The sequence below is a fragment of the Prosopis cineraria genome, unplaced genomic scaffold, assembly GCF_029017545.1.
Source record: "Prosopis cineraria cultivar Desert tree isolate PC_DT_omini unplaced genomic scaffold, ASM2901754v1 PC6, whole genome shotgun sequence".
NCBI lineage: Eukaryota > Viridiplantae > Streptophyta > Magnoliopsida > Fabales > Fabaceae > Prosopis > Prosopis cineraria.
This window is the reverse complement of record NW_026555337.1, coordinates 33,195,018-33,267,106: the sequence shown is the minus strand read 5'-3', so window position 1 is coordinate 33,267,106 and position 72,089 is coordinate 33,195,018. Positions and strand designations below refer to the sequence as shown.

General features: G+C 29.6%; 5 protein-coding genes and 1 non-coding gene across 8 annotated transcripts; 1 reads left to right on the top strand and 5 right to left on the bottom strand.

Moving 5' to 3' along the window:
* Positions 1 to 11,502: 11,502 nt before the first annotated feature.
* Positions 11,503 to 17,503, bottom strand: LOC129314248 (thioredoxin-like protein CITRX, chloroplastic). The gene is made up of 4 exons (XM_054957622.1): positions 17,194 to 17,503; positions 16,471 to 16,593; positions 13,892 to 13,972; positions 11,503 to 11,811 (listed from the first exon to the last, which is right to left on the bottom strand). The coding sequence occupies exons 1-4, from the start codon at positions 17,449 to 17,451 to the stop codon at positions 11,695 to 11,697; spliced, it is 579 nt and encodes a 192-aa protein (XP_054813597.1). The 5' UTR covers positions 17,452 to 17,503; the 3' UTR covers positions 11,503 to 11,694.
* A 204-nt stretch (positions 17,504 to 17,707) lies between these two features.
* TRNAN-GUU (transfer RNA asparagine (anticodon GUU)) lies at positions 17,708 to 17,781 on the bottom strand. Its single transcript has one exon. It is a non-coding gene; the product is annotated as a tRNA-Asn (tRNA).
* Positions 17,782 to 21,372: 3,591 nt separating this feature from the next.
* On the bottom strand, positions 21,373 to 22,865 carry LOC129313628 (U-box domain-containing protein 4). The gene has a single exon (XM_054956893.1). It carries the CDS (start codon positions 22,584 to 22,586, stop codon positions 21,627 to 21,629), a length of 960 nt encoding a protein of 319 aa, XP_054812868.1. The 5' UTR covers positions 22,587 to 22,865; the 3' UTR covers positions 21,373 to 21,626.
* A 14,485-nt stretch (positions 22,866 to 37,350) lies between these two features.
* On the bottom strand, positions 37,351 to 42,696 carry LOC129312971 (probable serine/threonine-protein kinase PBL21). The gene is made up of 6 exons (XM_054955776.1): positions 42,183 to 42,696; positions 41,845 to 42,101; positions 40,161 to 40,549; positions 38,921 to 39,053; positions 38,733 to 38,822; positions 37,351 to 37,777 (listed from the first exon to the last, which is right to left on the bottom strand). Exons 1-6 carry the CDS (start codon positions 42,484 to 42,486, stop codon positions 37,592 to 37,594), a joined length of 1,359 nt encoding a protein of 452 aa, XP_054811751.1. The 5' UTR covers positions 42,487 to 42,696; the 3' UTR covers positions 37,351 to 37,591.
* Positions 42,697 to 45,492: 2,796 nt separating this feature from the next.
* Positions 45,493 to 52,051, bottom strand: LOC129313272 (uncharacterized). Of its 3 annotated transcripts, none has more exons than XM_054956228.1 (4): positions 51,746 to 52,051; positions 47,776 to 48,480; positions 47,117 to 47,213; positions 45,493 to 46,313 (listed from the first exon to the last, which is right to left on the bottom strand). In XM_054956228.1, exons 2-4 carry the CDS (start codon positions 47,953 to 47,955, stop codon positions 46,057 to 46,059), a joined length of 534 nt encoding a protein of 177 aa, XP_054812203.1. In that variant the 5' UTR covers positions 47,956 to 48,480; positions 51,746 to 52,051; the 3' UTR covers positions 45,493 to 46,056. The 3 variants fall into 3 exon arrangements, with proteins under 3 accessions (XP_054812203.1, XP_054812202.1, XP_054812204.1); XM_054956227.1 differs by having other exon boundaries at positions 51,860 to 52,051; XM_054956229.1 differs by having other exon boundaries at positions 47,776 to 48,399; positions 51,860 to 52,051.
* A 14,470-nt stretch (positions 52,052 to 66,521) lies between these two features.
* On the top strand, positions 66,522 to 68,799 carry LOC129312806 (heavy metal-associated isoprenylated plant protein 32-like). Its single transcript, XM_054955542.1, has 3 exons — positions 66,522 to 67,048; positions 67,158 to 67,233; positions 67,344 to 68,799. Exons 1-3 carry the CDS (start codon positions 67,019 to 67,021, stop codon positions 67,868 to 67,870), a joined length of 633 nt encoding a protein of 210 aa, XP_054811517.1. The 5' UTR covers positions 66,522 to 67,018; the 3' UTR covers positions 67,871 to 68,799.
* The last annotated feature ends 3,290 nt before the right edge of the window (positions 68,800 to 72,089 follow it).

Sequence of the window (72,089 nt, the reverse complement as noted above, 5' to 3'; positions counted from 1 at the left end):
TTAGACTCAATTTACATTTTTATCCTTTTTTAAATTATTTTATTTTCTACATGCTTAAAAAGAAATATAATGATACAACCACCTTCACGTTAGATTTAAGCATTCATAGATTTGATTAAAATTAATTCTCTTATAATATAGTGTCCCTCTCTCTCTCTCTCTCTCTCTCTCTCTCTCTCTCTACAAGGCTCAATCTTCAACTTTTTTCTTTTTGAATTACAAGAGGCAAGCTTAAGCTTAAAAAATAATCAAACTAAAGACATGTCAAGAACATACTGCTCAGCATAGATATTTGAGGCGGATCCATGAAGAACAAAGTTCGTGTTTCTCTAGTGAGCATCCTTGAATCTTCAATTTTTGATGTAGTGGAATTAAGTTACTTCCTTTCGATCCAACAACCATATTGCATTTATTCTCCTTTTTATCAATAATTAGATATTTTTTTATGCTAATGTGATGTATGAAATAAATAATAAATTAAAATTTAATTATCATATTTTTAAAAATATTAAATTAAAATGTCATACAAAGTCTAATAAAAGGTGCAAATAAATATTATGTAGAGCTTGACAGGAATGGTACTGTTATTATTTTTGGGGCAAATAACAATAAAGGACTCTCTAAAAACATTAATCCTAATTAAGAACCATAACATTTTAAAATGCCAGTTAAGGACTAGGGTCATTAATTGGGATAAAAAAAATATAGTTTGTAATGTGGGATTCACTAATCTAACTTAAAAAAATTGTTAACGTATATTGTGGAAACATGAAACCTCACTTAAAAATTGATTCTTTAACAAAAAAACACCACTTAAGAATTCACTAACTAACTTAAAAAAATTTCTAACGTATTCACTTAGGAATCAAATGTTTAATAAAAAGTGTTATTTAAAAATTCACTATTCAAACTTAGAAAAATTTTCAACGAATATTGTGAAAAATGAAACCTCATTTGAAAATCGATTGTTTGACAAAAAAGTGACTTGTCCAAATTATAGTTTTTTGTTAAATGATCAATTTTCAAGTGAAATCTCATATTTTTACCATATACATTAGAAATTTTTTCAAATCATGTTAATGAATTCTCAAAGTATCGCTTTTTGTTAAACAATCAATTTTTAAATGAGGTTTTATATTTTCACAATATATGTTAGTAATTTTTTCAAGTTGAGTTAGTAAATTCCCAAGTGATATTAGTGAATCTCACCTCACAAACTATATTTTTTTATTTCAATTAAGGACCATGGTCCTTAACTGAAATTTTAAAATATTATGATCCTTAATTGAGATTAATATTCTTATAGGATCCTTAATTGTCATTTTTTTTAATTTTTTTTAAAGAATAAAATTTTTATTTTTGATAGGATAATGGATTATTCTGGACTATATCTTATTTTCTCAAGATGAGTGAATGACATTTCTTGGCATGACTTGAAAATGATATCATTAGATTTTCTATACCCAAAATCATCATCCATTTTATGCAAATATGTAATTTTTTATTATAATAATTAATTTTTTCCCAAATTGAAAGTATAAAATATAATATGTCGAAATTTCTATTTAGAGTATCTTCACAAAATTAAATAAAATTATGTGGAATTATTTCATATTTTAATCTATCAAATTTATTTTCATTTAAGTTCTTGCTTTTCTTTCTCCCGCGAACTTTTTTGTTTTTTTGGCCAGACGAAAGATTATATTGCGAAGAGAGAAGCATGAGCACCAACCATGACAATTCATCAGTTTTCGTAGACTTCAACTACCACCACCAATCTCATCCCGCCTTCAATGAAAATATCAAAAAAAAAAAAAAAGACCTAAGAGCTATTTCCTTTATTTAAAAATATAAAATATTTTTAATTAAATTTTTTATCTTAATAAAATGATTGCATACTTTTAAACTAATTTTATATTTTTATATTTATTTTTATTAAACACCCTATAATAAATATAAAATCATCATCGATACAGGCACTTTTGAAAAAGGATAATAATTACACATCAAAAGATTAAAAAGCTTTATTTTTTTAACATTCAACTCTTCAAAAATATTTTATATTTTTAAATGAAAGAAGTATTTGTTTTCTATCTTAAAAATATTTTTTATTTTTAAAAATAAAAAAATTTAAAATTTTGATTGGATAAGTGTTTTTTATTTAGTTATTTTTTAAAACTGTTTTCATTTTTTATTTTTTTTAAAAAATAGAAACAACTTTAAGTTTTTTTCATTTTATTTTTCTTGTTTTTAAAATACACTATATTTGATTATCAAAAATTATAATTATTTTAATTAATTTTTATTATTAATCATCACCATTAATTATCTATAATAATCACTATCAGTCTATTTCTTAATTAACATAACCGAATGAATTTTTATTTTATTTTATTTTAAAAAAAATTTAAAAATTATATTATAAAACGGTTTTTAAAGATAAAAAACAACAAGAGAAATCAAATAAGCTCCTAATTTTCCCAAAAACACCATCCTAGAAGACCTCCCCGCTGCCCTATGCCACAGAAAGAGGTGCGGTAACCACAACACCGGGGCACAAGACACTCAAGGGACAGATGAAAATTCCACGACGAGTGCGATTGACATAAAAATCTCAACTTTAATTAATACTCCATTCAGTCCTTTTTAAGGCCCATTAACTTGATTAAAAAATTTAATTGAAATTGCTTAGTACTTTTAAAATTTTTAATTTAATCTTATTGAAGTTAATCAATTAAAGAAATTTGTTTAATTAATTAGGAGGTTGTTTATTTAATCAGGGAACATTAGAACAAAGGACATTTAAAAATTATTTCAAATAAAATTTCTTATTTTAGGACTATAAAAAATTTAAATAAATTTGATTAGTCTGAATAATCTTGATTTAATATGAATAGTCTGTAATTATAAAAAAAATTTAATAAAACTAATCACTAGTTTGGACAATTTAAATTTAATATGACTCATCCAAATTTATCAAATTTTCTTAGCAAATCTGATCACTAGTCTGAATAAATTAAGTTTAATATGGGTGGTTCAAATTTAATATTAAAAATTTATAAAAATTATAAAAAAAATAATATTAAATTTGCATTGTCTGGAATATATTTAGATAGTTAATTTATAAACATTAAAAATATTTTTAATATTAAAATTGTTTCACTTATATTAAATCTGAACTATAACAATTGAAGATTATATTTATTAAAATTTTTAATAAAATTTTTATTTTCATAAATATGAAAATAAAAATATTAAATCTAACTAATTCAAATAGCCAAAATTTCTCTCCAGTGCAGCAGAGGTGGGGATGTGGAGTAGAGGCAAGCCGAGTCCCTTGTTTTAATGGACGCCAGTGCCTTGCAGGTAATCCTTGTATTGGATGCCTGCTTGTAGTATTTTACATGGAATATTTAAAATTATGGGAAAATGACAGTTATATTTTAAAACATGAATCTAATTAAATAACTGTGAGATCTCAAAAGATTTTGTAAAATATGAGTTGTAAATATAAATTCAAACAATTATAAATATAGGATTTTGAATTGCAAATATTTAAATAATGCTTTGTTGTTGTTTGTTCTTTTCTTATTTTTGGCTTTGTTGTTTATTTTGTTATTTGTAGTTGTGTCTTCAACTAATTAATTGCAGTTGTTGGTAAATTTGAAAATTATGTATCTCATTTGTGTAAAGGATTTGTCATTTGACACCTTATACTAATAATTGTGGGCCCATGCATAATGACAACAAAGGCAGCTTGACTCATTTTGCCACTAAAATCAAGCCTGATTTTTACTTCCTCACACTTCTAGTCCTTTTAAACTATGTTAAATGGTCAAAATAGCTCAAAATGCTTTGTTGTCATTGCATGAACCCCTCAACTATTTCACATTAGCAAATAATGGAGAAGATGATGAGTGTATAATGAGAGGATGATTTTGCTTTTGAAAAAATTATTTAGGAAGGATATTGCTGCACGTTTTAAAACATGATCTCCAACACTCTTAAAAAAAGTTTAGGAAGAAAATGATGGTCAATCCTTAATAATATTAAATTATTAATCATATGAACCCATTTGAGTCATTTCAACTCCAATTTATTGGAAAGTAATTACTAGTTCATAACATTTTGAACTAGAATTATTATTTGGTAGAATGATATAAAAGTTTTAAAAGGATCAATTAATTTATTTTAGATCCCAAGTGTTATAAACTCCAAAAATTTGTATCCTTGATTCTCAATTTTATAATTTCACTATGATAAATTTACAACTTATATTTTAAATTTTAATAGAGGAAAAATTATTTATTTTTCAGTCATGGTAAAAATTTAAAACAAGTTGCAAATTTACTATAATAAAATTATAAAATTAAAAGTTAAACTTATAAATTTATGAAGTTCAATATTTGAGATGTTAGTTAAATTAATTGGCCTTTTTAAACCTCTCTATCATTCTCTCTTATTATTTTAATTGACACCTGTAAAAAATAAAAAATTATATTTAAGGGTATTTGTTGTTTGTACCTGAACTTTTATGGTTTCAAATTGAAATTCTGTTATCTGCAAATTAAATGCAATTGTTTTCAAGACCTTAGACTGATCTTATTCTATGGCACGATCTCCAAATGTCATTTTTCCTGTTATTTATTTTAGTGTCAGCATAAATAGAAATTTCTTCTTTCTTTGAATGCTTTTTTTAATTTTGCATTTTCTCCCCTTGCTGCGCAGACGATGACTAAGAATTTTTTGCTGGTCAAAAAAAGCCTAAACAATTTGAAATTTCGGTTTTCAGTACTTTTAGTTCATCACTTATGCTGTCATCAGTAAATTTCAATAATTTTTAATTTAAAAATACTTAATTTTATATTATTTTTTGCTCCACCACTACCAAGAGATTGAAGGAATCTTATCTCATCTTCCCAAATCCACCCAATCTTGATTCTGGATTGATCTTCATCGTTTTGCGTTTCATTTGTTTAGAACGCTGTCATAAATCTTTCAGTACCCATCTCGTATTACTCAAAATCTATTTCTAAATTATTTTATAAAAAAATCAATAATTACATCAATTTAATTTAAATATTATATATGTAACAAACATATTTAAAAGAGTCGAAATGTATTTTTGTCAGTTACTAATTTGTATATCGTAATTAAAAAAATACTCAGCTAAAAGATTATCAATTCTTGACTGTTTTTGAAAATAAATATATAAATAAAAGATTTTCTTATTAATTAAAAATTAAAATTAGTACATGATGTGGCAGATACAAGATACTGTATCCGCGGTTTGTGATTCGGCTGATCCGGATCAGTTCACTGTAACTGATTTTCCGACCAAATTATTTTTTATTTTAAAAAATAATTCAGTGGGTCCCACAAAGACTGGGGCCCGCGGCCAGTCTGACTTATAAATAAACTCATCCTCGCTCTGCAACCTTCATCTTTCCTTGTTAGACCAGCACGCTGGGGTTGATCGTTTAATCGTTTCGCTTCCTTGGTTTCTTTTCATAGTTTTCTTCTTCTCATTCGTGCTTACGTCATCGCTATAGCCTGATTCGCAACGACCACCTTCTTCGGCGGCGAAGTAGAGAAACAGTGTCCTAAAGGAGAGCTGAAGAGATATTGATGCGCATGAGATCAAAGAAAATACATCAGAAGAAGATATACAAAGATTAACACAGTTTAAAGTTTCGGTGAATCCTGTGAGTAAGATCATGGAAAGGTGTTACGGTTTAGGGTCTATTGTGGTTCTGGTGGTTCTAGCGGCGTTGATGGTGGTGCTTCCGTTGATGTTACCGCCGTTGCCACCGCCGCCTCTGGTGCTTTTTTCTTCCCGGTGGGAATATTGGCGGCGCTCATGTTATTGGCATTTTCTCCGGTGGAAGCGGCTAGAAACGTCGTCGTTTAGATTGCGGGTGTAGAATAGGGTATTCTTTGTGCGGTGTACGTGATGGCCGCCACGTTTTCCCTTTTGGCAAGGCTGGCCTCTGCGATTATCCGCGTGAAAAGTGTGGACCATTTTCGTCTTTACATGAAAAATGTAAAATCACTCATTATATTTTAGTGAATGTGGGGATGTATAGAGGAGTTTTTTTTAAAAAAATATAATTTTAAATTTTTATATTTTACTTAAATTTTGTTATAAAATTTATATTTTTTATATTTTAAGTTTTATATTTTTTTATGTTTTAAATCTTTTTATTTTGCATTATAGTATCCACAAAAATAAAAATTTAAAAATTTAAAATATAAAAGAAATATAAGATTTTATATCAAAGTTAGAGTAAAGTATAAGTTAGAGTAAAGTATAAAAATTTAAAGTTATAATTTATTTTTTTTAAAATTTTTTTATCTATTTCTTTCATCTTAAATTATAAAATAATTTTAAAAAAATTTTTATTTTAAAATATAAGATAAATTGAGTTGATTAATATTTTATTAAATGTATAAGTTTTAATATTATTATTATTTTTTTATAATTAATTTATATCTTATTTATTTTTAATATTATAATGATGAATATTTTTAAAAGTTTATATTTTTATTTTAAAAAAATAAAATTATTAATTATATTTAATGAGGTTTATTTGTATATAAAATTTTGTCTAAAAATATTTTATAATTTATGACGGAAGGAGTGTATTATTTTTTTGGCGAGACTCTTTTTCCATGGCATTGAAAATTTCAGAATAAACAGAAATAAACTTTTATCAGCTTAATTTTATTTGATAAAAATAATTTAATTTTAGTCAACTTAAATTTTAATATGATCTATTTATTTTAGAGTTTTTATTTTTCTCATTTAGCTTATTTTTATTACTTAATTAAGTGGGCTCATGCTTGATTCAGAGTTGGATGATACTTAAATTTTTATTTTTTAAAAAACTTTATTTTAATCCTTTAGTTTATATTTTTTAGAAACTACTTATTATTAAGTATTTAAAAGTTAAGCCATCAAAATTATATTTTCGTTATTATAATAAGAAAAAATAAAATATACAATTACTGAAACAATGTGCCAAGTACGTACCAATATACTTTGAGAAAATTTAGATGCAAATTAATGGATAAATGTATTATATCTTACTAAAAAAGAAAGAAAGGAAAAGAAAACAAGTAAAGTGTGCCAAACATGCATGTTCACATGAAACCACATGATTAGTTAAGTTTGTTCTCTCACCTTACTTTGGATTGCAAGAAGAGAGAAATTATACGCAACCTTTTTTGTTTAACCAAATAATTATTTTAGAATTATTCAATTTTGTAAACTTATTTTTAAGGAAAAATGACAATAAAATTCTTTCAAAATATATAAATGACACTTTAATCACTCAAAATGTTATAATCCTATTGAAATTTTTAAAAATTTTTCTATCATTAATGAATTTATATAAATGATCAAATTATTCTTGTTGAAAATAAAACGATTAGTAAATTTTATTTAAATAATCACAAGTTTTTTTCTCATATTCGCAACAATACAATAGTAAATTATAACTTCGTTGTTAAATTCTTGATTTGTTGTCATATTATTGCGAATATGAAAAGAAAAATTGTGATTATTTAAATAAAACTTATTAATCATTTTATTTTCAATAAGATCAATTTGATCATTTATATAAATTCATTAATAACAAAAAAATTTTCAAAAATTTCAGTAAAATTATGATATTTTGAGAGAAAAGATTGTTATTTATATATTTCAGAGAAATTTTATTATTATTTTCTCTATTTTTAATGTCCTAAAGTAAATTATATTACAAATTTTAATATTTAATAACAAACACTTGTTTCAATTGATACATTGTATGTGACGATGTAAAAAAGGCATAGACTTGGATGTCATCTTGCACACGCAAGCGAGATCGTGATGAAAGCTTGTTAAGTAAGTATTAATCGGTTTTTAATTAATTACATGTTAATTAGCTCTATAATACTCCGGATTTCGGCCCTATGTATAAGTCACGTACATTGATTTTTTTTAGTTTTATTGTTTCATGATTTTCTACTAGTAAAGAAAAATGTTATTCTCTCCATTCAAAAATATAAGGCATTTTTAACCGAATTTTACCTCTAATAAAATAATTATCTACTTTCTAACTAACTTTATCTTTTTATATTTATCCCTATTAAACACTCTACAATAAATATAAAGTTATTATCAATAGGGGTACTTTTGAAAAAAAGACAATGATTACACCTTGAAAAACTAAAAATGTCTTATATTTTTAAACATCCAACTCTTCAAAAAATGTCTTATATTTTTAAATAGAGGGAGTGTATATATAAATATATATGAAAGATAAAATATTTTAAGAACTCAATCATTTGGGCTTTGTTTGTATATAAAATAAAAATAAAATTTTAAGAAATTGTATAAAAAATGGAACTCATGTCTTCAAATTGAACAAAATAAAATAAATAATAAAAATAGTAGCATCATAATAAATTAATAATAACAATTACATACTCCCTCCGTTCAAAAATATAAAGCATTTTTTGAGGAGTTGGATGTTAAAAAATATAAAGTATTTTTAGTCATTCAAGGTGTAATCATTATCTTTTTTTCAAAAGTGTTTCTATTAACGGTGACTTTATATTTATTATACGGTAATTAATAAGAATAAATATAAAAAATAAAGTTAATTTAAAAATAAATAAAAATTTTATTAAAAGGTGAAATTTAATTAAAAATATTTTATATTTTTAAATGAAGAGAGTAATATTTTTATCAAGTGGGAATATTATCAAGTGGGCGTTCCAACTTGTCGTTCCACTTTGTCAACTCCCTAAACAAAAAAATCAGGAGATGCAACGTATCAATATTATGTCATAAAATTATGTATTCAAATTTTATGAATAGAAAAAAATTTTAATGAAAGAATTACTTTCAATTAGATATGATAATATTCATATTTAAATCAGCCAAAAGTAACAATTAGATATAACTAGGACTGAGAAAATAAGCTAACCCAAATTATAGGTAGGTTGAATTCAGTCCATTTTTATATAAGTAAAAAAAATCTCAATCCAACTCTCGTTGGTGAGCTAAATGAGTCAACAAGCCAATTTATTTAATTTTTTTATCAACATTTTTTGAAAAATTCACATAAATAATAAGTTTTAATATGGTATTCCATACAAATAAAAACAATTCACACCATAAACTTATAAAATTGATTTATTACATCATGATTCATTCCAATCTTCTAGATTTGTTTGTTTCGTGAGGTTGCAGTGCTAAAATGAACTGCATGTTTTTATAAGAGTTTTGTATTTGAAAAAATAGAAATTTTTAATGAAATTAGGCTTTGCAACCCAGGCCATTTTTGTTTTACCCCTAAAAAAATATTTTTATTTTTAAATTAAATTTAAACTTTAAAATATATGTTTATATTTAGAATTAGAATTTCTATTATTTATTTTAAATTTTTAACAATATAATTTATATTTAAAAATATAAAATATTATAATTAAAAATTTTAATTTTTAAAAATTCAAAAAAAATAAAAAAAGAATTTACGAGCACAATCTTAAATCCTTTGAATAAGAATAAAGCTTAAAAAAAATACTAATTTTAAGATAACCAAGCTTATGAACTTGAATCCATGTGGGTTAGACTTACCCATTTTTTACCTCTAATCTCTAGCTAAAACACCATCTATTTTTAATTCTTTAATTTTTTAAAAAAATAATATAAATTAAATAAGATAACCTTAACCCATTAAAATTAACCTATCTGGTCATCAAATATTTAATTTGAGCCAAAAAAAAAATGTTTTTACTTGAGTTAAATTTATTTCCAACTCAATCTAACTCTTATGATATATTTGTGTCAATCTATATAACTCGACACGTATTCCCAATTTGAGATGTAACAACCAGGGCCGAGCCTGAGAACTTTCAGCATCAAGAAAACTTTGCATGCCACCTTGCCACAAAGGACACGGACCGATGTTGTCAACTTGAAGCATCATTGCAGTGAGCCTCCCAAGTTGAACGATGGAAGATGCCTTCTAAATTGTCTTTCTCTTCTGATGCAACATTGAATACAGCTTTACTTGGCCTCCTTTGAATAATAATATTATGTTCCCTCTTCTTTTTCCTTTGACTTGTTTCCTAATGATGTTCTTTAACCGCACGTTTTTCACATTTTTTAGGCACATCAAAAACTAAGATTATGTACTTCAAGGTGAAAGTGAAGGTGGGGAATAAAAGAAGAAAGGAATAAAATCTGATCTTCACTTTTTATTACCAAGAAAATGTGCTTCGGGATTTTTTTTTATTTTGACATTTAAATTCCATCCTTATTTTAAAAATCAAATAATTCTTATTTTATTAATGTGTTAATTTTTTTTAGCTTTACGGATGCAAAAGATAATATAAATATAATTTTATAATACTATTTTTTATGTAAAAAATAAAAGAAAAAAATTTAAATATTAATTGTCTAAATTAAATTTAGATATTCTACGTTTTATTTTAAAAATGAGCATATGATGCTCGTCCTCCACTCAACCAGTGAAATCAGATATTTGCCTCTTTGAATGTACCCTCTTTTGTACCAAAATCCAATCGTCAGAAAAATATTTTTTACTGTACAAAAACAAGTATGTAATATTTATTATATTTCTATTATCATTATTCAATAATAATAATAATAATTTTCTATCATAATTTTCCCATTCATACCTACAATATCATTAAACAATAAGATCATTTTTTAGTCGAAATCATTTTTATTCTATTGTCCTTTTTCATCTGGAAACCAGATTACCTCTTGAAAATATGGGGGGGAGGGAACAAAATTGCATCTTTGACTTCTTTTATCTAAAGAAATTGAAGTGAATTAAGTTTTGAAAGCTCATTAGGGTCCGGATATATTTTTAGATTTAAAAATATTTACAGAAACACTTATAAATTATTTACAAAAGAGAATCTCACATCAATAAGATTTTAATATTTACAAATAGCTTATCAACAAAATTATCACATCAACAAAATTTGAATTAATGACTTTACAAGTCATAGGCGAAATTCTTATTAATTGACCAACATTTATTAGTTACATGTATAATCATTTAAATTCACATAATTTCATGTTAGTTCTTTAATTTGACATAGTATGATTTTAGTTCTCCAACCATACCAACGTTAGTTTTATAACCAAAAAAAAAATGTTGACATTAAACTTTTAAATATAAATAAAACATTCTTAAATATTAACCTATGAAATTTTTTAAAAAATAACAATAATTGGCAACCAAAATAATTGTTGACCAAACAGAAGCTTCACTAAAGTTTGGGAATTAAATTTGCCCCTTTGGATTGCTAAAAAAAATGTAATCCTTCGGAAAATTTAAAAAAAAAAATATTAAACCATAGAAGCTCAACTCCCCACCCATCCCATGACAATGTAAAGACAACAACCACAACCATGTTCGATGAATCAAATGTAAATTCAAGGTTGACTAATCACTAAATTGAAGAGGAAAAAAAAAAATCAAACTAATTCGGCGGATTAAATATATTTCTTTTACAAAAGAAGAAAAACCATGATGGCTTCCAAGCGTCCACATGCAATTCAGGACAGAAAAAAAGGGTTTGATTCAATTCATTCATACATTCAAATATGTCCTAAAGAAGCTAACAATATTACAACAGAATTCACATGACATTGAAAATCTTGTTTCACATCTCCTTGTCAATGATATCTCGCATCATCTGTATTGGGATCAGTCCTTCGGTTCGAATCGCTTCTTTATTTGGATCAGGACTTATGAAGAACAGTGTAGGCAATCCTCGAACCTGAAACATAATCATCAATCCCACTGTTATTTCAGCTGAACCTTTCTTTTTCAAGAGTTTAGTAGATGTGATAGAAAGTATAAAATGAAAGTGAAAATCAATCATTTAATTCTTATAATTTTCATCTAGCCATAATTTAATTACTAAACTTTAACTCAATACAACTCAACTGTAATGGTTTTAGCTAGTTTAACATTTGTTCTTGAGCTTAAAAAACTTTAGGTAAAGTACACATCTAATCTTTTAACTTTACACAGTATTTCATTTTGATCTCTTAATTTTATAAAATATCTTTTCAATCATTTTACATCTAACATGATTAGTTTCATCAAGAAGAAATTCCTTCATTAAATTTTTAAATATTAAAAAAATTTTCAAATGTTGACATATTAAATTTAATTTTTCAAACAAGACAATGATTAGTACAAAAATATAATCATAAGAGTGTCTTTTTAATATTTCATTTTGATCTCTTAATTTTATAAAATATGTTTTCAATCATTTACCTCCAACACTTAAGTTTTATCAAGAAGAAATTCCTGCATCAGACTTTCAGATAAAAAACATATTCTCAAATGTTAATCTATTAAGTTTAATTTTTTAAAAATAATAATAATTGGTACAAAAAATAATCATTTGAAGCTAACAGTGTTAGGGTTAGAGGACTTAAAATATACTTTATAAATATAAAGAACCAAATTGAATTCTTATATAAAATTAAAGGACCAAATTTACACTTTAACCAATAACTTTAATCCTTATAATTTTATTTCCTAAAATATAAGGAGTAACATTTTAAATGGTTAAAATTATAAGAATTGAGCTGCAGAGGGTCAAGGTTGATGGATTGGATTTCAACCAACACAAAACTATTGTGATTGGGTTGTATTGATTCAATAATCGAGTAACTAATTCAAAACTATAAGACCAAATGATTAATTTTTTCCAAATAAAAATATAGAGATGACAAATGCATGCAACCCCATTGTGGGGATATTATCTTAAAGGAGTAATTAACAACGGCATTAGACATTTTTAAGTTTGTGACAAAATTGTTTACAGCAATGTCATGGAATTGTTTACTTTATTATTTAGTGAGATTGGTCAAAAAGATTTCTCTCCTCTTAATTTGATCCTTCAAAAGTAAGAATTCTCAATTTAGCTTCTTTAAGCATTTCCCTTAATCAAAATAGCTCACAAAGTTGAGACCACTTAACAAACTTGTTAGTATGGTAGAAACAAAAACAACCAATGAAAGTTGATCTGGTTAATAAAACTACAATTAAACCCTACCAAGGATGTAGTGTTTCAAATCTCACAATCAATGTGAGAACCTGGTTAGTAAATAATCCATAAATCTATAAATGCTTCTATAAATATTCTGAGTTATGGTTTATCCTAATCTTGATGAGCCCCTACAAATGACTTTTATTTATTAAACGAAGAGAGAGAGAGAGCCATTTTTGACCCGAATTAGAGTAAATGTCAATTTTCCCATGAAATCGAAACTTCTTGAAAAAATTACAACCAAATGAGCCAGCACAAAGTGATGTCTCATTTAAGATCAATTTTTTTCCTTCTAAAATAATAAACATGTTTGCCATCAATTGTGTCTAAATAATGCCATTATTCCTATGAAGCTAGCCAAGGGTGCGGTAGGGTATGAGTAAAGATCTAGAAAACCTTCCGACTGTAACCAAAAAATAAAATAAAATAAAATAAAAAAGATGACATCTAAAGGAGGGAAATGACACTTGGGCGAGCCCAAATCATAATAAATTCACGCGATGTGAGCTCCTGTCTATGCCACATCAGCAAATCTATCAAGTGACCGTCACTATGCCTAACAGCAGGACCATTTTGATTGAGAAAAAGAAATATTTTAGGGTGTTTAAATCAAGAAGTTTTATCCGAATTAGAAGAAAAGTGATCTTTATTAAGTAATTAATTTAATCTTAGCTATTTTGGATAATCAGCCAGGTTAATGAGTCATTTCAAAAAGTTATACAGCCAGGTTAGTGATCTTTACCAACTGCATATACATGTAACAATTGACGTTACACATAAATTGGCATATTACCTGCATGTCACGTGCAAATTCATACTCATCATCTGTATCAACCTTAACAATTATTGCATTGTTCTCATATTCAACCGCAAGCTGCAGAAAATGAAATCCAATTAAGATTTATTTCTCAGCTCCCAAATTGATCACCAATGGCAAACATGGGAAGATACTGTAGAAACAGGAACCACACAGGTGACTGAAATAATGGTTTTCTATTATATTCAGACGAAAGTATGTAATGCTTGTCATTCCATAAAGTCAATAAACTTGAAAAAAAATATATGGCAGTTATCTATAAAAATGTAAACCAAAAAATTGTAGAACTGATTCATTGCTCTGGATCATGACTAGTTCAATGATTGCAATATCAGAATTCAGAAGATTGGTTAGTGCGGTCATGGCTATTAGAGGAACAATAAAACTGCACCAACATGATTTTACAATAAGCTCATTTCTTCACCTCAATGATGAAGAAACAAAATAGTAATTTTTTCTTTTGGCTAATACCCTTTTATTTTTTTTGGTATAAGAAAGTTTAAGTGAGTTGGATCCCAACCTTCCAAAAGCTCACTACGACCAGAGCATGCCCTAAACCCACGACCTTGTGAATTATGGGCCAAATCTTTACTAATTGGACCAACCTTTGATGGCTCTTGTGGCTAATATTTATTCATAGATATAGTTAACACTCATAATGATTTTGCTAGTACAGTAGCCTGCAAAGTTGTACCCACTGCCTTCTAGTATTTTTTTTAATACATTAAAAATATTTTCACTATCTTGATTTTCCCTTCCTAAATCAAAATTCACTGGAGCTCCTCTTATTGTTTAATTATCTTTTGGATGCGTGATCAGATCCTCTAAAACTACTCTAGTTGTCGTGTCTACTTGGAATTCAAAATATTTTGCAAGAATTCATAATCCTATAAAACTACTCTACTTGAATTCATAATCCTCTAAAGCTGAAGTTAAGGGGTCAGCTGGGTATCAAATACAAAAACAATAGGATACTAGATATTTATGGTTCATAATGCATTGAACAAAGAATTACCATTTTGGGAATCAAAATTTCAAAGATTTTATACAGAATTATGATGGTACAAATCACATTTATCAATCAGGCCACCAAAAAAAAAACCCAGGTTTAGAATTACAGCTCTAAGGTGTTACACACAGTAGTTGGAAGTTAGAACTAAATTAACTATGGGCTCATGACCTAATGGGAGAGGAAGCATATCCCCCAACAAGAGAATTAACTTGTTATTATCGCCTTCAGAAAATCATAGAACTTCTTCCAATATATCTCAACATATTGAATGATTCATCACCTAATGCATGTGTATTAGAATCAGGCTATGCTGGTTGAGTTTTCAAGATCACTCTCAACATCAATAAAACCAGAACAGGAAAGAAGCTCTGCATAAGAGTTAAGTTTGGGTTTCAGAAAAGACACAGCATAGGCGCAATTTAAGTTTTGAGTTGATTATCATGTGCTCACTGTTACATGTCAAATGGTCCTTGCCACATTGCTCTAGTTATTTCTCTTAAGGGTTAGATTAATATCATCTTATAAATCATCCCTAAGGATCTTAACCTCTAGTTATTTCTCTTAAGGGTTAGATTAATATCATCTTATAAATCATCCCTAAGGATCTTAACCAAACACGTTATCCACCAAATGGTAGCACGAACATTAGGGATAAAGATTATGCATGAAAATTCTAACCCAATTCCAATCTCATGTGTGACGGGCCATATTGGGTGTGGTGGAGAACTTAATTTCCAAGTTTATAACTGTTTTCTTTGATAAATCAACAGTCCAATGTCTTTAGTCTGCACAAGGAAATGGACCTTCCTCAAACTTTTCTTGTCATTGGAAATCCTTCAACCTTCTAATTGACATGGACGGAGAAAAATCTGTTCTGTTCATCCTACCTCATGTCAGATTAAAGAGTTTAGTCTTTGACTCTCTGGATCCTTAAGGCGTCTATCCATGCAAGTCTTATTTCACATTCCTCAACACTTCATTTTAAGCCTAATTGGAAATCAACAACTCCTTTATAGGAAAGTCATTTGTGTCAATCAACAGAATTAATACTCCTGGCATCTGTAGATACGCAGGCCGAAGACAGTTCTTTCCCTCAGCAAATATTTCATTTGCAGGAATAATTCTGAAACAGTGGCCACTTGTTTCAACATCTTTTCAGCATTTCTTTATGAATTGGGTTTCTGGTATCCTTTTGATTCGAACAATCAGGCTCCTCATGGCCTCTGTCCAACCTTTTTCCAATCTTTCTCCATACATTTTATTGGGTTTTGGATAGTTTTGTTTTCATGTCTTCAATATCTCTCCACGTTTCAATAAGGGTCAAATGTTAGAAAGATGAGTGCAATCTTCAAGAAACTTTTCTCATGTATCACATAGGAACAGGATATCTACTTCAATAAAAACATGGATAAAACTGTATTTTGTCAGTTTGCTCAATTAAATCCACGTCAGAATGGAAACTCATGGTTCAGAGCAATGCAAACACATTCTCAAAGTCATGTTAGTGAAACTTAAGCACCAATAGAATCAGTCAAGCACATACCATTTCGAGTTCTTGAGCCATTAAGATACAAGGTCCACACCATGTTGCATAGAAATCAATAATAAGAGGCACATTTCTTTCTCCCCTCACCAACTCTTGAATTTCCTCAGCTGACAACTTTTTCTGCACAGCCAAATTGATAACTAATAGCATCACCACGACACCAAACTTCAATGTCTTTCGCAAATAATAATATAATGAAGGAAAAACCCAGCAAAGCCCAATTTTTATTTTTAAAAAAGCCTTAGAAAAAGACACTTTCTCATTTATCCCTTTTCTGACTTCCTTCATAAGATTGTAAAGGGGAAAAACTCAGCCCATTATAGCCGGAAAACAAGAGAAATGGACATTTACTCCTTAGCCTTCTGATTCTCTACATCTAAAATGACAGTCATTCTTAACAAATTTTAATTGTACACCCTAATCTATTAAGAATAATTACTTATATTTAGATAGAGCATTCATATTAACTTGTTTAAAATGGCTCCCCCTCCCCCCCAAAAGAAAAAATAATAATAATTAACAGAATTCGAACTTTAATCTTTAAACAGAACCAAAAGAAATTCATTTCTTTCCCGAAATTCTTATCAGGAACCAACCACTAATGCCCCGGAAAAACACAAAATCCAGGAAAAGAAATTCAGGTTATAAAACCTAGAAAACAGCAAAATTGAAAGCCTAGCCTTGTTTGCCATGACAAAAAGAAGTGAGAGTAAAGCATACCACAAGATAGTCCTCTCTGACAAATTTTCCTTGAGGTGGTTTACAGAGCAACTTTCTGGGGATTGTGGTGGAGAGAGAAAGAAGCCTATCTCTATCGTCGGAGGTGAAGAGTGGATAACGTTGATGGGTTATGGAGGAAGAACAAGGATTAGCGAAGGAAATGCAAAAGGGTTTCGATTTGAAAGTGAAAGTAGTGAAGGGTGAGAGTGTGGCTAAGCTCCGATGACTGTGAGGTATATAGGAATGAAGAAGAGCCATTGGAGTGAAGCTGGAGAGAAGAGGCCCGGCAACTCTTCTGCAAGTGTTGAGTCGTTCCGGTAACTAGAAGAGACTATCTCTCATACGAACATTTTTTTTTTTTTGGTTTCTTTAAAAAAAGAAAGGCCAGATTTTTTAAATTATATCTTTATCACTTTGGGCCTAAAAAGCCCATGCTTTAATTGGATTCCATACCAATAATTAGCAGGAAGACCCATGCTGCATTAAAAACATTGAAATAGAATAAAACATGAAACGCTAGAAGGAGGGCTCGAACCTCCGACCTTGTGGTTAACAGCCACACGCTCTAACCAACTGAGCTATTCCAGCTTGTTTGGTTCGTTGTTTAACAAGACGTTATTATTATACCTTAAATTTTGTTATATTTTTATACAAAATTTTATTTATTTTTTTTTGTTATATTTCTATACACCCCATCAATCATTAGTCACCAATGTAAGCATGTAGTTAATATGTGATAGAAAGCTCAATCATTTGCAAAAATATACTTACTAGGTCCAATTTTAAATAAAAGGCTTATTTAAAACTTTTGATTCGGTATTAAATATAAGGTCTTATTTTGTTTCGCTTCGTTTATTAGTTTTTTTTCTTGTTTATAATATCTTTATTTATTGAAGCATTTTTATACACATTAAAATTTAATTTTTAAATGGTAGGGGTATTTAAAAAAATTAAAGTGTTACAAATTCTCTATATATTAATCATAAATAATCAACTTACATACTTTTCTATGACAATGGAGGACACTCAGATTAGATTTTCTTATGTTAAAACAAGTATATATTAATCACGAGGGACTTGTTGGGTAATTAATTTTCTTTTTGTGACCTATTATATGTTATTCTTTCTATTATTTATTATTAAAAAAATTGAACAATTTAATTTTATATTTATATATAATATTTAAATTTGATTTAGTTCAATACCATCTTTTTACCCTTCACAATTCAGTCAAACAGAAAGACACAAATATACTTCTATACTAAATACAAGTAAATCACAATTTTTCCCTATAAAACATGGCAGATGATGACGTTTTCTAAATATAAACACGTTTTATTTCTTTCTTTTCTTAGATGAAAAGCATGTTTTAAAATTTTATAAATATTAGAAAATATAATTAATTATTTAATAAGATGGATGATTCGAATCTTATAAATAGAAAAAAAAAATAAGAGCCATGTTTAGTCTAATTTTTTTTTGCCAACCATATTTAGTCTTTTTCGTTAAACAGAAATAATCGAAGATAGCTTTGACATCCCAGCCTGTTCCATACATGCTTTAGCAAACAACATAAAATCATTAGCAAAAAATAAATGAAAAATTATTGTACCTTTGATTTTTTTTTTTTTAAAATATGAAGGGATGCTAATCTCTTTGCTGTGCTTCGTGATGCGTCAGATGACCCCCTTTATCCATAGCAACCCAACACGGCAAGGCGGTTAGTCTGGGCGTACTTGAGTCTGGATTGTTCAAATTTTGAAATTTTATTTTTGTTTTTTGTTATTATAAAAAATATAAATTTTTAATAAATCTATCTTATCATTAATATGAACAATACAGATTTAATATGAATAATTTAATTTAATATTAATTTTTTTATAACTTTTATAAATTAATTATCTTGACATATTCCGGATCATCTGAATTTAATAATATTTTTATAAATTTTTATTTTAGTAAACATAAAATTAAAAATAAAGATAATTTTCAAACCGACACTTAAAAAAATTAAGAAAATGTTATAACTTGAAAATTTTAAATTTAGATTGTCTAAAATACATCTGAATAATCAATTTATAAACTAATAAAAAAATTTAATATTAGATTCAATCATTCAGATTAAATATGTATTATTCATATTGATGATAAGATAGAATTGTTAAAATTTTATAATTTTTTATAATAAATATAAAATATAAAATATAAAAATAAAGTCTTAAAATTTGGATTGCTGAAATTGAAAATTTAAATGGTCCAGATTACTTATCATGATGCCGAAGCTGGACTCAGACAAAAAGATAAAGGGAAGACAGATCTCCATGGTGGATCGGAACTCTTTGACTCTTTTCGTTCACCAATCCAAATCAATTGCATTTCTGGGAAGTCACACAGGCCTAATAACTCCACGAGCATTGATATAAAGAAAAAAAACTCCAATAATATTTGGGGGCAAATTCAACTCCTTTAAACAATTAGAAAGAAACTTCTAGTTAAGTCAATTATGAGGTTTTTTTTTTTTTCAAAGTCAATCTTAATGGCTATAAATCATTTCCTCCCTTGTTGGTTTCATATTATTTTCATAGTATTAAAATAACGTTATCAACACTTTGTGTGCATGTCTGCCTTAAATAAAGCCACAATGGTTCGAAATCACCACCAATAGCATAATTTGTTTGAGTATGTTCATGATCTTCTTTGTCACAATCATATAAATGACATTACATAGACTAACAGATCTAAACTCTATTATGGTCTCCATTCAATCTACATCTGGAATCTAAACAACTTGATTGCCATTAAGAGGAGGAACATTGGAGGATCTCAAAAGATAGATTTATCTAAAGAAAAATCATATCCAAAAGTCACTCAAATAAATTATTAGCAAACAAATATCAATACAAAATTGGTTATTGTTAACTATGAACATCACTTGTTTATTTTTGAATGAAACTTATTCTTAGTTTTTATTTGTGAATAATTTACTTAAGTCATATTTAGATGTGATTCTCCTTTCATTTAACCATACAACTTTTAAAAAATAACCATTTCAGTTTCATAATTTACTACCATTTTTCATTGACTTTGAAAAAAGAGGTGATATTAACCAACATCTTTTTAGAGATATTATTAATATTAATCAGGCTAGAATTTTGTTGTATAGATATTGGAATGTTAATTTGAAATTTATGTACAGAGAGGCTAGCCAATCTGTTAGCTACTCATGCATTTCATGGCTATCACTATTTTATTACCTCTGATTAATCCCAACTTGTTTGTTTGAAGGTTGTAATCTTTTATTACTTGAGTCTTTTTTTCATTAAAGGAAAAAAAAAAAAAAAAGGAAGGTGATTTAGCCTACCAAGACCAGAACTTTCAGAGGACCAATGTACCATCTTTTTACCCTTCACAATGCAGCCAAACAAAGTCAAAAATATACAAATATACTTCCGTACTAAACAAGTAAATCACATCGATGATGGCGTTTTATAAATGAAAAACATGTTTTGAAGGTTAATGTGAGAAATTCTTAGGTTTATAAATATTAAATATTAGAAAATATATTTATAAACCTAAGAATTTGATTATCTTTTAATTTTAAAAATAATTTTTTGATGGATTAATTTAAGAAATAATTAAATGAGTACTTGAGTTGAACAAAAGAGATTTAATTATTTTTTTATTAATAAGGATGATTCAAATCTTATAAATAGAAAAATATTAAGAGTTATGTTTAGTCTAATATTTTTTTGGCCCACCATGTTTAGTCTAATTATAAACTTTATAATATTTGAATTTGATCAAATAATGGTACGATCACACATCAAATCAAATCATTACATTAAAGAACAAACGATTTTAGGATTGGAGATTTGGAGGGACAAGGAGAAAACAAAAAAACAAAAAGCCCGAATCCTGTAACAAGTTTTAGATATATTATTAATATTAATATTAATATTAATGATTCATTTAATAAAATTATATCAATTTAATCAGAAAAATTATATATATTATTATTTTAAATGATTTTATTTTTATACAAAATGTCTATTTAATTTTTTATCTTTTTTAATTTTTATTATTATTAATATTAAAATTAATTTATATTTGATGTTATAATCATGATCATGACGACATGACCTCTCAAAAAAAAAATCATAATAAAACTGGACTATGTGCTTATGAAAGAATGATATGAATCTGTTATTAATAAATATAAATATGCCATTTTCTGTCAGACTTTACAGGACAGGATGATGATTATGATACTGTTTACAACTGAATTAAGAACCCTAATTTATACACTATTCAGCATTCATCTCACCTTAACTCTAGATTTAGAGGAGAAAACAAGGGGCAAAAAAAAAAAGGCAAAAGAATTGTACGGAGATTCGATCAAATTCAGCAAAATCAACTCAAATTTTCAGTGAAACTCATGAAGATTGATCCGTCAATCCATGGCCGTCGCTTCCAAATCCATCATCATCAAACAACACCTTCAACAGTTCCACCGCCTTGTTCTTCCCCTTTGCGCTGCCGTTCTCCGCCACGTCGGCGAGGCCGTCCATTGCCCTCTCGGCTTTCTCTCTCACATCCGCCGCTAACTTGTCCCCTCCACACATCACCAGATTCAACAACGCAGACACAGCATTCTCCTTCGTCCTCATACTCGATCCCGTCACCGGATCCATCAGATCCACCAACACTCCGATTCCTGATACCTTCCGAAACGCCTCTTCGCTCTCCTCGCAGCCGGCGATTTGTGCGATCACCGCCGTCGAATCCTCCACGATCCCGACTCTTCCGTCCTTCACAACCAGAGAGAACAACGGCGCAACCGCACCGAGATGGATCATCGTGCTCCGATTAAGCGGGTAAAGCGAGATTCCGAACAAGGCCTTGAGAGCGTCCTTGATCGATCTAGACGGCGAATTGAGGCTCTTGACTATGTCAACAAGTGCGTACACGATGTCACGCTTCGATCCGATGATCGGCCGGTACTCATCAATAACGAGGAGGCTGTGTAACGTGGCGGCGGAGGATTGGACGGCGGAGGGAGAAGACGTAGATCTATGATTCGACAAAACATGTGAAATCGCGTCGAGAACGCCGCGCGTGGACACCAGAGGCTCTTTACAGGAGATCGATATATTCAAAAGCGTCGCCGCGGCGTTCTCCTGAGAATCAGGCGTAGACGAATAAAGTGTTTCTGCTAGGTAAGGAATTGCACCAGAATCAACAATCAGAGGACGAATCTCCGGGTCTTGCTTCGTCATAAGACGAAGCTGGCACAGAGCATCGACCCGGGTTTTCTCCAACACAGAGCTCAGTTTTCCGACGAGGGTACGAACTGTGCGGCGTTTAGCCTCCGTGGAAGAACCAGAGAAACTCATTTCTGCGGCGAAAAGCGATTGTGGGAGAATGAGTATTTCTGGGTATGGTGTAAGAAGCGTGAGGGAATAAAGATGACTGAGCTGGGGGTAGATGAAAGCGAAAGGAGAACAGAAAAAGAAGTGAGGGGGAAGAAATGGCGAAGAAGGTGAAGAAATGACAAGCGAGCGAAGAGAATGAAAAGACGAAAAAGGGCTCGCCGTCTTCGATGAAACCCGAAAGATTGAAGAGAGGGGAGTCGCTATCAGCTTCTGAGAAGGTTAGAGCTTAGAGCCTTTTGACTCTTATATAGGGGTACGGACAGGAATTGAGGAAGAAGGCAACTTCCCTTACGAAGATTCCTTTCACTCTGAATTTCCCTTTTCTTTTCTTTTTTTTTTTTGGTCTGGGGGAAAAATAAAATGATGAATAAACAAATTAAATTTGTAAGTTTAAAACGATTCAAACAATAATTTTAAATGGTTCAAGTAGAAATCTATATCTTCTAAAATTGTTGATGATAAATTTGATTGAGATTTATCAAATTAAGTACTCCCTCCATTAACAAAAAATACTCCCTCGTTCTTAGATATAGAAAAAAAATAGTCAATGGTTTAAAAAAATTAGTTAAGTGTAATAATTATATCTGAAATTAAAAATAAGGCTAAATTATTTCTTTAATTAATTAAATAAATTTTTATAATAAAAAAATATTAATTTTATGGGGGACAATTTTACTTGTAAATAAAAAGAAAGAAATATGTGATAATTTTTTTATATTTAAAAATTAAAAAATATAAGATAATTTTAATCAAACTATAGTTACAATAAATTAGTTAATTTGCTTTAAATAAATAATATTTTTTTATGTTTTCTTTTATTTAATATTACATTTTATGTAAAGATTAATGGTTGCATGGTTTATACAGTAAAGATATTTTTGAAAAACCAACAGAAATTGGTTCTAGTGAAAAGGTCTCCTTTCTTACAAAGTGGAGAACCAAAATTCAAATACCATCTAAGAAAGGTATTAATATTTAATATCCAAGTACACTTTAAATATGTTTACTTTTAATATGAGAATATTTATAAGCAATAAAAAATATTTTTAAAAAAACTAATAAATTATATATTGACAAATTAAAAAAAAATGTTTTGTATTTTTGTACCCCTAATCTTAGAAAAACATATCTTTTAATTTTGAACAAGGGAATAAGAGAGAACGCGAAAGAATCATTTTCATTATTTCTTAATTGGGTAAATTTTGCTATAAATTCACTGCTCTTAATTTCAGATATTCATAAAATAAACCATTTTAAAGATATTTTTAATGATTAAGACTGATTAAAGGTCTTTATTAGAAAAAAAAAATGGAATGAATAGCTTTTTGCTTGCACGAAGGATTAGAATGAACGGATCCTTTAGCATAACAAGAGGAAGAAGAAGAACGAACATGCTTTTAACAATTTGGGCAGAAATCTTTTTTTAAAAAAGAATTTGTATTTAAACTTATCATTGGCAACCAGTCAACCACGCTTTAAAAAAGCAGCAATGCATCAAAGGAATATGAAAAAGTGACGAGAGATATCAAAAAAATAATTAATTAATTGATGTTCACACATGCATCTATTCAGATGGTTTTGATTTTTCTTGTATTTAATTTATTGGGATGTTGGTAAGACAAAAAAAAAATTATTAAGGTAATGAAATTTTTAGTCCCTCAAATTTATTTTAATTATTAATTTAATTTTTTAAATTTAATTTTTATCAATTTGGGCTGTTATATTTGTCTTAATCATAATTGTCAAACTCTTAAATTAACTCTACAAGTTTAATATTTTTACCTTTCTAACTTATAAAATGATATTAACTTGTTCATACACTCGAACTAAATACAAAACTCGATTAAACTGGTGAGTTTATTTTTAAGTTTATCGTTTTTACGCTTCTAACTTACAAAATCATATCAACTAATTCATAAACTCAAATTAGATACAAACTTAGTTAAACTTATTAAGCTTGTCTTTTTTTTTTGAGTTGAGTGAGTTAAATATATATTATGAAAAAATTTAGTTCATAAAAGTTATAAGACCTGGTTCAAAGAAAAAAAAAACTTAACATACAAAAATTAATATTAATAAAAAAAAGAAAAAAAATACAAAAAATAAGTTTTTCTATTTTAAAATTTTTGTCTTGTATACGATAATTTATCAATGTAGATGTGTTTAATTCAATGGTTTATATTTTTAATATATTTAAATTAAATTAAAATCATATTTTAATGACTATTTGTTAATAAAAGTAAATTTTTATAAATTTATGATCCGAGTTTGCAATACAAATTTATATTTCTGTCGTGAGTTTACTTAAACTCGCGAGTTTAACAACCTTGTCTTAATTATTGATCTAGTCTTTAACAATTTTAAAATCTTCTAACATGGACAAAGGATTATTGATGACAATCATGTAAATTAATAAAAAGTGCAATTATTTTAGGTAAACAATAAACTCAGATATTTAAAATCAAAATAACAAAAGCAACGTAAAAGATGTGATTGCTAAAATTAAACTGATTGGAAGGTTGTTTTGTTTTTCCTTAGCTACCTATGTGTGCGTGAATTTCTCAATATACTTTACACATTTAATTTATATTTTAAAACTTAAAAAACTAATATAATAATTAAAAAAAAACAATATCAGGAATCAAATCAATAAAAATTAAATATAAATAACAATGACTAAATCAAACATGAGGAACCGGAGGTTTCATCATGTTGAATAGTTTTTTAAGGGCGAATTAAACTTATTTGCATGTATTGTTTTGTATTGCATGGAGTTTAATATGAATAATGTGTTTATGATTTATAAATAATAACATTTAAGTTAAATTTTACATCTCTATAGAGATATTATTTTTGGTTTATTTTTTATGGGGTTATTTTTTAAAGCTTAATGTTTGCACTTAATTTGATTTGCTATTAAATTGGGGAGTTATTTAGTTAAATTAATCTTTTTCCTTTTTTTTTATAAACTATGCATTTTATATCTCATGTGTGTGCTTTGTTTGTATTGTAGTTAGGCCTACTAATGCCTACCATGGATCTTTCGTGCCAGACTCAATTTGGATTCCAGTGATCCACCGTTAAACCATTTGTTTACATGTTTGACTATAATTGAATCTCAATTCGGCACTTTTTAATTTTTAGATTATGAAAGCGTCGTGATTAAGCTTAATATTAGTGAATTTAAATAATGTAAAAAAAATAAACAATTACTGATTAACCAAGTTTTTTATGTCCTAATAAATAAATAAGAAATTGTTTACTTACAATTTGTTAGGACAAAAATCACTATGCTTAAAACAATTTTAAAACATAGTTGAAATTTGTCAAACCTGAACTCCTAGGAAGGACTCACATGATTATAAGTATATGATTTTACTTGATTTTTTTTTGTGGGGACCTAAGTATATGCTATCGTAGGAAATTATTTAATGCAGTTCATACGATGTGAGCACTATGTAATTGTGATTATAATAATATAAGTCCTTGCAATTTGCAATTAATGTATTTCTTTAAAATATTATAAATGTGAAACTCATACTCGCCCTTTTTTTTAAGATCTTTATATTTATTGATTTCTGAAGTGAACAAATGTGTAGGATCCGATACTCATTATGGTGATGAAATGTGAATCATTTAAATTAGGTTTGAATAACATAGATTTAAGATTTTAACTAATAAAATCATTTTTTTCAATTAAAGTTGCTATTGAAAAGATAAGATAATAGTAAATTTGATTCACCCAATTTCATGAATCTTTTTTTGACCATCCCCAATTTCATGAATCTAAGCAGACCTAATTCCTAGTGTATGTGTTTAGTTTTCAGTTTATATTTAGTAAAAGTCTAATTAAAAGATTCAATTATTTGTTAGATTTAGTAAAAGCATATTTTAAATGTGGTTTAAATATACTTTTAAAAGTTATCTAAACAAGCTCCTAATACCCATCACCAATTTTGGCTTCATCACAAAAGTATGATTGGATAAATCTTAGTGTAATTATTTTTATATAAGTATATGATATTTAGGACAGCTAAATACTCCAATCTTTAATATAAGGTAAATTTTTAAAGTTTTTTAGTTCTTAATATACGACAAAATTAGAACAATTAATTCACAAAAAAATAACAATTAATTTTTTTTCCTATTCTATCCTTGTTTATTTATTATAATTTGAATTCCTAGAGAATGATTTATTTATTCATATAAATGTGAATAGTTGATTACGAATTTAATTTTTAAAAAAAATATTAATTACATATTAAAAAAACTGAAAGTTCCATATTCTTAAAATCCAACCTTAAAAAAATGGTTTATATTTTTAAAGGGATAGAATATATTTAAAAATTGTCAGACCTGTGAAGATAACTCTAATTTTCTTTTTAAAGGAAGGCTTAATGTTTGCACTCAATTTAATTTGGCATGAAGTTGGTGAGTTATTTGAGTTAAATTATTCTTTTTCTAAAAAAATATTTAGTTAGGCCTACTAATGGATCTTTCTTGCCAGACTCAATTTGGGTTTGCTGTGATCCACTGTTAAACCATTTGTTTACATGTTTGACTATAATTCAATCTTAATTCTGTACTTTTTAATTTTTAGATTACGAGGGCCTAGTGATTAAGCCTACTATTAGTAGATTTCAATAATGTAAAAAAATATATAAACAATTTTCTACCAAAAAAATATAAACAATTACTTGTTAATCAATTTTTTTATGTCCTAATAAATAAATAAGAAATGTTTTTGGTACAATTTGTTAGGACAAAAATCACTAGAGTTAAAACAATTCTAAACCACAGTTGAAATTTGTCAAACCTGAAACCTAGGATGGGCAGACATGATTATAAGTGTATGATTTTAGTTGATTTTATTTTTTGGGGCCTGAGATGAGATTGCATTTGAATTTAATATAGGCTATCCGTTGAAATTATTTAATGTGGCTCATATGATGTGAGCACTATGTCATTCTGATTATAAAAATATAAGGTATTGCAATTTGCAATTCGCAATTAATGTATTTCTTTATGATCTTTATGTTTATTGATAGAGAAACATAACTTTTAATCTTTATAAATCATTTATATTTTGTTATAGGTTCTTGCATGTTTTTAGTATTTTGAATCCCTATACTTTCATTTTTTGGTGCTTTAAGTCCTTTAAGAATTTATAACAAAACACGAGTAAAGTAAAAGTATAAAGATTTAGAACACAAAAAAAAAAATATAGGGACTTAAAACAATAAAAAATAAAAATGTGAAGACTTATGCCAAAACACAAGCAAAATATAAAAATAAAAAATTATGCTTTCCTTTTATTGATTTATGAAGTGAACAAATGTGTATGATACAGTACTCGTTATGGGTGTGACATGTGAATAATCTAAATTAGGTTTGAATAGTTTGGATGTAAGATTTTAAACTTGTATTTTTTAACTGACAAAGTCACTTTCTTCCAATTAAAGTTACCATTTAAAAAACAATAAAAAAGTTACTATTTAAAAAAAAAGTAAAATAATAGTTTTGACCAGCCCAAATTTCATGAACCTAAACGGACCATATTCATGGTGATCATTACCAATTCCGTCTTGAATACAAAAGTATGATAGGATAACTATTAGTGTAATTATTTTTATACAAGTATATGATATTTAGTAAAGGTTAATACTCTAGTCTCTAATAGAAGGTAAAATTTGAAGTTTTTGTGTGTGTTTAATATAAGACAGAATTATTAATTTTTTATAAATTTTATCATTATTTATTTATTATGATTTGAATTCTTAGACAATAATTTATTATGATTATTAATTATAAAAATAGAAAAAAATATCAAAAGTTATACATTTTTTAAATTTTAAAGATGTAACTAATATTTCTTAATAAGTAGGAAATTAGTTAACCTTATCTTATAGTATTAAGGATCATTGGAAGTTTGTTTAAGATATTTCTAACTGAATTATACATCAAATTAATTAATTAATTATCTTTAAATTAATACTATTTTTCATGCATGTTTGTCCTTAAGATGTCTCACTTAAAAGGCAAATGGTTGAGAGATTTATTTGTCAAGAATTTTTTTTTTAAACTCATTAATTATATATTAAAAAAAACTAAAACTACTGCCATATTCTTAAAAGTCAATCTTCAAAAAAGTGGTTTATATTTTTAAAGGGAGGAGATATATTTAAATATTGTCTGACCTGTGAAGATAACTCTTGTAATTTGTTTTGTTTTCAACCCCAGGAGGTTTAAAGTTCAATATTTTCAAGGAAACGTGGACAGCATAGAAAAATTATTAGTCTTGCTTCAATAATTCCATTCTAGGATTTACGTTCTCTGGGTTTTAATCTTCCAACAAGAAAAGTCAATGTGGGTTTGGTGACCAACTCCTCGTAAAGGTCAAACTTTGGCTTAGTTCAAATTATGGCCAAAGTATGATCGAAGTCGTGGACTACGACGTCGTTCATATCGCCCAGTAGGTTCCTGAGAAGAGGGAGCTGATCAACACGAAGCTGAGATTTATTCTGCAAGAATGCCTTGTGAGGATGAGCTGCTTCGGTGTTGTGAGATTGAAGCTAAGGAAGGCAACAGATTCTTGTGGCCTGGTTTGAACACTGAGCTTCTTTCTCGTAACAGAAGGAAAATTCTGCACATACAGCAAGTAAGCTTATGTTGCTCCTTCTCGACATTGAAGAAGGGGAGGGAGAACCAGGTTGGCGACCAAAGAGAAGAAAAGTTGGAGGACGGTACGGTGAGGGAAATAAATTAAAGTACTTGACTTGAGAATGCAACCACCTAGTACTTACAATGAATGTGGACCCTACAATTGAGAGAATATTAATTAAAACCTCTAAAAGTATGTAATATCTTTTTTTTTTTTTTGAGCAAATAAAAGAATGTAATATCTGATTTACACAACATGAATGGAAGATGTCATACTATTATTTCTTTTAATTTTATTTATAAGATAAAGATAAAATTTTTTTATCTTATTTATAAGTTAGGTTATTAAATTTTTATAATAATTTTTTTTATTTTTCATTGAATATTAAAGAGAGAAAATAAACTCTTAAAGTACATATATGCTTAATAAGAGTAAAATTAAAAATTTATTAAAATTTTTACAAAGTTAATAATTTTTAAAGTTTTTTTTGATTCCAGTGAAATATATTGAAAGTGACTTATAAATAGAATTAAATGATATCAAATGCTCCTAAAAAATAATTCAAGGGCAAATTTGGTATTTAATTCTATTAAAATTTTTTATAAATTGACTATCCATATTTATTATTAATGGTCTAGATTTAAAATTTTTAACATATATTTTTTCAAAGCATATATTTTTTTAAATGACATTTAGGATATTATCTTTATTTTTAATATTTTATTTATTAAAATAAAATTTTAATATTTAATTGAAACTGTTCAAAGTAAATTTGAATAGTTAATTTATAAAAAACATAAAAAATATTTAATAATAAATTAGACAATCAAAATTAAAGCTGTAATTGGTGATAAACATTTTTATTAAAAGTTAGTCCCTCTGTTTTAAGTTATTTTTAATTATTTTCTTCATTTAAAAATATAAGGCATTTTAACTGAATCTCACCCTAATAAAATAGTTACTTACTTTCTAACTAACCCTATCTTTTTACATTTATTTCTATTAAATATCCTACAATAAATATAAAATCATTATCAATAGGAGCAGTTTTAAAAAAAGACAATGATTACACTCCAAAAGACTAAAAATGCCTTATATTTTTAAACATATAACTTTTTAAAAAATACCTTACATTTTTGAATGGAGGGAGTAAATCTCACCTTTAATAAATATTTACTTTTTTCGAACTAATTTTATCTTTTTATATTTACTTCAATTTAATAAAATATTTTATCCTAAAATAAATATAAATTAATTTATTCAATAGAGGTATTTTTTAAAAAACAGTAATGATTACACTTAAAAGATTAAAAAATATTTTACATTTTTTAATATCTAATTCATCAAAAAAAAATCTTACATTTATAAATTGAATGAATATAAATTTTTATTTTAATAAATAAAAATAAAAATAAAAATAAAAAACTTTAAAGTTAGAACATCCAAATTCCAAACCCTGTCCATGTACAGCCCGCCCGCCGAAATCCATATCTGATTGCAGTAGACCTTGAAACTCCAATCGTCAAAACAATCAAGCTCTCACTTGTGAATATCTTATTGTCGATGTGTCAATACAGACAGGAAGGAAATGTTTTTTTTTTTTTTAAAGAAAAGAATAACACTAACCGATTGAGTGCTCATGTTTTTTGAGATCGTCATTTTTTTTTTTGAGTAAAAGGTCATGAAAAACCATACAGATAGATAAATTAAGTCATCTCAACGTACAAAATGTGACTACAACTAGTAGGAGAATTATTAAAAATCTAAACAATTGAGTTGTCGGGGGAGGCTTAATGAGTCATTCAGTCTGCGCATTTATTGACCTCTTTAAAAACGTGATCAAAAGTAACAGTCCAATCGTGCATAAGAAGGTTAGGTCGTCATTTTTTCACTTTCTATTCATAATTTTGTTGCAGCAGCATTCCATTCAAAAAAAAATTTTGGCAAACGCGTTCAATTCAAGTTATTGAGCGTTAAAATTTAAGGAATTATCATTATTTATTATAGATATAAAATTGATTAAAAGTAGAATGAGACAAAATAATGCATAATACATAATAGCGTTTGATTTTAAAAATATTAAAAATTAAAATAGGCATGAAGCTCATTGCCTCTGGTTTCTGAATTCGGCGTGCTGGTGGTTCCAGCGGAAGACGAAGGGAAATGGAGAAAAGCCTCACACTACAGGTTAGGAGACTTTGCCCCCTACAATATAATAATAAAATATAATAATATTAAATCATGTAATAACATATTATTTTTTTCAAAAATATCTTATAGTTTAAAGTATTAGATAGTGTAAAATAAATTCTCAATTTAAAAAAAATAAAAAATTTAATAACCCACCGTTAACTTTAGTCGATGGATATTATGTGGGACTCATAATGACATGTAACACTTCACAAGAACTTTACGTCAACAAGTATAAAGGTATAAATTTAATCATAAATTATTTTTTGAGTAGTATTAAGTAGTCTTTACTATAAAAAATAGACCATTCAACATCTTTCCATCAATTTTGGTCAAACAACATTTATGTTTAGACTTATGAGACCCATAACGTGTCAATCTCTCCAATCTTCTTATCTTTGCACTTAGTCTCAGCTAGAAAAAAAAAAAGGTTCAAAGAGTTCTTATTTGAAAACATTCAAAAAGACGATGCCAATAAAGTAAAAGAAATAATTTGTGGCTAAATGAAGTTAGAATCAAGCTTTTCCCATACATAATAAAATCAAGCTTATACTTCATTCATATCGTCATTGTGAATGTTTTTAAATAAGAATTCTTAAATCTTTTTTTTTTTTAGCTGAAACTGAGAACGAAAGTTTAGATTGGAGATATTAACGTGTTGTGGATCTTATAAGTATGAAAATAAAAAATATTTATTCAAAATTGATGGAAAGGTATTGAATTGTTCATTTTTTATAATAGAAGTTACCTAGTGTTCTTCATAAAATAGTTTGTGGCTAATTTGCATCTTTACATATACTGATGTGGAGTGCCACGTGTTATTGTGGGCCCACATAACATTCGTAGACTAAAATTAACAGTGGGCTATTGGATGCTTTATTTTTAAAAATTGTAGATTTTCACACCACTTGATAGTTTAGGATATTAGATATTTTTGAAAAAATTGTATGCAGCTAAATTTATTACTTTATCCTATTAATTTAATATGTAAGTCTAATCTGATTAAAAATATAATTAAAAATAAAAAATATTGATTAAAAATAAAATAGTGAAATTGAAATGATTGTGACTAAGCCTGTCTATTAAGCTCATAAGCTAGATTTGGATTTATATCCTCTCAAAATTGTTATCCCTCATCTCAACCCAAGCCCTTTAATCTAATCCAATATTCCATGTCCTGCCACATTGTCCAATGTTAAAATAATTTAATTTTAAAAAGTAATTCTTTTACATTTTATTTCACGACTTTAGATTTTATTAAACAGATTTTTTTTTTTTCCACAAGTGTTGGGTTAGGTTTGAATAAACCGGACTATAGGTCAATCTAACTTATTTTGTAAATTTTTTTAAATAAATTTTTATTAAATAAGCTAGGTTAAAATTTGAATAAGCTATCCCTTTACAAACATCTACGGAGTAATTTTTAAAATAGGAAGTGAAAAAAAAATCAATTTAAACCATTATAACAAATATATCTAAAGAAAAGAAAAACTTTTTAAAATCAAATTACTTTAACGTGGAATAATGTCGCAAGGCTTGGATTGGGACATTGAGGGAAAATGATTATGAGAGGATCCGGATTCAGCCAGACCTTATAAAAATAAAAACATATTTGATTAAATAAGTATGATTAAATGTTGAACATAGCCAAGATTTATTTAGTAAAAAGTGATGTTAGACCAGTCCTGAAATAAGCCAGGCCATCTTTTGCGAGCTGCCCTATTTTCAACCCTAAATTAGTAGTGGCAAGAAGAGTACCATAATGATTTTTTTATCAAAAAAAATTCATTGTCATAGACCCAAATTAAATAGAGACCATTGACAATGGTGGCCCAATTAAAGTGTTCCATTGTAACCTAAGGGATGGGTCCATCTTTACTGAAGAAGCCCGCTATAAAGAACTTTCTTTTTACCTTAACCCTTGACTTTTTGGACTTTGTATCTAAGTCCTGACATTAACTAAGTCCAAGGTTTCCTGTTCGTTTGTTTTAGCCCAATAATTCGTGCAAGACTTTTTTTTTTTTTTTCACTTTTTCCCTCCATTTAATACCAAGAAACCATTAAAAGGTGAAATAGGAAATTTTACCGTTTTAGAAGGATATTATGGAGAACGATTCAATATTACACTTGGGAATTTAAAACAGGATAAATATTTAGGGATAAAATAGAAAAACAAATGAGGACAAGTAATAAGGCCAGATGATGTTAACATGTTAAATTGGTGATGGAGCAATCTCGTGTGTGTAGGAAAATCAATGGCTTTGATCTACAAGCTGGGTGTGACCAGACCCATACCAGTTTAAAGAAAAAATATCTTCTGCCTAAAGCCAAAGGAAAGCAATCCAACTCTCTAAATCCATGAAAAAGAAATGTGGCTTTGAAAGCTAAAGATTCATTGGCAAAGAATGATTTTAAAAATCTAGAGTTTTTGACACGACACCTACTTTCATGGGGGCCTGATACAGAATGATATTTTGGGATTTAATTCCCGTCAATTTTTTATTTTGTTGTAATTTGGGTTACTTCCCTCTTATTATATATATAAAAAAATTGTCATGAAAAATCAGAGCTGATATATATTTGGCCATTGTGGTCCTCACACCAATATTAAATGTCTTGCAATCAGTTAATAACATGCTTATCCAAGTTTAGGCTTTCAGAATATCATCAGTTTGATGCTTTCTCATTAATATGAATTATAACTATTTATATACATTATTAATTAATAGCGAATGCATTTTAGGCATTTGATTTTAATTACTCAAGACCCAAACGGTGTTCTTGGAAACATGAAAATAACGAACAAAGTAATACTATCTGTGGTTGAGTCAAGAAAGAGTCAGGGGTACGAAACAACTTAATTTAAAAATTAATAATTAAAAAAAATATTATAATAAATTTAAAAAATAAGTACATTAGGCAAAAATATAATAACATAAGTAAAGTTATGCATATTTTTATTGGGAAAAATATATTAAGGATTTGTTTGAGCAAAATATATATATATATTTTGAGAAAGTTGATAGAGTTTAATTTGAAACAAAAAAAAAAAGAAAACTATTACCTAAAAGGATGACTTTAATTTGTTGTGCTTGGAGTTTATTATAAATAAAAATAACTCTTGATCCATTTTTTAATTATATGTCTAATGAGTATAAATTTTTTAGTTTAAATTTATGGAATATGAGTTAAATATTATTTATTTAAGAAGTTTTTGAAGTCAAATATTTTTTATTAAGTCTAGAAGGTTCAAAATTCTAAAATTAGAGGTGCAAGATTGTAATTTTTATATACCATGTATGCAATTTTCTCCATGCCCCCTCACATACACATAGCTTTGCCATTGAATACTATGGACCCTTTAGGATGAACAACCAGGGGGATCCAGATCCTATGTAGTGGCTTTTTGTGCAATGGTTGTGAAATGGGTGATGATGACCGTGCATTTTGATCAATGGCTGAAAGGAGGGAGGTGGATAAAAAGACTTCACATTTATGAAGCACGTAATATGAAAATATTTAGTTCACTTGCATTTGGCAAAAACTTGACTATTAATGATAAATTTCAACCTAAATTCAACATTTGTGCTTTTCTAGGATATCCAAAAGCTCAAAAGGGATTTATTTTGCTAAACTTATAGAGTAAATGCCTCTTTATTTTTAGGCATGTTATGGTTATTGAGAATAAATTCCCTTTTAAAGATGCTGGAAATTCTGTTCAAAATGAGGCAAAACAATCCTTTGATAAAGTATTATAATATGACTTTGATCAATTACATTCACAAAAATAGAATGGTAATTTTCAAATTACTAAGTCTGTTGCAGAAAATTCTTTAAATATGAATGAATTAGGAGAACCACATGCCATTTAAAATGACAACTTAATTGAACCTCACACTCAAGAACAACATAGAATGAGGCCTATTGGGGAGAAAAAACCTACCATATAGGCAAAGATTATGTTTGTTATGCTTATACTTTTGTGAAATACCCTATTCAATCACATGTATTTTATGATTATGTCTCTCCATCTCATAAATGTTTCCTCTCATCTCTTGATGTTGACATTGAACTTAAGAATTATGAAGAAGCTATGAAAAATAAGCAATAGGTGAAAGCAATAGATGCTGAACTTAGGGCCTTAGAAGAAAACAAAATTTGGACTATAATATATTTACCCAAAGGTAAAAGACCTATAGGTTCTAAGTAGGTATATAAGATCAAACATAGGGCTGATGGGAGTGTAAAGAGATATAAGGTTAGATTAATAGCAAAAGGGTATAGCCAAAGAGAGGGGATAGACTACCAAGAGACTTTTTCCCCTGTGGTAAAAATGGTGACTATTAGAACTGTTTTCTCTTCGGCTGCTCAACATAATTGATTTCTAAATCAAATGAATGTTTTCAATGCCTTCTTATAGGGTGATTTTGTTGAGAAATTTTATATGAATATCCCATAGTGTCTTCTTGGTAAGGGGGAGGCTAAAGTATGTAGACTTAATAAACCCTTATATGGATTCAAGCAAGCATCCCCACAATGGAACCATAAACTCCCACAAGCATTGAAATTAAGAGGTTATAGTCAAAACATGCATATTACTCACTGTTTGTTAAACATTTTGATGATGGCATTGTATGGATCCTTGTGTATTTGGATGATCTAGTAATTACTAAGTTCTGAGACTATAATTAAACAAACTAAAGATTTTTTGCACAGCAAATTGAAGTAGCACATTCTCAAAAAGGTATTGTTATGAACTAGAGAAAGTATGTGTCAGACTCATTGTTTGAAACATGGATGAGCGACTGCAGGCCATTGATGGTGACGATGGCTTCAAATTTGAGACTTACAGCATATGAGGAAGGAAGAAACAAGAAGGAGGAATTGGTGAAAGACCCTAAGGAGTACAAGAGACTCATTGAAAAGTTAATATATTTAACAATGACACGTCCTAGATTTCTTTCTTTGTGTCGAATTTGAGTCAGTTTATGCAAGCTCTAACAAAGGTGCACATGGCAACTGTTAAGAATGTGCTAAGATATTTGAAGAACAACCCAAGCCTTGGGATATTCCTAAGATCCAAACCCAGTACAACACTAAGATGCTTTTGTAACTTGGATTGGGTTGCATGTCACACCACTAGAAGGTCAGTTTCCAGCTATTTGCTGAACGTAGGAGACTCCTTAATCTCTTGGAAGGCAAAGAAGCAAGAAACTATTTTAAAGTCATTAGTTGAAGTTGAGTATAAAGCTCTTAGTATTGTCTCAAAAATTATTTGGGTTTTAGGATTGATGAAGGATTCAGGTCTACAAATATGACAACCGTAAAGGTATTAGTGATAGCAATGCTGCTATTCATATAGCCAAGAACCTTGTTTTTCGTGAGAGGACAAAACACAGAGGTGGATTGTCATTTTGTCAAGGAGAAACTATAGAAGAAAGTCATTTCCCTGCGCCATGTTCATTCAGCAAAGTAAGAGGCTAATGTTCTAACTAAAGCATTGGGAAAAGAATCCCATGATAGATTTCTCATCAAGCTACAAATTGTTGATTTACATAGTTTGAACTTGAAGGAAAGTGTTGAAGAGATGTAATGTTTTATAAGATTTTTTGTTATTTGTTGGTTTATATAGTAATTCATCTATGGGGTATTTGAAAATTTTTAGAAAATCAAGAAACCAATCTTTTGAAAAAATATAAATCAATTAATAATGATTTATATTATAGTTCAGAAAGAATATCTTGCAAAAATGACAAAGGCCTTTCTTAGTTATTTTTTTCCTTGGGCTAAAACTGACTCAGTATTAATTAGGTGCATTGACATGTCGATTTCAGATGATTAGCCAAGGCATTATTTTAGGCCTTGAAATGGCATTAAGCTCTTCAAACAATGGAAAGTTATTGTCACTTTGCAATATGTATTCCATTTAAAAAATCATCCTCTCCTACATTGTGTACCCCTACAATTCATAACAACCGAAAGGCAAACTAGTCAAGTGTTCGCCTTCCATTCTATATAAATGAGAAGCTTCTAGAATGAAGAAAATATAGGGCCCAAGGAAATAAAATGCAAAGTTATTTGGTTATACTATTCCTCTAAGCAGATTTTGAGTAGTCTATCTGTTGTGCAGCAGCGAATGGTTCGGACTTGATGCATGTTTTTGAAATCTTAATGAACTTGAGCTTGATGAACTAACAGAAGATGTGTTCCTAACAAGTGGTACTAGAGATTGCACTACATCTGTCATCAACGGCCTATAATCTGCTTCTGGCTGTATGCACATCGCTGCTATGGCTGCTACCTATAAAAACCAAGACAGTAATACAAATCAATCCATTAATGGGACAAAACCATATCAATCCACCAAGAATGTTCACAGGTTTGGTTTTCCTCAATTCACCAAACTCATTCACAGGTTTGGGACAAAAAAAGTTTGGTTCAAGTTTGTTTTTTTTTTTTTTCAAATGAGATATTCAATGGTATATGTACATATTTACAGGTAATTTTTAATAACTATTAATGACTATCAGCAACAACAAAAATTCTTGAGGACAAAAGAATATTTTTTTTTAAATAATTAATTAGCACATTTATGATTTAACTATTAAAAACTAACGTATTATCTTTAAAATACTATATTATAAATTTTAAAAAAATTATCAAAGACATTAATAGACAACATTTAGTTAACTGTAATTGATTTTTGTATTAGTGATTTATAAATAAATAAACTTATAAATGAGGAAAAATTAGAGAAATTTAAAAAAATATAGAAAATAAATAATAAGGTTACAACTGATAATTTGGACGGGCCAGGCTTATTTTTATTAAGTTTAAAGTATCATACCTTTTTAAAAAAGCCCATATAACCAAAGCTAGCCCTAACTTTTTCAGTCGAGTTCCGGTTAACCTGTCGTGCTTGGCCAAAATTACTAACTCTATATACATATAAAGTTGTAAATTTCAGTAGTCAAACTTATTTAAATCTAACTCAATTCAAGCCGAGCTTATTCGAATTGAGTTTGAAGCATCTTACCTTTTTCAAAAAGCCCATATAAACAAGTTTAAACATAACTTTTTTTGGGTTAGTTTGGGTTCATCCGTTGAATTTGGCTTGAACTACCAACTCTAAATAAGGTTTGGTTTGATTTTGCCAAAAAAATCAAAACAAATCTTATTTATAATCAATTTTTGTTAGTTTGATATTATCTTTGAACGATCTTAAATCACAATAGCTATTAATTAAGAAAATTGACCTGAACTAGATCCTTCTTAGAGTACTGTCCTCGCAGAGCTGGATCAACCATCTCCGCCACCTTGTCTCTGTTAGTTAGCCTCGGAAGAGCCTGATCAATCATCTTATGCCACGTAAGAAACTATCATGAAATCTTATTGGTGCAATATAAATGTGTATGAAGGCCATGAGTTATTATTGGTCACTAACCCAAGAGACAAGGACATGTTCACCGGGAGGGCGATTAATATCAACGGGCACTCGCCCAGTGAGCAACTCCAGTAAAACGACGCCGTAGCTGTATACGTCTGACTTTGTCGTGAGCTTCCCTGTGGACGCATACCTACAATTGCAATTTCAATTTCAAATCTTAGTTACTGATGAATTTTACAGTCGTTACAAGAAAACCTTAGCATTAAATGAGAAAATTGACAGCTTGCATGAAAGTGACAAGATACTGACTGTCCATTACAATGATTCCTTTCTTTCAACCCACAAATTTTCGTACTGTGTGTCCAGAAGACAAGGAACGCTGCTTCACACATCACAGGGACAGAAGATAGTTTTTTCTTTTTCTATTTTTTTTTTGGCTGGGCCGGTAAAGCCGATAGATTTTCAAAACCCGGCTTCTGGCAAAATTTTTTTTTTTGAAAAAAAAAGAATTTGAAATCCAGCTTCTGTTATACTTGTAAAAATAGGCTTGAGCCGGTAAAGCCGATAGATTTTCAAAACCCGGCTTCTGGCAAAATTAAAAAAAAAAAAAAGAATTTGAAATCCAGCTTCTGTTATACTTGTAAAAATAGGCTTGAGCTTGTATCTCCAAAAAAAAAAAAAAAAGGCTTAAGCTTTCAGGACTCATTCAAGCTTGCTTTTTCATTTTATTATTAAAAAAATATTTTAAATTTTTAATCTTAATGTAGACTTGAGAATATACGTTTTTATTTTAAAATTAAAATTTATATTACTTATTTTAAATTTTTAAATATTATAATTTATATTTTAAAAAGAATATATAATATTATTATATAAAAATTAATTTTTAAAAAATTTAAAATAAAAAAGATTTACTGGCCTTAAGTTCAATCAATAAAGATTGAGTTTTATAAAGAAGATAAACGTAGATTTTTGCTTTTAAAATATTCTTTAAAAAATATCCAACATCCTAAACTATTAATTGAAATAATTTCACCCACCAATCATCTTTGTTCTTTACATTAAATTCTTTAACAAGTAAGAAATTTAATAAAAATAACAAAAATATTCTGTTTTAATTACTTTAAAAATACAATTATTTTAACTAATAATTTAAGTTGTTAAATGCTCTTTAAAAAATATTTCAGAATAAAAATGCACATTTACAGCTTAAAAAAATCAATTTTATAGTAACAAGCTTTTTAGTCATGAGTCAATATGAGCCGGGCTAATATGGGGGAGGGTACAGTATACTCACTCTGGAGCTAGGTATCCGGTGGTCCCTAAAACCCTGGTGGAAACTTGACCATTGATCTTGTCGGAGCCCATCTTGGCCAATCCAAAGTCACAAACCTTGGCGCGGAAGTTATGATCCAGTATGACATTGTTGGAGTTGAAGTCGCGGTGGATCACAGGCGTGGGGCCCGCGTGCTCGTGCAGGAACTCCAAGGCCCTGGCACAGTCAAGGGCCACCCTCATCCGGGTCCACCAATCCAACGGCTGAAGATGATCCTGAGCGGAATGAAGATGGTGTTGGAGGGTCCCATTGGCCACGTGTTCAAATACGAGCAGCCTGTGGCGCTGGTCCGCACAATACCCAATTAGCTCCACCAAATAAGGAGAGTGTAATCGGCTAAGAAGATCCACCTGCAATTAAAAACAAAGCAAAGGATCAAAATGGCAATTTTTAATTTTCGCATTCCATATGTCAGTCCTCAGCCCCATGTGCAGCACATTATTAGAATAAAGCTCATAATATCACATTTATTGCTCGAGGACCGTGAAGAAGTCACTTCCTATTTGTTTTCTTCGCAGTTAGTAGTCAGAGACGACAACATAATCGAAAACAACTTAATATAATAGCCTATACTAAGGTTGTCTTTCTGGCACTAAAAAGTTTAAAGATTATTTTTATCATCCAACTTACTTTTTCCTTAAGATATATGAGTATTTTGAATTTAATTTGAGATCATTTTTGTTTTTGAACAAATTTGATGTCTCATTGTCCTACCATTTAGGATATATACAAGTCTCACTTCTAAGCTTAGTTATCAATAACCCCCGAAAGCAATTAATTAATTGTATTGGGAGTTCTTAAAATAGTTCTCCCTAAAAATATTCCCTAACACGGTATTAAATTACAAACTTATTTGGAGTTTTGACTTTTCTTATGAATCTCGATTTCCTCACCTAAACGGCAGCTTTCCAAACAGAAAAGACAAAGGCAATCTCTGTGGAGTCTGAGCAAACTGGATTACATACACGAAAAGGATACCCAGACACAGTGAAAAATCAGGGAGGCAGGTAAGAACAGAACAAAAAGACATTACTATTTGAAGTCGAAAGCCAAAACCTAAGAAGTGAACGCCATTTTTGTTCCTTAACCATACATGTTTCACCAACTCCAATTCCCATTTCCCAATATGTACGTTATACAGACAAATGAGCAAGAAATTCTTTTTCGTCTCTGTATTGGGAAGAAAATACAAGAGTTCTTAGGAACAGAGAGCAATCGCCCGGGAACTAGAAAAGGAGGACAAACGGACAAAGATTCAAGTCGTCGCCACTTAAATCTCAAGGATCAAATTTACATTACCCATATCAAAGCTTACAGGTCCGGAAATGAACATGGCTGTGGCCTGTGAGATTTTTTGACACAACCAGGAGCACTACACGCACAAACCAAAAATTTAAGAAACAGGTTAATCCAGGAGAACCATGGTACCCCTCATCATCCACCATCTCAATTTCCAAAGGCCAATGATGATCAAAAGTGCAAAAAGTTGCCATCAATTAATGTTCATAGCTACCCTAGCTAATCTATCAGAAAGTAAAAAATTCTTCAAGAGTACAATTCAAGTAGCTAGAGAGAGATATAAATGTTATGAAGCAGAGCTCGTGGGCAGAGAAAATGAGATAATAAATGAAGGGGCCGCTCTCACCTCTATCCTGAAGGCACGTTCTCCTTGCTTACCTTCCCTGCGAAGCAACTTAATGGCGGCTAGAGTGCCATCACTGAGGATTCCCTTGTACACCCAACCAGATCCTCCATTGCCAATCACATTTGCTTCACTGAATCCCTCCGTCGCCCCTTCTAGCTCTTTGTATGTGAACACTTGAACTCCTCTGAATTTAGGTGCTGCTAGTGCTGGCCTGCTCATGTTCATGTTTCCTCCATAAATACAACCTCCTTTCACGTCTGCACTTTTCTCCCAGTGTTAAAAAAACTCACCTTTATATTGTCTGAGAGACGGAGGGAGAATCGGAAGAGCGTTATTACCTGGGCTAGACGTGAAGTTGGAAGCTGTTGAGGCCATGAATCTGCTGCTGGTATCGTTAAGCTCTTCTTCGCCGGCGGCGAGTTTAGTGGTTGGATTATTCCTGGGGAAGGATTTAAGGCGTCGGAGGAGGAAGATGATGAGTGAAATGGCGAGGAGCAGCATGAAGGAGGTGAGGGTTATGATGAGTATAAGAATGGTTTTAGAGGGGACATGTGGATGGTGGTAGCGGTGGTGGTGGTCATGCTCGTCGAGAGCAACACTGGGTGATTCTGCAGCAACAGCAAAAATGGTATTGACTTCCATGACTGCAGAGAACAGTGCTGGAAAGAAGAAGGAAGAGACACGAGTTTGGCTCTCCACTCTCCAGAGATTTGATAGTTAGGACAAAATGGAAGGTGTAAGTTAGTATTTGCTAGTTTTGAGCTTCGCTTCTTCCAAGGAGTGAAAAGCAAGCAAAGAGCCATATCATCTCTCTCTCTCTCTCTGTGTTTTCTCGTGAGTAATTTAATCCAAGTTGGTATCGTGTACTTGGTTTGTCCCTGGCGTTGTATTTTGTATGGAATTGTCTCTTTCTTTGTATCAGACTTTTTGCCACCTCTTTCTAACCTGCCACACCCCACACGCTCTCCCTTTCCAAATCCCAATAATTAGAGCCTCATTGCTCGGAATATTGGTTCGTGGCCCTCCTTTAAGTTTGTTTTTATGAGAATTCCTGCTTAAAAAGCAGGAATTTTTCAGTATAATTCGACTTTTTGTTTAATACAAGGCCGGGATAACTGTATAAAAAAACAAAAATCAAATCATACCTAAAATCATGAAATTTTTACTTTTAGATAGAAGATTGTATATCAAAATTATCCAAGAAGACTAATAAGCAAAAAAGTTGACACATTTATTAGTTTCTGTACGAACATGATCTAATATAATCACCCAATCCTTCGTTGTGGTGCTCTAATTTTCTTGATTATGTCAAAAAATGAGTGTCTTTCAAAATAGCTATACTCGACGAGGGATAAAGCTTTCATTGAATGGGTGTAAATAATGACTTTGTGGAATTTAACATTTCAATAAAAGGTTGAGACTTTTGAGAACTCTCAAGCTTAATTCCCATGTTAGGATAATAACCTAAATATTTAAAAAATCTCTTAATTTAATTATCATTTTCATCTCTAATGATATTTTCCCAAGTGGCAATACCATTGATATTGATAGAGTCATCAATGTCAACCCTAACCCACCCAGGTGATGAAGCGCTCCATTTAGCTTTATATGTAACATTACTTTGGTTGAGATAGTTAATTTTAAATTCAAGCTTGACTTTTAAATAAGGTTTTAAAAACTAGATCGGTCATTAAATTGAATTAAGCATCGATTCATGGTTCATGAGTCTAATCATGGTTTGGTTAATATTAATTAATATATTTTTAATTTATGTATCATAATTAAATAATAAATACATAAATATTTGTGTTTTTCAAAAAAGATATTAATAAATGCTTCGTAAGATGATCTATCATTTATGAATACATCATTAATATTAATTATGCTTGGCTGTTCTTTGTTTTAATTAATTTTTAATTTTAATATTTTTAAAATTTTAATTAATTTGTCCAGTTTTTTAGGAGAATTGATCCATTTTTCAATTGATTTTGACCAGTTTTTCCCACCATTGACCGATTCCCTTGTGCTTGTTTCGAGGAGTCAATCGAATTGGATGAAGCGCCAGTTCTGAGTTTAACAAATTAAATTGATCGGGTATTTTTAAAACACTTCTTTTAAACCTCATCCTGTTAGATTTTGTAAAAGCAGGCTCAATTAGCCTGCTTAGACCTTCTTTTATTTTACCCATAAAAAGTGAAATATTTTTAATTTTTAATTTTTAAATTATTATATGCTTAAATTTTAAAATTAAAATTTATATTTTAAAGAAAGAATATATACTATTATAATATAAAAATTAAATTTATTAAAAAAATTTAAAAATAAAAAATACTTACGGGCTTGACTTGAGCCTAATTAATAAAAATCATGTTTAAAAAAATGACTAATTTTATGATAATCAAGCTTTAGGATTTGAGGCTACATGAACCAAGCTCACCTTGTTTACTAATAATCCCCAAATTTAAGAATAAAACCAAGGCGTATAATATAATCTCCTCGTTCTTTTTTTTTTTTCATGCACTTTCTAAATTGATGTCCAAAAAAAAGAAGCAAGTGAAGGATAGTGTTTTATAGGGGAGGCAAGGCGTGCCAGCTATGGGCATTCTCATCATCTCATGGTGACCTCCAATAACACGTTACCCTCAGAGAGAGGCAACAATTAGTGTTTGATGTGAGCGTCTTCATGCTTGTCCTGTTCAGGTTAGCTCGTTTTGTTTTTCCCCCACCGAAACAGAGTACTTTGATCAATTTCAATAGTAACTGTTGAAATACATAACAATAAATTTTGCCAGCCTTTCACGCGCAGCACATTAACATCAATTTGAACCCCTAATACGGCATTTTCTATGTTTTTAAGTGGTAATATAGTCAATGTTCACATGCATTCTTATGTGTTGTCCATCCAAGTAGTGGTGAGATCACAGAGAAAAATAAGTTGCTTTTGCTAGCCCTATCTATAAAAAAAAAAAAAAAACAGAAAATAAGTTGATGCTACTTTCTTGTTTGGACAAGCTAAGCACCTAGGCAATTGGCAAATCCGTGAAAAGGGGGAAAAAAACAAAACAAAAGATCAGACTTGCCAATCATTTGATTCAACAATAACATGACCCATTGCTACTTTACCTTCTGCATTCAAACATTTCAACCAAACTTGATATGCCATTCATTTCACAAAATTAGTTTCTTTTTTTTTTTAAAAAAAAGTTTCATTTTATACTTCTTTTAAAAAAATCAAAGTAACATTATTATATTTTTTTAAAAAAATATATTTTTTAATCGCTGCACTTTATTTGTACTTTATTATAAATCTCTACACTTTTTTTTAATATTTTAAATTCCTACACTTTCATTTTTTAATATTTTACATTTATCCAAAGTTTGTATACTTTGTCCATTTATAGAGTTAGAATATCAAAAAAATGAAAGCATAGGACTGAGACACCAAAATAAAATATAGGAACTTACAAAAAAACACAAATGAAATGCAAGAACCAAAATATATGTTTTTTTCTATTTTTTTTATCATACCTTTGTTTATTTATACCAGTGATGAGAAAATGCTTTCAGTATTCAATTAAGGGTAAAACTGGCAGTATAATCAATATCTCAATAAATTAAGTGCATTTCAAACCACAAATAACAAAAGTATAAAGAATCAAGGGTATTTAATTTAACCTGCAGTATTCATGAGCTGAACAGGTATTGTTAACAAAGCCAACAACACAAGGGTAAAATAGAAAAATATTTATCAAAACTACAAAATATCCTACATTTGGAACCAACAATAGTAGTTTATTATGCCTGATTCCTAACTCATGATAAAGGGTGTGAAAATTTGTATCAAACAAGAAGAGAAGAGAAAAGAAAAGAAACGAAAGGGCATGAAAATGGCAAAGCACAAAGTCACACAGATCATGTGCCCCATCACAAAGCTGGTATGGAGTACAAGTGGCATTTAAGATGGAGCAGGACCACAACCACCAAACCCATCATGCAATGTAAGTATTCACGTTCAACCTTCGCTTTCTGTTCAGATCTCTTATGTGTCATACCAATCACGTACCACATGCTTCACCCACCAATCCATTATAACACCGTTTTGCGTCCTTCACCTCTATATCAATGTCCCTCCCTTCAGGTTTCGCCTCTTCATCGCTACTAATTCCGGATATTCCCTAATTAAACTTCTTATATGAATCATATCATGGCTCTTCAATCATCAGGAAAACCGAGGAATCTATTTATGAGCTTTGCGACCGGTGTGGCATCTCCTGGAGAGTAAGGAACGAGATGACTTAATTCCATATCTGCTACAATTTGATGAAGAGTTTGAGGACGTGCACAATACAAATGTTTTTGGTCTGCTAGTTCTTCTGCAAGTTCACTTTGATGATTGTCCATCAAATCTTCATTTACAACCACAATTAAAGGCTTCCCCAACCGTAATGTCTCAAATATGCTACCTGATCCTGCATGGAGTCAAAACAGTTTACATGCCCTCATCATAGAAAATTGTGTATAACACATTCATTCTGAAACACATGGCAGACTTTATGAAGCTTGGGGCCCCAGCTGGCCAAATAAGAAACTGATGATACTGAAAAAAGAAACGAAAGTACCAACAGTCAACTCATGAGGAAGTGCAATGACAATGCAGGAATCTCTGCATACACAAAACTTTGAAAGCAGATATAGATATAGGAGCAACGCATCTAGAAGGGGGGAAATATCCCCCACTTTCAACAAAGCAAATAGTTCCTCCACGCATAGCCCGAGGCAAAAAGGGAGGGACTTTACAGACCATTTGTTTATTCCTTAACCAGCTTAAAGGACATCAACCATGCTAAACTATTTTAATTTTAATTTTAAATTAAATTCATTAAACCACTCAAGTCATTTCAATGCAAAGTCTAATTCAGTGCCTGATATATGTATTTGTCCCTGCTCCATTATGTCCTATTAATTAATCTAATCACATTCACCAGCCTGTGACAGCTGTGGCTCATTTCTTATGTTCATTTTCTTCCTTTTCTCCTTAATGACTCACACGAACTTAGTTGACACATATCCAATGATTTTCAAATCCAACTTTAGTGTAAGGTAGAATGCAACAAATTTAACCAATGACCATTGGCATGACAGCTACTTTGCCCCATGTAGATGGAAGAATAAAATTGAAGCCACTGAAACAAAATAGTAACACCATGACTCATGAAAACTTGACAATACCATACTAAAAACGGAGAACCGGAAAGAAAAACAAAAAAATGACCTGCGTGACTAATGACAAGAGATGCTGCATTGAGATGGTCGGCAATGCTTGAGGAAAATTTGAAGTAGTCTACAGCCAACGAACCATCTCCTTCAGACTACAAAGAAGTAATCTCTAAGAAATTCAATAAATGAAAGAAGCATGTGATAAAGCTAATGTCAATATAACAACAACAACAAGCCTTATCTCATTAGGTGAGGTTGATAAAGCTAATGCCAATATCAATAAAGTTTAATTTTAAAGTCTACAGAAATAATGATTTAATATCATTTTTTTAGAAAAAGCATCTATAACTTAAAATTGACAGACGGCTCTCAAACTCTTAATTCATAATTTCTGGGTGGTAAAGTCATCATGCATTGACATCACCCTTTAGATTTTCACAAATTTCTAACGGACATTAAAAAACATTTGAGGAACTTTGAGTGGAAGCATTTCCAAACTTTGTATTCAAAATATTTCTAAATTTCCAATCTTTGAATTACCTTTCACCACTAGACTGTATTGTAATAGAACACAAATCATCATCATCACTGGTCAATAAACAAGAAGCCGATAATAGTTCAACTTAACTTCATCGTGGAGATATCCAATGAGTAAGGAATATAAGGCAGAAAGGGGAAAGAAAATGAACTGCAATGAAGTGCTTTTAAGACTACCTTTGTGGGAACATAAGATCCACGACCCATTTGAATGAGAAGGTGCGTATAGCCTTTTGTAAATAGCTCTTGCTTGACTGTCGGAGAATCCACTGCTTTCACAAGAGCATCGAATGAAGTTGTCCCCACAGTTACAAAAACAACTCTTCTTGTCTGGTTATCGCTGACACCATCTTCCATTTAGACTATTTGATCTCTTTCTCCAAAGTGCACACCTCGCACAAATATTTTGAATTGAAGCAATCAACTTTGAGGACAGTGGCTCAACTTATTAACGAGGTAACCTTCCCTTCTCAGATCAATCTCTTCCTTCTGTTTTATAGATCTCCTTGAAGCCCCAAGAATGACATGTAATTTACAGGGAAGCAAATCAAGGATTCATTCAGTCTCCTTCAATTTTTTGGGTTCTGATCCCTCCTTGTGCAGAATCAACCCACAGCACATCAAAATCAACTCCAAATTGAAAATGGAAATCAAGTTAAAACTGAACAGGAAAATGAAGCAAACAAAGGCAAATATCTCATGGTGGCTTCAGCTCATCCTGGTAGAGAAGATGGTGAAAAAGACGAGCCCAAATGCTTCACAGTGAAGGAGGTAGGACCGATTGAGTCAATGTGGAGAAACCTGAATTTGATGAAGTTCGCTAGAACAAATCCAAAAATCTTCTTATATTGTAAAGTGCATCAGGTGATATTGTATTCCTCCCTTGCCCATGGCAATCATATAAATAATTTCAGAAAAAAAAAAATAAAAGTGAAATAAATTTAAAGAGCAAGTGCCAGAAACAAACCAATCCAGAAATAAAAATAAAGAAAGTAAAAACCAACATCAACTATATTCAAGAAATTAACAATGAACTAATTAAAAGGAGGGGGAAAGAAAAAGGAAAGAATTAAAAAAAATGACAGACAAGGAGTTAAGTTAGGTCAATGAATCCACAAATCTTCGTATATTGTAAAGTGCATCAGGTGATACTGTATTCCTGCCTTCCCCTTGGCAATCATATAAATAGTTTCACAGAAAAAAAAAAAAAGGAAATAGAATTAAAGAGATGGCCAGAAACAAACCAATCCAGAAATTAAAAAAAAAAAAAAGCAAGTAAAAACCTACGTCAACTATTTTCAAGAGATAACCATGAACCAATTAAAAGGAGGGGGCAAAGTAAAAGGAAAGAACAAAAACAAATAACAATCAACGAATTAAGTTAGACAAACCAAAATCCAATCAGAATCAAAAGAGGGAAGAAAGCCACATTAGATCAACCAAAAAAAAAAAAAAGACACAGATAATGATTTCAAAAATGAAATCAACAACAACAACAACAACAAGCCTTTATCCCATTAGGTGGGTCGGCTACATGGATTGCAAGACGCTATTGTGCTCTATCATTTATCAAGCTTTTAGGAATATTATTAATTAACAGATCGCGTTCAATAACTTCCAAAAGTGTTCTCTTAGGCCTTCCTCTATCTCTCTTAATCGGACTCAAAGTTATATGTTCCACTCTTCTCACCGGTGCCTCCCTTGGTCTTCTTTGTACATGCTCAAACCATCTCAACCGATTTTCTACCATTTTTTCCTTAATAGGTGCCACCCTCACTTTTTCGCGTACGTGCTCATTTCGAATTTCATCTTTACGTGTATGTCCACACATCCATCGTAACATTCTCATCTCTGCTATTCCAACTTTATGCTCTTGTTGTCCCGTTAGAGCCCAGCATTCACTACTATATAACATTGCCGGTCTGATAGCAGTGCGATAAAACTTTCCTTTAAGTTTATTAGGCACCTTACGATTGCAAATAACTCCTTTAGCTTTTCTCCAATTAAACCACCCAGCTTGAATTCTATGTGAAATATTTCCACTGATTTCGCCATCATTTTGAATAATGGCTCCCAAATATCTAAACTTTTCCACTTGAGGTATAATTTGATCTCCCAATTTCACTTCCAAATTATTGTCGAATAGTCCTTTACCAAATTTACAATATAAATATTCCGTCTTACTTCTATTCAGACGAAAACCTTTCGACTCCAATGTCCTCTTCCATAACTCAAGTTTGCAATTAACCTCTTCTCTTGTATCTGCTATAAGAACTATATCATCCGCGAAGAGCATACATTTCAGAATTTCCCCTTGAATATGTTCTGTCAAAACATTTAAGATCAAATTGAACAGATAAAGACTCAGAGATGATCCCTGATGTAGTCCAATCTTTATAGAAAAATTTTTTGTTTGACCACTAGACGTTCTTATACTAGTTTTTACCCCCTCATACATATCTTGTATGGCTTTAATATAAGCAATTCGTACTCCCTTTTTTTCTAACGCTTTCCAAAGCACTTCTCTTGGTATACGGTCATAACTTTTTCCAAATCAATAAAAACCATGTGTAGATCTTTATCTTTACAACGATACTTTTCCATTAATCCCCTTAGTAGATAAATCGCCTCTGTAGTTGATCTACCTGGCATAAAACCAAACTGATTCTCAGAAATACTTGTCTCTAATCTCAACCTGTGCTCAATTATTTTCTCCCACAATTTCATTGTGTGGCTCATGAGCTTAATCCCTCTATAGTTAGTACAATTCTGAATATCTCCTTTATTTTTATAAATAGGAATTAATGTACTTCTCCTCCACTCATCAGGCATTTTCTTAGACCGTAAAATTACATCAAATAACTTAGTTAACCATCTCACCCCTTCTTCACCTAGACATTTCCACGTTTCGATAGATATACAATCAGGTCCGTTGGCTCTACCATTTGCCATTTTTTTAAGAGCTTCCTTTACTTCCTTATCATGTATCAAAAATGAAATCAACACTAAGTATTTTTACAACAATAAAATTAAAAAGCACAGACGGTAGAATATCGCAACAAAAAAATCAGAAATCTATAATTTCGCACAATAATCTAGTAGATGCACAAAGCATCAAAACATGGGCAGGAGACTAAAAGATCTTAAGCAACGAAGGATGTTGAAGAGCAGATTAGTGGCGATGAAGGTTCGATGAGTAGATCAAAGGCCACAGTGAAGAGATGTGTTGAGAAGAGGCAGAGATTGAGAATGACGACAGCTATGGATGGGGACGAAACATGTTTAGAAGTGGATGAGCTTCAAGGAGAGAAATCGAAGGTAGGTAGTTTTAAGAGATGGTGAGGCAGGCAGTACCAAAGGGAAGGTGAGAGATTGAGAGACAATGAGGTAAAGAGTAAGGTACAGAAAATTAGACCAATTATTAAACTGGTCAAAACAGTGGTTTACAAGTTAGTGGTCCAACCAGATGGGTCAAACCAAAGGCAAACACATCATGATTAAAATAATACAACTTAAATAAAAAGAAATTAATCATCAAAACATTCATCCATATCCAAGATTAATGTCTCATACAAGATACAAATACAACAATTCAAACAATAATAAAATACAAAATTCCAAATATTCATCCTCATAAGTTACAATCCCTCAATCATTAAAAAATCAAAAACTAATAATCACCAATATTGAAATTATCATTAACTTCATTCAAATCTCCAGGCATTGAAGCGTTAGGAGTTGAATGAGAAAAACCAGTTTAGAAGAGGGGCTTCATAGTTGTACATTTTGAAGAGAAAAAACACTAGAGTGCTGAACATGATTAACCAAGGGACACATGACTATAGATTCCGAAACAGAAGATATGATAAAGCGGTAATATATTTCAAGAAAGCATTAACCAGTTACAAAATAAATGCAACATAGAAGCAGCAAATTACAATATTCCAATCAAATACTTCTCAAGAACTCTACCGTTCTCACTAACAACAGCAACAAGACGGCACACTCGCACAAACAATACCATCTCAACCCCAGTACCGAGTGCTATTATACTTGTCCATTCTTCACGATGAAAAAGAACTTAACCAGGAAAAGCATATAAAATCAAATAGCCACAATATTAAAATTCAAGAATTTAAGGATTTACCCAACCGAAAAGCAATGAAAAAGATGCTATTTTTAGCAACCCCTGGACCTGATTCCGGTAATTAAAGAGGAGACAGTTGAAATGGAAGATGAATTGCGGATTGCAAAATAGTACCGTGAACGCCCCCAAGAGACGAGAGCAACAACACAGACAGAGACGAGCAGCAGCAGCCAGCGAGAGACGGCGAGGTTTCAGACCGGCATGGAGAGAGAGGAGCTGCAGCAATTGCAAGTGCGAACGAAAGACAACGGCAGACTGTGAAAGGGCGAAATTCGAGGAGGCAGAGATCGATTTGGATTTGGGCTGGGCTGCACAAAAGACGGACAAGAGCACAGAACGCAAATCTGGCCTCTTCGACATGAAGGTTGATTTGTTTAAGATTTAAAAATAAATAATTTTTTCTACCAAAAAAATAATAAATAAATAATTTTAAACAATTTAAATTTTTTATTAAAAATAATACATTTTGTAAAGATCTTTAAAAAATTAAAAAATATTTTAGGTTTGGTTATAAAAGTAAAAAATTACTTTTTAACGCATAATCACATAATTAGTTCTTTTAATCTTGAATTCATATTTTAGGTGTATTAGAGTTAGAAATTAATCTACTATGATTAGTAAATTTTTAGGGCTTGTTTGAAATTATTTTTATTTTATTATTTTGAGAATTGATGTTTTGTAGAATTATTTTGAAAATATTAAAAAAATTAATTTTTTAATTCTTCAATTTTTAACTTATTTATAACTCAATCCCTTAATTATGATTTACTGCCACTTGGTCTCTTAACATTTGACTTATTTATGACTCAATCGATTAACTTTTTACTCGTTTATGATTCAGTCTTTTAACTTTTATTATTTCTCTTTTTTTATATTAGCTTAGATCTCATATCAAAAAATAAAATGAGGATATTTTATAACAAGATATGAGCATTTATTTTATTCCTTTTATTTGATAAAGATAATTTTAAAAAAATTAAAAAATAATAATCGAACTATAAGTGAGTTAAAAGTTGAAGAACTGAATTACAGCGAGTTATAATTGAGAGACTGAATTATAATGAGTTATAATTGAAGCACTAAATGAATGAAAAGTTGAAGGATTAAAAAATTAATTTTTTTAAAATTTTTTTATTTTTTTGTTTTAAAAACCTTCCCTTAGACCGTGAATAAGAAGAAAGAGCACACCATCCTTTAAAAAAAAAAAAAAGACAGAAAAAAAAAAAAAGGACAGAGTACTATCCTACTACTGACCACCTGCTGTATCCAGCACTCGTTAACCACAAATCTTATATCAATAAAAGATAAAAGCTTTGCCCTCTCAAGCAATATCTTGTTCTCTCAAGCAAATTGAAGCACGCTGAAAGTGAAGAGGGGGGAATAAAGACGAAGATGCTGTCACAACTTGCATGAGAAAAATGGAGTTCTGATGAGGTTCAAAAGGTCTGATGAGTTTCCTCACTTTTTCTCTTCCATCCAGCCTATGACTTTTCTAAAAAAACCAAAAAACAAAAAAAAAACTGCTCAGATTAACTTCTCCAAATAATCATATATCTAATTATTTTTAGATTTTGAATATTTTAAAAATATTAAATAAACATCTTAAAATTTTTATAAGTGATTATTTTTTTCCATAAAGAGCACTTAAAAAAAAACAAAAAGCAAAAACAAACCGGGTATAAAGACACTAGGTTAGATAACATATAGGATTAGAGAGATTTATCTCAATAATTTAGTCCCTCACTTTACTCCCCCCTTTTATTTCTACGAGAAATAATAATTCATTTTAACATTATAAATTTAATTAAAATAACAAAAATACTTGTAACCATGTGAAATTTATTATAAAACATTAAAAACTAGTCAAAATAAATCCATAAAAATCTTCAATAATAACAAAAAGTTTTTCATTACAATTCAAAGGATTTAAATTCATTACAACATTCAATAAATTTTAACATATTTAAACTACATTACAACAAATTTTCAAATATAGTACATTTAATTTGATAAAAAATGACGCATATATAAATTTAATAACTAGCCAAATTTTTCTTCAATTAAATCAAATTGTGAGAAGGATACTTTTATAAACAAACAAAGCCACATAGCTGTTGTTCACCCAAAATAAAAAAGACAGAGAGAGAACATTAGTTGTGATTTATATAAATATAATCATATCTTCTTTAGTATTTAAATTGTGTAGCGTGGCCAAATCGGACCACTGTCGACTATACCTTACTCTCTGTAATTTTATTTATAAATTATTTTTAATATAATTTATCAAAATGAATAAAAACTTTAAACCTTATTAAATTTGTTTTAAAATTTAATAAGTTTCTACCCTTGCTCCTAATAAATATTCTTAAATTTTATTATTGATAATTTTATTCAAAATATTTAATAAAAGCAAAAACGTAAAAGGAAGCTTTAAAAATTGGTAAGTGTTCTATAAATAGGATTAATTTTTTTCTTCTCTCTATTTTATAAATAGGACCGAAGAAACATAAAAGAGGAAGTAACTAAAACGCCAATAAATTTATTAAAAGCAAGTATTTTATTTATTTATTTATTTACTTTACTTGCATTGAAAAAGATTAGTTTTTTATTGTATCATCAGTAACTGATATTTGAATTTTTTATATATTATTTTACTTAATATTTTCATGCATTATATTGTTTTTATGTTCGTCATAAATATTTTTGTGATTCTAATCATGTAAAAATAATGGATAATTATTAATTACATATAATTTTAATTTTTTTATTTTAAAAATAATTTTTAGTTAAAGCTAAAATTCATCCCAAAATGTCAAGCAGCCCAATACCCAAACATGCACATTAGGTTGAATATTAGGTTAGAGTGAAGCCTGAGATGCACCACTAATTTTTACTCTCATTGTTCAAAAATATAAAGTATTTTTAAAAGGTTGGATGTTAAAAATGTAAGGCATTTTTAACATTTTAAGGTATAATTATTGCTTTTTTTAAAAGTATCCCTATTGATAATGACTTTATATTTATTATAGAGTATTTAATAAATATAAATATAAAAAAATAGGATTAATTTAAAAATAAATAACTATTTTATTGAAGTGATATTCGATTAAAAATATTTTATATTTTTTAACAGAAAGATTATATCTATTACTTATTTCTGTTTTATTTTTTTCATTTTGTATTTATTTGTACTTTCTGACGTTAGAATCTTAATTACTCTATTTTTAGCTCCGAGCTTTCACTTCCCAGTCCATTGGTTCTGCTTTTTTTCCCATTCAAATCAGTTGAAATTCTCCTTTTATTTTAAAATATTTATTGTTTTAAAATTTTCTTTTTATAAATAATCATTTTATGTTTAATAAAATATTATTTAATTTCTTTACTATTTCAACTTTGTTCACAAAAAAAAATAATGACAATATTGTCATAAAATGATGAATTAATAATAATTAGATCGCGATAAAATTTTTATAAAATAAATTGTATATATTAATTTAAATAGTTGTAAATATATTGAATTATAAATTAATTATTATATTTAAAATTTAAATATTTTATTTATAATTAAGATTTTTAATTTTATAATTATTTGAATTGATATTTAAACTTGATTTGTCAAAAAAATTTGTGTAAAATTTAATTGTCATTAATCTCTTTTTTTAAGACTTAACTGTCATTTTTTTTAAAAAAAATTTTATCTGTGAAAATCATGATAAATTAGTTCTAAAAGGAGCTTTTTAATATGCATATACAATACAACAACAATAATTTCAAGTTTGAATGTTTCAGCACACCTTATTTTAATGGAAGAACCGCGCCATTCAAAGGAACATAATTCTTTTTTAAGGTTAATAGATTCTAATATTTCTCTACATGTCTGAATGCCTCAAGTTTAATTATTTTTCTCGTTAAAATGACTCCATTACTTTTAATGAGTGAAAAGAAATTAAATGAAATTTGACATGGACTTGTATAAATAAGTAGATTTTTGTTATAAATAATTCAACTTTTCTTGTTGTTTGCAAACCTTTTTATTATTAGAGTTTTTTTTATTTAATTTGTAAATTTTTTCTTCTTCAAGTACAAATATAAATTCACACAGCTCTTATGAATAACTAGACTTCTTGTTATAAGTAAGTAAACTTTTCTTGTTATTTTATAAACTTTTTATTATTAATTTTTCTCTAGTAACTCGTAAATTTTTTCAAGTGCAAGTGCAATCTCACATGAACTTTTTTGAATAAACAAATTTTTTTATAAGTAACTGAACTTTTTTATTTTCAGACCTTCGATTGTTAATTTCCTTTAGTTAACATGCGGTATGGATATTTTACCCATCAAAAGTATTTCGGTCTTTTCACCTTTAAAAATAATTATACTCGAGGCCTTTGAATCTCTAAAGAAAGACTCTTAGACATGCATAGAGACTTGGTTCTGTTTTCTGCTTTTAAATTCTTAAAATGATTTTATAAAATAGTTTTTCAGGACAAATTTTGAAAAAAAAAATAAAAAAATTGTTTGAATCATTATTTTGAGAAAAAACATTTTGAATTTCACCCTCAAAAATAATTATACTTGAGGACTTTGAATCTATAGAAAAATATATCATAATCCATTAGACATGCAGAGAGACTTGGTTTTGCTTTCTGTTTTTATATTCTTAAAATAATTTTATAAAATAGTTTTTCTGAACAAATTTTGTAACAAAAAATAAAATTGTTTGAATCATTATTTTGAAAAAACATTTTAAATTGATGAAAGAAAGGGTAAAAGATAATCTATTTTATAAACATAATTGTCATTGATCCTTTTCTGTTTTCTCTGTTTTTTTTTTGAATAACAAGGAAACTATCATTCAACAAATTGGGGGCATACAAAAACTATGGAAACAAGCAACAAAAGAAAACAAATAAAGCAAGCAAACCACCCAAGAAAAGACTAACTAAAAGGGTAGGGCATCAAAGAAACAAACGTTAAGATTAGAACTATGAGCTAGCTTAGTCAGGTAGTCAGCCATCCTATTGTCCTCCCAAAACACAAAATTAAGATTAACATATCAGAAAACTAGGCAAGAAAACAGAGCAAGAAAACTAAAGCAGCAATCAAACTAAAGTAGCAAGAAAATGGAGCAAGAAAACGGCTGCACGTACTAACGCGCAATGGCTTTCATGCTAGAGCACTAATTCTGTTGCTTCTTGCGCGTACTAACGCGCAACGGCTTTCGCGCTAGGGTGCTCATCCGTTGCTTCTTCGTGACTAATGCTTTAAACTAAGTAGGGGCTTTCGTACTAGGGCGCTCATCCGTTGCTTACCTTCTTGTTATGAAAATAAGGGCACCCCTCAACTCAATTCCTTAACAAGAATTGCCGAGGTGTTAACTCACGGAATCTACTTCACTCGTGCCCAATACCCATTGGGCACTTCACTCAGGGTTTTCCCCTATGGGGCGGGAAAACCCGAAGGGGAAACCCTGAGCGAAGTGCCCAATGGGTATTGGCCATGAGTGAAGTAGATTCCGTGAGTTAACACCCCGGCAATTCCTATTAAGGAATTGAGTAGAGGGGTGCCCTTATTTTCATAATAGGAAGGTAAGCAAGGCCTAATATGTTTAACAAAAATTTAATTGCATAAATAACATCATAGAAAGGGTAATACCCATGGTTGTCTTTTGTGATTAGTGAAATAGCATTCACACAATCACAAAAGACCTCCACAGTTTTGAATCCTTTTTGCCAATACAACTCAAGCCCACGATGAATAATGTGAATTTCAACAGTGGCAACTGGGAGGTATCGCAGCTTACAATTGAAACCATATACCCAGTTACCATTTGCATATCTCAAAACATTTCCACAAGCACTCCTGCCATTCTTAAGGATTGGGTCATCGATTTCAAGTATGATAGCAACATCATTCAAAGGATTTTAGAGCACAACATTTCTATCTCTAGGAAGTAAGTCAAAATTACTAGACAATTTAACGTCGGCAACAACATTGAATAAAAAGAAGTATGGATCCTCCTAAATCACATCGGTACAACCCTGAAAGAGAACCCTGCATCTATCCAAATATTCCAACAAATGTAAGCAAATAAAGTGTTCTAGGGCACAATCATAGTAGATGAGTTACCCACACAAGCTTTCATATTCTAGGATAACCAGTCCCTCTTATCTAAAGAAAAAAATATATCCAACATATCTTGGTGCACATACTCATTCCACCAATGCTTGGTAGGAGTACAGTCACAAAAAAGGTGGATAGTGTCTTCCAAAGCCATACATCTAAAGGGGTAAGGTATATCTTCTATTAAACCTCTCCACAAACGTTGTGTGATTGTATGAACTCTATCATGCTCCATCAACTAGAATATAGTTTTGATCTTCTCTATGATCTTTTGTCTCCATATTGCTCACCAAACTAGTTCTCTGTTATCTTCCATTCCTGCAAAAAGAGAAAAGTATCATGATTTCATAGAATAATTACCTTATGTAGAATAAAGTCATATGTATTTGTCCTCTCCTCTCGCCTCATAAGGGGTTTTCATGCTTACAATGAGGTTCACAATATGGTTAAGAAGCAAGGGTCTCATTTTGTACACATCCCAAGTTCCCGAAGAAAGGACATGATCCCTTACACTTTCATTAATATCTATGAACTCTTTGCCATGTTCCACCAAGTCAATAAGAGGAGTTTTGGTGGGAAGCCAACGATCAAACCAGAAAGAATGTGACTCCCAGAAGCAATAAACTTTCCTAAACTATGTTGAAAGGAGTTCCAAACCTTGAGAATGCTTTTCCAAGTTATAAATGCTCCACTTCTTCTTTTGATATCAAGTGTGACACCAACTCCACATTTGTATTTAGATTTGAGAACTTGAACCCATAAAGTCTTAAGGTTGGTAACCAAAGCCCAACAAAGTTTTCAAATGAAAGCTTTACTTTGGTATGTCAAGTTTTTAATACCCAACCCGCCACAATTCCTATATTTCTACAAGGTCTGCCACGAAAGGAGATAATCTTCTTCTTGTCTTCATTTTCTCCCTGTAAAAAATCACGGCTTATGCTTTCAAGCTCATTAAGAGTGCTTGTTGGAAGGAGAATGGTTTGCATAAAAGATGAGGGAAGGGTGAAGATAATAGATTTGACCAAAATTAACCAACCAGCCAAGGTGAGATACCTACCTTTCCAACTCAACAACCTTCTTCTTACATTTGACAAGATCAGTACATAGATTCTATAAGTCACCCTCTTATGAATTAGAGGAATACCCAAATATTTTCTCAAGTCTCCAGTTAACCCAACACCAAGAACATCATTGAGCTCTTGGGTTCTATTAAAATGAACATTAGCGGATACACAGAGCTTAGTTTTTTCCTTATTCAGCTTTTGACAAGAAACACTATAGAATCGAGTCATACATCTCTCAATCACTTCCATCAAGTTATAGAAAGCTATTTCAAAGAGAACCAAGTTATTGGCAAAGAATAAATGTGAAAGTTTGGGACCATCCTTTACTAATTGAATGGGTTTCCACTCTCCTCTAATTATCTCATCCTCAATAATATGACTTAACTTCTCCATCCACAGCATAAAGATGTAGGGGGAGACAGGGTCTTCCTCAAGTGGGTGTAAACTTTGAAGTGGGCTCCTCATTGCAAAGTACATTTGCAGTAGGCGTACAAATACAAGCCATGATGACCTTACACAAGTTATCATCAAAACCTGCCTCTTCTAACACCTAATGATGTTTTGATTTTTTTAGTTTTTCAAAATAACTTCTAACTTTTTTGTTTTCGAAACAGATAATAAAAACACACATTTTTAAATAAAATTTTTTTGTTTTCTTATTTTTCAAAACGAAAAATTATTCGAAAAACATGTAAGCAACATGCTTCATGTTATTCCCGTGACCTTGCATGTTATTCTCCTCATTTTTTTTTCCACTGGCAACGACGGAGCTAATTGCGATGTAATTGTGTACAGATGATAATTGCTTTGAAAAGAAGTTACTTGCACTATTGGAATTCCTCCCACCCTTGTTGTTCCCATCCACCTAACTTCCCACCTCTCGCTTCCTTTATTTGCTCCCACATCCCATCTTTTCCTCTCCCACTCACCTCCCCTTCATTTCTTTATTTCTCTCCCTTTTTTCCCTTTTCAATTAGAGAAGTATGCACTAATGGCATGAGATTATAAACAAATTGACCTTTGGCTCCTTGTTTTTTCTTTCTGCTAATCAACCAATCCACTTGCCTCTGCTTCTCAAACCATCCTATTAATTTTTTTAGGGTTAAATATCATTTTTACCCACGATTATTGGTTTAGGAACATCTCATGTATCTTAAACTTTTATACGGTGTAGTTCTTCATTCAATATTTGAACTTGATGTATTGAGCACTTGCCAATTGCCATTTAAAAAATTAACATTGATCATCACGTGACTTAAAAATTACAAAAAAAAGATATAAAAATTATATAAAAAGACCGTTAAAATTACATATAAGTATCCTGTAAAAAGATCAATATCAATTAAGTCTCTTAAATTATATATAAATAACATTATAAAATTTTTATTTATTACTCATGTAAAAAGTTAGAGTATGATTTTCACCAACAATTAATCTAAGAATATAACTGATATTAATTTTTTTATAAAGTATTTATTTGTATTTTTATAGTTATTTTTTAAGTTTTTTTTATAATTTTTTAATTAACTAATAGTTAAATTTAATTTTTTTAAAAGTAAGTTACTTAATGAATTATTTTTAAATATTAAAAAAATTATATTATACGGGAATTTAGGATATCAAAATTTTTAAAATGGATAGTTGAAGAATAGAAATATTTTAATTTTTTTAAAAAAAAAAAATTATAGCACAAGCCAATCATTACGTTAATATCTCTCTGCTACTGTATATTTCATTATTTTCAATGCCTGAATTGAACCTGGGAAGCTGTCCATAACCTCATGAGTCATGCATGACCTGTCCATTTCATGCCTACTCAAAGAAAAATTAAATATCTTGTGCATGATTTTGTTGACAGCCTTATTGTCTGGTCATCTTTCAATCACAACTTTCATGCGATTGATGCCCAGTTTACGGTTCTCGTTCTAAATCATCAATCCAGGAGCTCAAGTATCTTTCAACATATCATTGTTGCTGGCAATTTTCTAGTGGCAAAATCAATCGATCTCTTTACTGCCTTAGTCGCTTCTAACTAGTTAATTCCTCAAGATTATCCATCATCGTCAAGGACTACAATATTGTATGCGTTGAGATTGTTAGTGGAAGCATCCCTAAGCCAGGATTTGCGAATCTTTATATTTTTAATCGCTACTTGCTGGGCCTGCCTTAGCCTAACCACGGAGTGTGAAAGAAGCTGCCCACTGCTTGATGAGGCTCCCAAAGAAAACGACGGATGAGATAACGTAAAGAATTACCAAATTTCATATGGAGAAAGGAAACAGAGTTGGAAATAAAGATGAGGTCTAATAAAAGCTGAATTTAAAACTTTATTTAAATAAAAGTTTGGATTTAAAAAATTAAGATTTTTTTTTTAAAAATCAAGCTTTAGGACTTGGGTTTGATAGGCCTTGAAAAAAATACTTGGCCCAAGTGACCTTTCAAGCTCTGTTCGCTAACAGATCGATATCAGTTTAAGTATTGTGTTGTTAAAATGATTGATGTTGGTTCTTTTATCATTTATTTTAATACGATATTGACATATTTTTTTATTAATTTCTTAAACATGCTTATTTTGTAAAGTGTATTTATTAATTTTGATTAATGCCATACTCTATGATACATAAATTTTGTATTTATTGAATTTGATAAAGTTGATTTGATTAAATATTTCTATCTCCATTTTAAAGCTTGATCATGATTTTATATATGAATTTATATTTATTTATGTATTTTATTTATTTTTTTAAAACTTTTTTAAAAAATAAAACTGGCCTATGGACCATGGAGTGTGAAAAGAAGCTCCAAAAGAAATGATGGATGAGATTACAAGAAGAACCAAATGTCAATATTTTGATAATAGGACGGATGATATGAATAAGAAAAATCCACAGATCATGATTTTCATGATTTAAGAAGTTATTAAAACAGTAATATAATAATTAAATAAAAAATAATTTTTATATGCACATACATTCATATATATATATATATAATATTAAAAATAAGTTTAGAGTTGTTTGATCATAATATATTTTACTCTCTTTATTTTAAATTATAAGAAATTTTTAAACAAATCTCGTAGGGAGAAAAAGAGTAGTATTGAAATTAATAAATTTAATAAAATCTTAATCTACCTAAAGTGTCTTGTATTTTGAGGCGAAAAAACTCCTTCAAAATGGCCTTATAATTTAGAACAGAGAAAATATTATAATTTTCTTATTTTTCATATGTATATATTTTTATTTACTTTATTCATTCTTTTAAAGTAAATGAGTTTTCAATTTTCTCCACACTTTTATTAAAATAATGCCAATAAATAAATTATGCAATCAAGATTTTAATTACTATAACAATTCAGAAGTAAGTTGACATTATTATTTTTTAATTGAATAAAAAACTTTATTATTAAAATAAGAGTAAAATTAGAAAAAGTTCAAAACAATTCAATTACTTCGAGTTTTTGCTGATGTTTTCAAAAAGCTGCCTGCATCATAATAGGCTAATGCGAGCCAATTATTAAAACTAAAACTAGTTAAATGGTTGATTCAAACCACTTTGCAAGTGACAATCCAACAGTCCATGTCCCAAGACATTGCCAAATGCCATATAACATGATATAGCTAAATAATCAAAGTATTAGGGCACTGATGGAGAAAAACAGGAAAAAAAAGAAAAAAAAAGTGCAGGGTTTGAGACCCAGCAACCTCAAGTACTCAGTGCAAAAGCTTAAGCTTATTTTTGACATGCCAAGGATTTCTAGGAGTGTTGTTCCCTCTGGTAGGACTGAGGAGCTTTTTTGTCACCATTAAGGCATCTCCTCGCACTTATCTTTCCTGTTCCAAGTCTTTGTTTAAGACAAAGGAAAGGGATCAAAAAAGGAACAGAAAAATTTGCATGGAGGTTTGGTTTAGGAAGAAGACAAATACTGATTTTGGTTGGAAAGGCACAGTCCAAACTCCGAAAAGATGCTGTTTCCTGTTCAATCTTCATGAGCAAGCAAGAGTGAATTATTTTAATTTGACTTCTGATGAGTGGCTGTATGTGTCAGTGCCAGAGATGGGGATTTGAGCGGTGCTTGAATTTCCTCCGCGTCCTTAATGTATATACATTTAAAAAAAAAAGTGAAAGGGTATTTTTGTCCGTCCACCATTTATTTAGAAATGTATGGGATTTTAAACTTCAATATGATTCAATTTGTCTTTAACATTTGAAAAATGATACAATATTATTTACCTGTTTGGATAGCCCAAAAAATCAATTTCCCTTTGACATTTAAAAAAATGGTATAATATTATCTGCTTGTTTGGATAGCCCAAAATGGGATAATATTATCTGCCTGATAGCCCAAAAAAATTAATTTTTTGGTTAAAGTTATTCAAACACCCAAAAAATTTGAGAATTAATTATTAAATCAGAATTATATTTTAAAATAAGCTTTGAAAATTTGTTTGTAGATTCAATTTTGCTGTTAAATAATATATTTTACTTTTTAAATAAAATTTAACAAATTTAATAATATTAAATATAACTTTATCAATAATTTAATTTTAAAAACCAATATCTTTATGATAATTTATACAGCTAAAATTAATTCAATATTCAAAAAGATTATCTTATAATATAATTAATTATAATACTCAACTGAAATGAAAGGGCACTATTATTTTAAAGCTTGAGTCTAATCTTAAGCCTATATACAAGCTTTTTTTTTTTTTTTAAGATTTAAGTTTGAGCCTATCATAAACTTGAATGAGGCCAAAACCATTTTAAAGACCTATTCATTAAGTAAGCCTTTAAAAAGGCTTTAAGAGATAGACTTTAAATAGCATTCATTAGATTTTAAGTGTATCTAAATTATCAACAAAGCTTAATCATTTAACTAAAAGAATATATGTTGCAATATAATAATATAAATTAAATATAATAATATATATATTAAATGTATTTAATATATAAATATAATATATATAAAAATTAAATGAAGCTTTCATGGGCATTGTAGTCTTACAGGCCACTCTGTTTTCAGAGGCTTGGCTTATTTAGCTAGACATACCTTAAAAATAAGTCTATTTAGCTAAAAAGATTTGGCAAACAATTTGTTTAATTGATTGTTTGTTTGCTCTTTTTTGTTGTTGTTGTTGTTGGTTTTTTTTTCTTTTTTTGTGTGCTCACTCACACACTACACTTTTCCAAAGGAAAGCTCCCGGGGTTCGAAGACTTGGGTGACGGCAGTAGGCCATTGGCATTACATCCGTAACATAAACTTGCAGTTACGAGGTATCTCATTGCGAACGAAAAAAGAGAAAGATAGGATCGAGCCATGTGGGTCAAAGGGGACTGATGCTTATCCCAGTAACAAGATCTGTGACATTCAAATTTTTAAAATATTTTTATATATTTTTATTTTATATTTATTAAAATAAAATTTATAAAATTTGTAATATAATTTTAATTTAACCTAAATTTAATTTAGAGGATATAATTTAATATTAAAATTTTTATAATGATGAATCTAGGCTATACAGAGTAAATTTAAATAGTCAATATACATCATTATAAAAATTTTAATATTAAATTGAACATTTCAAATTAAATTTAAATCATATTAAGAATAAAAAATTTATTAAAATTATTTTATAATTTTTATAAATTTTTATTTTAATAAATATAATACTTCGTCTATCCCTATATATAAGAAGTCTTTTAAAACCTTTTTTATTCCTAAATATAAAGAATTGTTAGTATATTTTTAAATAAATGGATCATTACATCCTTATTAAATTGAAAAGAAAAAAAGATAAGTATTCCCATCAATTTATTTTAAAAAAGATTTATTTTTTATTTATAATAATTAAAGGTAAAATTAAAATGTTGTTATATTTTTAATTATATAATTAATTTTTATTAATTTATATGATTTAATTAAAAATATTTTATATATAGAGATGGGGGAGTATATAATACTCAATTAATCATCTAAATTATCTGGATGGTCCAGAGATGAGCGCCCAAGTCAGTCCTGCGTCAAAGTGCACATTAACAAACCTGTGGTTAAGACTTGAACTTCTCAACTAATCATCTCCTGAGTGGGCCAATAAAGTCGGAGTTTCTGCTTGCACGATAGCACAATTGGATACATTGAAGAGAGGGAACAAATTGAACTCCACTAGGCTCGGCCATCAATTATTTTAACATCAAGATATAATAAAATAATTTTGACAAAAAAAAAAATCTTTTCTCCTGTTCCAATTTCAACTAGATTTTAGAAAATTAAAAATTAAAAGAAGTTAATACTTATTAAAATATTGACTCGACAATATATCATCGTGGTCTCATATCTATTCATTGCACCCTTGTCACCGTCCCAGACATGCTTTTCGATCTCCGCCATTGCTTCAGATCTATCAGTCTCCCCCGTGTTATTTTGCTAAGCTAATAATGAAGTTATTGGATTTTCTTTCAATCTATGCTTTTCCTTTAATTTTCTTTTCATCATCATGATGTCATCATCATCTCTCTTGCTTTATTTTATCAATTTGTGAATGGCATGCATTTACAAGAATTTTGTTATTTATATATTTAATATATTTTTATTTAATTGAATTAAAACATGTAAATTTTAATATATTAATAATATTAATAATAAAAATTTATTATAAAATAAATAATTTAAAAAATATACATATATGTTAATGCGAGACAATCCTCTTAACTATATAATACTGAACATATACGTTTTCTCTTTTTATAATTATGTAGTTATGATTTTTGTAGAGACATATTTTTAGATTTTAATACTGGCAGTCTAGAATCATTGTTTATGTTTCTTGAAAAAATATAACTTTAGATTACTATATTTTACTCACATTTTATTATAAATTTTTATAATTTTATTTTTCAGTATTCTAAGTCACTCGATACATTCATTGAGAAATCTAGAATATTAAAAAATAAAAATATAGAGATCTAAATATTAAAAGAATTTAAAAATTTATAATAAGACTTGAACAAAGTACAAGAGCTCAAAGTTATATTTTTTCATATTTCTTTATGTCTCTAGGTTTGTATTTTGATTTTGGTTGTTATATTTTCTGTCAGACATTTTTTTTTTCTTTATCATATTTTACCGAGTTCATTTTCATTTTGTGGAAATATCTAGATGAATTTTACGTTATTAAGATTTTAATTTTATTTAATTTTTTGTTTGAGTTCTAATTTTATTGTCAACATCAGTACATATTTTGTTCGATTTTATTTATATAAGGCACATTTTAAAAAACTTATCTAATTTTATTTATAAGCTATAGTACGACTTCTTAAGTAATATTTAAAAAATATTTTTAAAATTACTCAAAGAAAATAACATGAAATTGTTTTTTAAATTTATCATATAAAAATATATTTAAAATTTTACACACTCTTATTTTTATATTTTTTATATTAATATTAATAAAGTTGATAAAATGACTCATAAAAAAGATACAGGCACACTATAGCTTTTTTAAGGATAAAGAAGGAAAATCACTGTATTTGACAAATGACAATATCAATAGATGATCTCAACGGTTAAGAACAACCTGCATGTGGACCTGGGACCAAAACAGAGGGCTGTAGAATATGGGCTGTGTTTTCCAGTCCATATTAGCACAGAAACATTAGGAGTCGGCCAGTGCGCTTAATTATTAATGTCCAAGAGGAGCATGATTAAGCTGTCAAAAGCATTCCCAAACTTGAAGCTTTTTAATTTTTATGCAACAAAAGAAGCATCAATTAAAGCCAACTTACAGGGAAACCTATTCTTAGTTTCCTACTTAGCTCGCTATCTGTTTATAGTCATCGTCCTGCTGCTCATCGTCCTCTATCTCTCTCTCTCTCTTCATCCATTATTCTGTCTCTGTGAGGATTGTGTACGTGTGAGCAAGTGCGTGGGATCTGTACGGCAATTCCAGTAAGGGAACAAAGCCAAAAGAGATCAAGTTGGCCATTCTTTTCAACCGCCTTTCACCGCTCTAAAAATATCTCTGCATCTCCCTCTTCTTCTCCTACATCACTTTCTCTCCTCTGCTAGTGAACCAGAGAGAAGAAGATGAATAAGCAAGACGGTCTCAAAATTCAGGTACTTACAGGTTCTATCGAGTCTCATTTTTGTTTAATAAGCTTAGTTATTACACTTGCTTTTGTTCATCTAGTAATTCTTCTGTGCTGATGCCAACCGAATTTTGCAGACTTGTGTTCTCAAGGTGAATATCCACTGTGATGGCTGCCAGCATAAAGTAAAGAAACTGCTTCAGAAAATCGATGGTACATAGCTTTCATTACACATCTAATCTGTCCCTTTTCAGATCCAATGTTGATATGCTTCATGTTTCAACTTTATCTTGAACTAATAGTGTGTGGGTGTGTGGTGACAGGGGTGTATTCAGTGAACATAGATGCAGAGCAAGGTAAGGTAGTGGTGGCAGGGAATGTGGATCCAAGCAAATTGATAAAAAAGCTGAAAAGTTCAGGCAAACACGCTGAAATATGGGCGCCGAAAGGCATGATGTTTCCCACTAACCAGTTCAACAACCTGCAAATTGATCATCATCATGGCAAAGGAGCAAAGGACAACAACAAGTCTCACAAGGGCACAAAGGACCACCAGAAAGGTGGAGGTGGTGGTGGTGGTCAGCCTCAGTTGTTTCAATTCCAAAATAAAGCGCCAAGTAATTTCAAGCCACCCGCCAAAAACAACAAATCTGTCAAGTTCGACTTGCCGGAGGAGGATTTTGACGCAAGTGATGACGAGTTCGACGACGATTTTGACGATTACGAAGATTCAGAGGACTATGAAGACGACCATGCCCATGCCATGCCAAACAAAATGATGAAAGGGCAAAAAGGCAACAGTGGCGGGGGAAAGGGTAAAATGGAAAGGAAATTGACGCCATGGCTGTAGCAGCGCAAATCAAGTCCAAAAATGGAGGCAATGGAGGAAAGAAACAGAAGAGTGGAGGTGGAGGTGGAGGTGGAGGAGGTACAAAAAGAACACGAAAACCAGTGGGGGATTGCTAAGTCGGTTACTAGGGTTTGGTAAAAAAGGAGGCGACAAAAACAAGGATAACAAGAAGAAGAAGAATAAGGAGGGAGGAGGTGGGGGTAAAACTGGAAATAAAAAGAAGGGTAAAGAAGGAAAGAAATTTGAGGACGAGGGCTACGATTTTGATGACGACGACAACAATGATGATCTTGATAAACTCGTTCTTCCTCAATCTCATCAGCCTAAAGGTAAAGGTAAAGGAGGAGGAGGAGGCGGCCAGGGCGGCAATGGTGGTGACAGTAAAAAGGATAATAATAGGAACGTGGGCCAAATGGGCCCTGTTCCAATGGGCCAGATGGGCCCTGTTCCAATGGGCCAGATGGATCAGATGAGGAATTTAATGCCAGGGTATTACCCTGGCATGCACATGCAACCTCCTCCTCATGCTCCACAATATCTGCCCCAGCAGCAACAGCACTACATGGCTCCCATGATGAGCCATAATTATCAGCAGCAGCCACATCTGAACAGTATGTACCCGCAGCAACCGATGATGTACGGTCAGCCTTACATGCAGCCGCCGCCGCCGATCCCGGTTCATCCCGGGGCCGATCATGCGAATTACGGCTACAATGAGGAGGACAACGGCTGCACTGTCATGTAAATTAGGGGTCGAGCTTGTTTTGCATCGCTTTTCTATTTATTTTGTGTTTTTTTTTTTGGTCCTCCCCTGTTTGGTATCAGGGCTTTCATGAAATTTTGTTTGGTGAGTAGTCAGATTCAGATATGTGCAAAAATGTAGGATGATATATCTAATTTAAATATATAAAATTGATATGGTGCTTTTATTTGGACCGTGTCGTGCGCTACGGACGTCATGACAGGCGATCACATGTGCTAACTGTAAGCGCTAATGGCCAAAAAATGGCCCTCACCGTACAGCCAATAGTCCATGATTGATGATGCTCTTTATTTCATGGGAAAATGGAAGGACAGTATAGAATCAATTAATTTAAATTAAATGTATATTTGATTTTCATTTTATTTTTAATAAAAAATTTTGTTAAATTATTTATTAAATTTAAAAAAATACATTTTAAATGTGATTGGAATATATTTTTGAGAGTTATTCAGATAAATCTTAAGTTCTCATTATTTTTAGAATACGAACAAAGTTTTTTGGTCTTTCAATTATTAGAATTTAACAATGAGATTTACAAATTTAATTTTTAATTTTTTAATTTTTTTGTGGTGCATTTATAATTTATTTTTTAATTTTAATAGAGAATATAAATGTTCATATTTAATATTGAGAAGTATGAAATTTAAACGTTACAAGACTTTGTATGTTTAATTTTAATTTTATAATTTTATTGTGATATATTTGTAATTTATTTTTTTAAAATTTTAACCAGTTACATAAGTGTTCATTTTTAATGTTAAAAGTATTAAGTTTAATAGCTCTAGAGATTTGCAAGTTCATCTCTCAATTTTGTAATTTATTATGATGTATTTACAACTTATTTTTTAAATTTTAACAAAAAATACAAAAATTCATTTTTTTATGCTGAAAAATATTAAGTCTACCAACTCTAAGAATTTACAAAAGACGTTACTTCCTCAATATTATGCATATCTTTAAATATTAAAGATGAACATTTGTGTTTGTTATTAAAATTTAAAAAATAAGTTGTAAATGTATTATAATAAAGTTGTAAAATTGAAAGACGAATTTATAAATTTTTAAAATTATTAAATTTATTACCATTAAAGGAAGAAGGATTTTTTTGATACTTTCAAATTGATTGGGATTTAACTTAAATTAATTAATTAAGACTTAACTATCATTCTTCTTATTTTATATAATTACTGTGGAATGCCCTTGCTCTTTCTGTCTCAAGTTACAAAACAATCTAAGACAAAGTTACACATATTAACAAAACTCAATACTGTTTGCTAAAAAAAAAATAAAGCTCAATAATGAAACTTTATATACTTACATTGTCAACAATAAAACCATAAACTTTAAGAAATGCTTTTATACACTTATCATCATGCTATTCTCTCTCAACTTAAAGAGTAATATTAAAAAATATTGAAACTTTATTTTGTTAAATTATCTTTATGTTGAGATAACCAAATTTCTTTAAAATTGTTCTATAATTGAGGTAAAGGGAGTAATACTTTATTAATTATAGGGAGAATGATAGAAAAGTGTCAAAATAGAGAATTTATGACCATGAGGTTCCAGATAAAATTTTCTACAAAATAAGTTACAAATATTGATTCAGACAATTAAAAATAAAAATATCAATTATAAATTAAGAGTTATATTTAGAATTTAAATATTTATTTGTAATTTTAAATTTGCGATGATTTGAATTAATATTTACAGCTGACTTTATAAAAAATTAATTGAGACTTAACTGTTATAAATTTATTGTTATAGAATTTTAATATCATTCTCCCAAAATGATCAAGGGCTTGTAATCATCACAAGTGGACAGTTTATTATGTGCTTAACGGGGCCTCAAGCTTACCTTGGCTTCTTAGCCTTTTAGCACTTAAAAACTGGTTTGTAAACATCTGTTTCAACTTTCAGAAGCTGCAGTGCGCTTTTTTCTCCTTTTGTAATATTAAATGCCTTTGGCTTCGATATCCACCGCCATTAATTTTAGGTTATGCTTCGTGATGATATGGGCCAATGTAAGCTATATGAGTTGGCTCATAATAGTAGCGAAGTCAGAATTCTTGATCAAGGCAATGATAGGGCTAGAATTCTCAATAAAGAAAAGATATTTTTATTTTTTTTAATTAATTATTTATTTTTTTTAATTTTCTATCCAGCTTTCAATTGTAAATTTATAAGTGCAATGAGCTAGCGAAAAACATTCACTTAATTTAATCTTGAGTTTTGAATTTTCATTATTTATTATTTTTTTAACTAGTTACTAAGTAGTATTCAGGATGAGGAACGAGTCTATTTAATCATATTAGTTTTTTTTCTATTTTTAAACAATTAATAAATAAAATTAGTATTTAGGTATAGTGAAATTGTGGGCTAATATTTATGAGGTTAAGTTAAAATTTGAATAGATCTTGGCTAAAAAGTAAGATTGAAATGAATTTAAATTTTAAAATATAAAATAAAGAAGTGTAAAGTATAATAAGTAAAATGTGAAAATTATAAATATAAAAACCTATACTCAAAAACATGTCATTTTTCTTAATATACCCCGTGGCTCCACCACTGTCTCATCATAAAGTTGCCTAGATCTGGCTCATTACGTCTAAAAAACCATTAAAGATGACTCTAGTGATGACTTATTCCCTCACTGGCCACTTCTTAGTGGCTAGTGCATCTTGCCACCATCGAGTGAGTGTTGGCAAGATCAAAATTGAAATTCATTTTCTTGTTCCAGATCTGGTGAATGCTGTCATTATGTGATAAGGATGGAATAGGAGCGAGGGGAGGAAGAGACGAAGCCACCCTAATGTAGACACTAGTACAAACAGGAGTGGAGATAGTCGAGGTTGAGCGACTCCTTGCCCCCATCGCTTGCTTTTGGGTTCATCATCGATCCTCATCTGATTCTAGGTTCATGAAATCGGGTTTCAAATCATGGGTTCATGAAATTGAGTTCTAATTTTGATTAATGGTTTCTGATTTGTGAAATTGAGCCTTTTCTGGGTTGAGTAGAAACAGGCAATGGAAGAAAATGAGGACATTTGGTTCTTTTTCTGTCAATTTTTGTTTGATTTGAGTTTTTTTTTTCTAATCTCATATCATATCAAACATAATTTTAAAATCTTATTCCCACAGCCATTCCCATAAGACTCAATATTCATACCAAAAAGAGCCTATGAGTTGAGAAAAATATATGTTAGGTTAGGTTCAATCTATTTTTATGAGTTGGCATAATATCAACTCAATTCTTGTGAGTTAGTGGGTTAAATGAGTAAATTTACAACCCATTTATTATTTTGTTATGATTTTTTAAAGTTATACTTAAATAAGAAGTTCTATTATAATATTTCATGCAATTAAAAAGTTTACATAAAAAATATATGAAATTGATCAATTTTATCATGATTCATTTAAAAATTTGCTTGTCTTTTGGAATTTTAGTGCTAAAAC

Excerpts from the sequence above, each read along its gene's own strand:
- LOC129314248 (XM_054957622.1), bottom strand. The coding sequence starts at position 17,451 with ATGGCTCTTCTTCATTCCTATATACCTCACAGTCATCGGAGCTTAGCC. Across the intron at positions 13,973-16,470 it reads TGGCTCAAGAACTCGAAATG|CTTGCGGTTGAATATGAGAA; the intron begins GTATGTGCTTGA and ends CATTTTCTGCAG. Across the intron at positions 11,812-13,891 it reads AATTTGCACGTGACATGCAG|GTTCGAGGATTGCCTACACT; the intron begins GTAATATGCCAA and ends ATTATGTTTCAG.
- LOC129313628 (XM_054956893.1), bottom strand. The coding sequence starts at position 22,586 with ATGAGTTTCTCTGGTTCTTCCACGGAGGCTAAACGCCGCACAGTTCGT.
- LOC129312971 (XM_054955776.1), bottom strand. The coding sequence starts at position 42,486 with ATGGAAGTCAATACCATTTTTGCTGTTGCTGCAGAATCACCCAGTGTT. Across the intron at positions 39,054-40,160 it reads ACCGGATACCTAGCTCCAGA|GTATGCGTCCACAGGGAAGC; the intron begins GTGAGTATACTG and ends TTGCAATTGTAG. Across the intron at positions 38,823-38,920 it reads AACATGTCCTTGTCTCTTGG|GCTCTTCCGAGGCTAACTAA; the intron begins GTTAGTGACCAA and ends ATGATTGATCAG.
- LOC129313272 (XM_054956228.1), bottom strand. The coding sequence starts at position 47,955 with ATGGAAGATGGTGTCAGCGATAACCAGACAAGAAGAGTTGTTTTTGTA. Across the intron at positions 47,214-47,775 it reads GATCTTATGTTCCCACAAAG|TCTGAAGGAGATGGTTCGTT; the intron begins GTAGTCTTAAAA and ends ACTTCTTTGTAG. Across the intron at positions 46,314-47,116 it reads TCTTGTCATTAGTCACGCAG|GATCAGGTAGCATATTTGAG; the intron begins GTCATTTTTTTG and ends GACTCCATGCAG.
- LOC129312806 (XM_054955542.1), top strand. The coding sequence starts at position 67,019 with ATGAATAAGCAAGACGGTCTCAAAATTCAG. Across the intron at positions 67,049-67,157 it reads AAGACGGTCTCAAAATTCAG|ACTTGTGTTCTCAAGGTGAA; the intron begins GTACTTACAGGT and ends CGAATTTTGCAG. Across the intron at positions 67,234-67,343 it reads ACTGCTTCAGAAAATCGATG|GGGTGTATTCAGTGAACATA; the intron begins GTACATAGCTTT and ends GTGTGGTGACAG.